At 42.0% G+C, this 72089-nt stretch overlaps 1 protein-coding gene across 1 annotated transcript; it reads right to left on the bottom strand.

Moving 5' to 3' along the window:
• Positions 1 to 21767: 21767 nt before the first annotated feature.
• On the bottom strand, positions 21768 to 61919 carry LOC134609491 (protein kinase C delta type-like). The gene is made up of 9 exons (XM_063453154.1): positions 61380 to 61919; positions 60947 to 61117; positions 59964 to 60055; positions 59784 to 59846; positions 58019 to 58157; positions 57706 to 57900; positions 55670 to 55798; positions 54812 to 54980; positions 21768 to 21874 (listed from the first exon to the last, which is right to left on the bottom strand). Exons 1-9 carry the CDS (start codon positions 61917 to 61919, stop codon positions 21768 to 21770), a joined length of 1605 nt encoding a protein of 534 aa, XP_063309224.1.
• Between the last annotated feature and the right edge of the window lie 10170 nt (positions 61920 to 72089).

The raw sequence follows: 72089 nt of genomic DNA, 5'->3' as shown, positions 1-72089 counted from the left end.
CTGTTACACATATGTATGGCGCTTTTGGAGATAGAGAATTTGGCCAGTGTGAATTTGGCCAGTGGAATATGGAGGCAGTAACAATTGGTCTCAGTTGATGCAAAAGGAGCACTCAGGAGATCTCCGTATGTACTTAGAGGAGGAGCAAAATGCATAGCGTACCTGAGATACCAGGTCCAGTTGAACTGAGGAGGCAAAGGAATACAGAGCGGGAAAGGACATTTGAGCTTTTCAGCACATCTGAACAGCTCTGGATGTGCTTGGACTTTGTTGCTTTTTTTCACACCATTTTGTTTCTGCTCCTCTTTTAGTTTTAATTATTTTTGAAATAAAGTTCAATAAGAAGTATTCTGCTGACCAGCTGTGTTCCATCTCTGATAAAGGAAGCTCTTTGGGACCCAACTTGTTTCTAGGAATTGATCCTCCCTGTGCTGATCATGTGCAGTGGCACTTATCCACACGTTTCTTGTGAGTTTTATTCATATATAAACATTTCAATTTCCACGTCGCCGTCCATACACCCACAGAGATGTCTGGAGTCCGGAGAAATCTTGGGCCCGCGATCCTACCACTGGGAATGGGAAGATCCACGGACATGAGTCAAGGGCTCCTGTCAAGGCCCGGAGCCAAAATTGCATGGAGTTAGGACATCCTCAGATGTGAGCAGAATTCCTTGCAAAACTTCCACTCTCCTGAGTCCTGTCTGTTCTGGCCAGCTCGCAGCATAGAATGACTCCTGGCTGTTGACTTATTAACATACCTTTGGAAATTGCCCATCTAGCATTGCAGGGATTTAAGCTATTCATATAGTCAACCTTCTAACATTATAAGCTTGATTAGCTGTGTTTGATAGATATCTGTTTACTATGTTTTGATTACTCTTACTTAAGACTATGCATTGCATGGCAAGGTACAGCTGCGTTATAATGACTCACAACCCATCCTTATCATCTAACAAGCTCATGTCTAGATATGTCACCAATTGTTTCCCAAGTTAATTTTATAGCTCAGACATGTTGCCATTTTGAGTATCTATATATATTTACAAAATTGTGCTAATGTCTCTTACATAATGCCTATGTTTTATATCTTTACTACAATTGTTCTTGCTAATGCTGTCGTGGCAACGCAGGTGTTTCGGAATTTTTTGCACAGCAATACAATTTAAAATAAAAACATTTCAATGTGTTTAATTTACTGATCTGCACTAAAAAAAAATGATATCTTTTGTTTTAGGCTAAAATGACTAATTTTGCTACAAACGTATTGCCAAGCATTTTTAGCACTGTCTAGTAAATAACACTTTTTCTGTATTTGCACTTTTAAGTTTACTACATGACACTTTGTTTTTGTTTTTTTACACATATTTAAATGTTGGAATGTTTACTGCTCACCCTTTTTATGTATTTTATGTTATACATTTGTTGTCACAAAGTTTTAATGGGTCGCTGCAGATTGCTAAAAGATTTCTCACAAAATATATATATCGTCCTTACCACCTTACACATATTATACACAAACAAATAACAAAAAGTATAACAAACAATAGTAAACCCAATCTTTTTCAACTTGACAGATACACCTCAAAATAATTTTAACCACAACAACAGTTCACATGTTTTTTATCACAATCAACTCTCTACGTTCTATGTTTGAGATATATCAGAAAAGATATCAGTATCCTCTGTAACTAAATTACAAGACAAATTGATCCCAGGGTCGGAAACTAGCAGCTAAGCAGATGATAATCTTGAAGACAAGATACCATGGCAAACACATCCTTATCTAGGATGTAACAGAGGCAAACTAGCAAGGCAGGACAAACGTAAAGTAGCTGGATGTAGCCGAACTTGAATGACTTTGTTAATAGGACACCCCAGGCCCCTAAAGCACTTTAGCTTGCTGAAAAGCTTTATGTCTGACGTGTGTGTCCTATTTTCTTATTTTGCAAAAAGTGCTTGTTAGGTTTAGTTACAATGAACTTAAGAGTCATCAATTGCCCAGAGCTCCTGCCTTGCAAAGACTTCTCATTGAGCTGCATTGGGAAGTCTGTGATTGGACAGCCACAGAAAGTCTGGGCGGAGTTAGAAGAGGACGGCTTGCAAAGGCAGCAGATCTGCAGTTTTTGCAAGCTAGTTTTTTTAGATACAATTTAATTGCATGTAAGGTTTCATTTGGGTTATATCTACTAAACAATGTTTTTTTATTTTTTTTTTATTTTGTATTTGGACAGTGGAGTGTCCCTTTAAACATTTTGCAAACCATTACATGCTAATTATGTTGTTTAGCTACATTTCAATGCAAACAGTATGGATGTCAACATCAACGATGACTGATCGTCCATGTTATTTTACCTTTAGCAATAATTCAGGGCAATTCGGAACATCCATTACTAGAAAGGGTTAATAAAGCAGATGGAGCAGGCATGCCAAAGCCAGAAAATCTTTTACCCTAAGGAAAAGTTATTTCTAAAGAGCAGGTTTCTTGCCAATATTTGAATAGACACTTCCCTTTAGCGAGAGCAGGATACACTGTAATTACTAGTATTTTATCAGAATTTGTTTCTCATTTTGTAAGCAGACTACTTTGACATTCGTCCAAAACACCAGACACAGAACGATTTATAAAATGATATTAAACATTATTAGGTTTTATTTTGTTCGTCCATCAAGATAACTGCTTTCTTACCAGAAAGCCAAACTCTGCGGAAGCAAGTCATGGTTGTCCTCTTCTAATCATGCCTGATTTCTCAAAGTTTCAAAGCAAAAATCCACAGAACAGGAACAGATTTTGGGAAAAACAGAACATTCTTTAAAAATTGCGTGCAGATGTAACATGCTGTTAAATGCAATTAAATAGGTGAGCTATGCAGCACAGAAGAAAAAGCAATATTATTTTCTAAATTGAGAATTCAATGTAAAATCAAAGTGAATTTCAAATTTAAAGGGACACTATAGTCACCCAGACCACTTCAGCTCAATGAAGTGTTCTGGGTGCCAGGTCCCTCAGGTTTTAACCCTTCACATGTAAACATAGCCGTTTCACAGCAGGGTTAATCCAACCTCTAGTGCCTGTCTTCCTGACAGCCGCTAGAGGCGCATCTGCGACGCTGGATGTGAAATTCACATCCAACGTGCAGAACATCCATAGGAAAGCATTGAGAAATGCTTTCCTATGGACGGTTTGAATGCGCGTGCAGCACTTGCCGCGCATGCGCATTACGCTCCACTCGGGAGCTGACGTCAGCGGGGTAGGAGAGGTCACCAGCGCAGAGGGAGCCCGGCGCTGGATTAAGGGATGTGGCTGAAGGTGTTTTAACCCCTTCAGCGCCACGGGAGAGGGACCCTGAGGGTGGGGGCACCCTTAGGGCACTATAATGTCAGGAAAACCGCTTTGTTTTCCTGACACTATAGTGTTCCTTTAAAGTCTATAGTAGCCAAACTGGAAGCATGGTTGACTTAAAGAATTATGCTGATTTGATTATTTTGGTTATATCCACTTTGCTTGCCTATTTAAGTCTAACATTTGCAATACCAGTTGATATAACTTTACCAACAGACATTTAAGAGATTACCGGCTTGTCTGTAAACAATTGCAACAAACATAGAAACGAGCCCCAAGTATTTTACTGTAAATGAGGGTCGCCATTGTATGGTCAGAGCAATTGTGAATGGTTTCATATCCATTTGAAAAATTGAATGAATCATGTTCGCCTACACAAGTGCTGTTCAATCATTTTATTCCTACGTGTGAATGTGGATGTGATGGCCCTTACAGCTGCATATATCAGAGAGATTTAAATCTGTTCTAGATGAAAAAACTAATCATGTTCACGTGTGGCATGGTATACAGGCTCAGTATATCCCCCAAGCAAAAAAAAAGGAAATCTTGAATTTACATAATTCCCAACACGGGAACGCATGTAATTGGAATGTGATGGCGACAGGGACCGGAGAGGTTGCTCTGTGATGAAATTAGCGACACTGCTGCCCAGTTATGGCAGGAAAACACATTTGTTATCCTAACACGCGTGACAAGATGCATCAAAAACTATTGCTTTTTCCTCAGTATCAGGTTCTTGTTGATATCCGCTTCACATGATCTAGAGCAGTCATAGGCAACCTACGGCACTCCCGATGTTTTGGACTACACCTCCCATGATGCTTTGCCAGCATTATGGGTGTAAGAGCATTACGGGTGTAGCGGATTGGTACCGGGCTGTCCCACGACATGTATGAGAATAAGTGTATTTGGTCATATGGCTGGTTTAATGTGTATGTACATGTATAGAAAGCATGGTATCCGGGTATAATGACAGTTAAATGTATGTAAAGAATTGTATTCCTCTAGTTGTTCGGTAGAATCATTCAAATAAAACAAGGGAATGAAACTACCGAACAACCAGACCACCCAGGAATGAGTGTGCCTCCAATTACCGTTTGCAACAATGTTGCAAACAGGTAATTGGCAATCAGTGCAGTGTGGTCTTTGTCCTCTGGGTGGCCGCCATTCGGGAAACAAACACGTGGCGGCGGCCATCTTAAACTACCGAACAGCTGTGTTTTGCCGTCGAGTGTCTGGAACTAAAATCGGACACTTGACTAGGCAAACACCGCTGAGACCTCCATACTTCCAGAAATTCGTATGGAAACTACCGAATGACCCGCCGTTCGGTAGAAAGAGCCCCATAAACAAGGGAATTCATTCAAACCCTCTCCAGGCTCTATAACACAGGCAATTCGCCTGTTTTCATTCCCTTGTTTGTGACCGACCGCAGGGCCAAAATGCATGGAACTGTTTTCGGATACTTCACCCATGCGGTCGGTCAAATCTTTGGAACCCCATATCTCACGAACCATTCATCCGAATGGGCTAATTTTTAAGTATGTTGGTCCCCCAGAATAGAGCTATCTGGGGATGTTGGATTTGTGGATGTACCCCAAGTATTTAGGGTACATCCAAAACTCGGGGAAAACTGTGTACACAATAAGGGGATTATGATGCTAGAGGAGGGGAGGAGATCTGTGGGAGGTTACTACTTAGAGATTGGATAATGTCTTAAGTGTTAGAACCTCCTCCCTTGCATGGGAGAGGGCTTTATAAGGAACTGTGGAATAAAGCTTGTCAGTCTACTCCTGAAACTGTGTGTCGTCCAGTTATTGGGATTGCGATGGGGATACTGCTGTATTACTTTACCTGCTGGAAACCTTGCCTATGGACTTAACATCACCTTGTTCCTGAGCCTCACTGGAATCTCTAGTGGAGAATAGCTGTGCAAGATCGGCTCTCCGCTACAACGGGGGATGTAGTCCACACCATCTGGAGTGGCCAAGGTTGCCTACCCTTGATCTAGAGACTCCCCATATTAAGGTCCACTCAATTCTCTGCCAATTAGAAGTTAAATCTTTATGCAATCCTAGTCACACCTGCCTTGCCCATGACCTAAACAGTCTTACTACACATTTCCTATAAATTGTACATTCTGTTTAATTTAGAATTTCTTATCTCCTGCTCTGTTAATAGCCAGCTAGAGCACTTTAGGAGCCTGCTGTGTCTGATTAAAGAGCAGGAGATAAAAACTTCTAAAGCAAGTTAACATCTGATTGAACTTGAAACCATTTTGTATTTCATGGAGCCTGTGTAAGTCACAGCCAGGGGAGGTGTGTCTGGGGCTGCATAAATGGAAAAAAAAAGTGATTTAACTTATAAATGGCAGAGAATTGAGCAGTGAGGTATGTATACACCAAAACTGCTTCATTAAGAAAGGGAGAGAAGGGAGAGGTAGAAGAGATACATATCCACTTCCTTAATAGCTAGATCAGTCCATAGGAAGCCAGAGTTTATACGTTATCTCCATGAAAATTCACCTTATGATCCCATATTCGATGGAAAATTAATCAATTGTATCTTGCAAATTCTTTCATTTTATTAATAGTGAATAAGCGCCATTTCTTAGAGCAGAGCAGGCTTAATCTAAACAAACATATAGATCACGAACTATAGATCACATTTTGCATTTAATTTATTAGTGGTAATATTCCTTTGTTGATTTCAATGCTTCAACAAAACATTTTTTTTCATGAATGTATTTTTAAGAAACGCTAAAAGTCTAACAAAAAATACCCTGGCGTTCCATAAACAGTGGAGCAAGGGGTCACAGAGAAAGAGGCCAGGGAGCCTAATTGAAGTAAAACAGAGATCAATTAGTCTGTTTGAATCTGAACAAACTGAACTGAATTAGTCCATTGCAAAGTTTTTGAACTCTGTGTATCTGACAGCCTTGAAAGTACTTTGGGGAGTATAATTATGAACAAATTGGTCCAAAGGATTAAAAGGCTGAAAATTCCAGTGAGTGTCTAAAGTGGTTTAGTAAATTAATTAATATGAAAAAAAAGAACTGCAATTTGCAAGAATAATCAGCCATTAAAATTGGAATCCAGTAAACAAGTGTAGTAAAATATGCTGGGGAAATGAGCAAGGTACAGCTTCAGCTACATACTCAAATTTTAGTCCTACCTAAATTGTTTAGAACATGCGCAGGAAAAAAATATGCCCTTGTGTTAAATGTGACATTTATAATCAGGGATGATTTACAGAAATGGCACCCTTAGACAAAATATCATGCATGCTATACCCATGACCTTGGGGGGGAAAATAACCTATAGGCTTTAATTTAAAGGTGCTAGGTCGGAGCTAGGCAGTGCATGGGCAAAGTTGTGAGCCAATGGAAATTGACCATGTCCACTTATTGGGACACTATAAGCACCAAAGTAACTTTACCTTAATAGTGTGGTGTTGGAGTATAGATTATGAGGACCATTAGAGTGACCATCTACAGAAGGTATAGTGACCATCTACATTCTACTTTATTAACTAGGTTCCATTCCTGTATCTCCCAAATATGGTAGGTAAGAATTCTATTATTAAAGGAATGCATTGGTGATGCATAGTGGCTTAGTAAATGAAGTGTGAACCTGATTATGTTCCCTCTGGATTCACAGGAAGCTGGGCAAGCTGGCCAGCCATGGATGACCATGTGCAGAGTATTTCATGGGCAAAGACGCCCAAATGAAAAAAAATGAAAATATTTTAAGCACTTTTTCCTGGAACTGTCTTGCAGGACCTGGGACATTTGCAAGATATGCAGCCAGCATGCAGACTCCGATCTGTCATCGCCATTAGCAGTTATAACTCCTGATAACACTGTCGTTATGTTGTTTATAGACGTGTATTTTTTTTCTAAATGTATCTGTGTAATGTTGCTGTTCTCCTGCACTGTTAACTTGGTGAGATCCCAGCGACATTGTGAGCTTTCTAATCTCTCTTTCCAACGGCACCAGGCAGAGCAAGGAATCCCTTCTATATATAGACCAGTAGGTCAGGGCTTTATCATTCACGGTTACATTTTTCTTCACAGTATTATATTGCTGTTGTTAAAAGATTCACTGTGATCAAATATGAAGCTTTAGCTTGCTTCGTGATCCAAGACCAAGGCTTTGCCTTGCTTTGTCATGTTGTGTCCAGCATTCGTTTCCTTTGCTATATTCCAAATCTTAAAGGTTTTTTTTTTAACTAACGCGAGAACTCAAAGTGAATTTCAAATTTAAGTTTAAAAAGGCAAAATGGAAGTCGAAGTCGGCTATGCTTTCAGCGGCTACTCTGGAACTAAATTGGTATTTCACTTTGAATTCATTTTGAATTCTCACTTTAGTAAATAACCCTTTTAGAGTGTTACACGACCTCTTTTCTAGTTCCTTCCTGTCTTTAAGTATATTGATTGACCAGTTGACCAGGTGTGTATTTTGTAGTTAATCATTTTGTCTCGTCTTTGCTTGCTTTGGATACAAAGTAGCATGGTGGACACAGAGTGTATTTTGTACCTATCCCTGCCTGATGATGGTTAGTACTGTCCATGCAAAGCTAGCCAGTAGTCTGTCCCAGTCTTGTCTCAGTATCCTGTATCCTTGCCCTGGTCTACAATCTTAGCCTGGATTTTGCCAAACTCCGTAGTCATATCGGCAAAGGTCTATCAGCTACCAAAGGACTTAACCAGTAGAAAATATTAGACATTAAGGTCCTCATACTACAAGAGCCCAGCTCAGACTGGAAAAAAAGCAGTTTGTTCGCCATTACAAGCTAATAGATAATTATACTACTGTATCATCTGTATGTATTTATTTTTTTCGTTGTTCTATAAATCCATTTATGTATTTACTTATTTAAATAAAAAGCTTTGAAGCTAAACAATAACATAACCCAATAAATATTGCATGGCCTATAAACCAATAGCTTCTATCATTAAAAAGGAACCAAAATTGTATTGTTCTATGTTTTCTTCAAAGGGCTAGATATCTTTATGTGAAATGGTAATTCTTGGACAATTGACTATAAATAGTCACATGGCTGAAAATTTATGGAGAAATGCATTGAGCTGACAACCTATTACCAAGCTATAGAATTTATCCGAGATAATTAAACACAGACAAATGGTCCTAGCTTAGCTCACATGTTTTTCTATATTTATTCTTATTGATTCTGTTGACTATACCAGCAATGAATGGCTAACCTCATAATGTCAGCCATTCCCATGATTCTCAGACAGTCATTCTTTAAACAGTACACACCACTGGACTAAGTTTTTTTTAATGTTACATTTCCTGATACCATTATACATTAGGGATCTATTTATTAAACTGCGTAATTCTAGGGCCTTGCAATTTGAATAGGAAACATTCAGGCAAAAATAGCCAATATTTCAGGAATAGAAGTGAGACACAGGCAACCCACCTAATGTTGCAGATATTGTGCAATATGATCAGATGGTAAGCATTCCTCCATTCTCGGGAGATAAAGAATATCAGGACTAAATAAATGGTCACAGTGAGTCAAGCATTTAATAATTTGTTTTTAACATTAAAATCACACCAGAAAATCAGGCTGACCAGGATAAAGATTTGTCTGGCAAGGAGGCAAACTCAAAAAGACCTCTATTCTGCCTAACAGTAAAAACCACTACTGAGTTCATTTGCTTGCTCGTTTGTAAAAAATGAACATTGCAAGTAAAGTTTTGACTTCATCCAAGATTCAGGGGCCAACCCAGCAATGACCAACGGTCCCCACAAAAAAATAATCTAAGGAAAGAAAAACACTGGAAATGAAAAATACAGGCAAAATCCAAAATGAAAAATAGAGAAAAGACAGTACCTTAAAAATTGAAAATTTGAAGTCAGATTAAGTCAGGATAACATATATATACTGATACAAAATATATCTGGTTCTGTAAGGTAGCGGCAAAGAAAGATCAGTCTATGGAATGCTAGTAGCCTGGTGTAACATGATTGGATGGGAAGTATATGATGCCAACGTAGTTCTTTTTTCTCTGAATATTTCTATTAATTTGCTGCTGAGTGAAACTTAAAAAGAGAAATAATTGACATGAGTCCTCGTGTGTTGGAATAATATTTGGAATAATATTTGGAATTTAGTAAATATATCATTGTCCCCTCCCCACACTTTATAATATCTGATCAGCAAGCACTAGGCCATGTAATTTAACCCCTTAAGGACCAAGCTTCTGGAATAAAAGGGAATCATGACGTGTCCCACACGTCATGTGTCCTTAAGGGGTTAAAGGTATATTGGATCGAGAGAGATCATATTATAATGTCTGCTGAGATGTATATTGAAATCTGTGCATGAAGAATGTTCCATCATCGAGGTGTCACCACGGAAGCATCATGGAAACATTGAAAGGGATGCCAGTTCTGTAGCCTCAAGCACTTAGATTAACCAACATCTGAAGCTGTGTAGTATTTAAAGAGCAACAGTTACACAGTAGGAGGAGGTGTAGGTTTTTATTTCAGATTAACACTGTTTACCTCCTCCTTCATCCAAGCCTTGTGCTGGGTATTGTCAGCCTCACCTCAGGCTTCACATGACAGTTGTCTAGCACTAAGTAAGCCAAGGGTTCTTATCTGAAGCCCACTTCAGAGTTCCAGCTTCTGTCCAGATCGCTGAATTCATAAGTATCTTATAAAAACAATTACTCATTGCAAAGTTATATGGAGATATCACATGAACAGCGAATCAAGAAGAGGAGGTCCGAGGCATTCTGGGAAATAGAATGCTCAAAGTCTAAAAGCAACAAACTAGAAAAGAAAGTAAAAAAAAATATTTTTTTTTTCAGAAATGCTATAAAAAAACTCTGAATGTAATAAAGAAAAATTAAATTAAACCCAGGCAGGGTTTTTTTTCTGTTCAACCCAGCAGAATCTGTTGGAGCTTTGTAAATAATAATCATAATAATGATCAGTGCACAGTTCTTTATTCAGGTGATATAGGCCCAATGCATCTTATTCATCTATTCCCCTGAAGATGGTCAGTTTTATTCCGTAGACAATGTGCATTAAGGTTAGCACTGCTGCCATTTAGGAAATGTGCTGCAAGTTTTAAATCAAAGCTGAAACCAAAATGCTGTGAAATAAACGAATACAATTTATAATTATGATTCCCAGCCACTAATGCACTTTGGCTTAGGAAACAAAGAATCAAAGAGCTATTTGCTCCTACCAGTGATTAAAGTGCCATTATGGTTTGCTAATGTACCACACATAGCAGGCACACTATAATAGAACTTGCATCTCTCATGCCCATTATTACTGCGGCTTAACGGCCATCGATATTTGGGTGCTGCAAAGAGGAGTGAAAATTTAACTACTTACTTGCCGAGGCCGTGATAAATCTCACAATGTTTTTAAAAAGAAAAAGTGGTGACGCTATCGCGTGCTGGGGTAATCATATATACATAATGTCATAATGTAGTGTTGGCTATTCACGTGGCTTCCTGCTCGTTCTAGTTCTTCAATCGGTGTGTCTTGTGACATTGGTCGCTTGTGCATTCCACGTTACTCTTATATGTTCATATAGTATGCATCATGGTTAATCAGTTAACCACTCAATGCAGATCCTAAGGTTTCCTCTTGATCAACTAAACTGATTTAATTCCTTTAGTGCACAAATTGTACATATTAGAGGGGAGCACAGTCCATGCACTGTCCATTAGCATGTAGAAGTACGATGCTTTTATGAAAACATGGTGTATCTGGAACTCTTATTTAACTTGTGCAGCAGTTATGGTTATGCCAACCTTCTGTGTTGTCCTTATTTAACAACTGTCTTGGCATGTGGCACACCACTATTAATTTCTGACTCACTGTTTCGGGAACAAAGCGCTCTGTACCTGTAAATGAACTGGTCTTCTCTGAGTGGGCCTTTGGCCTTCAGAACAAAAGTTGAGTTCCATCTGACACCACCTTAACCACCTTGACATATGACCACGAAATCATCAACAAGAAAAAAGAATCATGCTACCTGTTTTGAGAACAGTGCTATAAGACTTTACAGGAACATCTAGTGCGGGGCTAGGCAACCTTTTAGCAGTACTGTGCTAAAATAAGATCTTGAAGTCCCTTGGTGTGCCGGTCCTATTTGTCTTTTTAAATGAGGTGTGTGTGTTGCCGTATTTTACTTTTTTTATGTATGGATGCAGCGGTTGCTTTGTAGCGTTCTGTATGGGTGTATGTGGGCTGTTATATTGTATATGTTCATGAGTAGTTTGTGGTGTTGTGTATGATACCTATGAATGTGGGATGTGTGTGGGGGCTACTTGAGGAATTGTGTGTGGATGATATGTCACAGAGTGTGTGTGTATGTGTGTGTGTGTATTCTCAGTGGTGCTGTGCTTGTGGGGACTGTGTGTATTTTTGTGTGGGCTGTTTGTACTATTTGTATGATGGGATGGCTTATTCTGCGGTCCTGTGTATATCTAGCAGTGTGGGTGGCTTCCCTCAGATCCAGTGGGGACCGGCTGGCAAGCACAGAATAAGGACATGAGCTGCGATAGCTGCTGTGGCCTACTTTACTCCAGTGTGGATTCCCATTCACAAATGCTGGGAAGTAGTGATTTTAGGATCCCTTCCTCTAAGAGCTGCAATGTGTAAAATAAGGATTGTCCCTCACCACCTGTAATCACAGCACTAGCAGATATCTGAAGTCCTGATGGTACAGAACCTGTTTGTCTCTAGCAGCCGTGAATGCCGTGCAAAAGTATCCCAAGTGCCATGCATAATCTGGTGTATAGAACACACTATAATATATTGTGTTCCGTGTTTTGCAAGACTTTGTAACACTTTATATTGATGCTACTTGCGGCAGCCAAGACAGAACAGCCATTCATGGTCACTAAGTAGAGAGCTCTACAGTAAGGTGGTCTTCCTTTTAATATGGATTTCACCACCGTGACCTAAGGCACTATGTAATTGTTTCTATTTCCTTCCAGCATGTCATTCTATTTTGTGGTGTAGGTTAGAAACAGTTGATACTAAAACACCTATGTCAAGGTTTGATTTGCAGTTCAGCAAAAGCCAAAGTTGCATCTTATCTACACGTAACCGAATACCATCCTTCCTTCTGTGAGTGACAGGCAGAATTCATTCACCATCTGTTCATTACTGTTTTCCTTAAGGGGTTCATTTATAAAACAGCAAGTTGTTGTACGTTGACAACCAACTTGCGAATCTGTGGTCAAAACAATATGATAATGAAAAATGATATATAATTATGGCAGAAATTCAGGTTAAGGTTTTTTTTTGTTGTTGTTATGTTGCGGCCTAAATCTATCAACTTTGTTTTTAACTCACAACAATTCTTTCTTTAGAGAACAAACTCTCGTGTAAAATATAGAATAAAGAATTTTTTTTTTTAAATAAGAATTTGTGAGCTGTTTGCCCTTTCCTCGCTATACTGCTTTGCATTAACATGTCACCTGTGGAGTCTAGTCTTTGTTCTGCAGTCTTACCTCTGGCACTGTTATCAGGAGCCCTGCCTCTAGCCATTCAGCAAGAGACAGATGGTGAGGCTGGTCAGCCATCGACAGAACCCAGCCATGCTGCCAATGTGAGCACGTTGTGATTAACCATGAACCCTTGAGGCAACAATACTAACCAGCTAATCCAGGCATAATAAGTATCTCGGGCCAAAACGGATTCATTCAAGCATTTTGTAAGAAACGAAACAGGTGTCACCGGTGTTCCCTCTAAGGGTATATAGTAGAGCTGTGGAACCATCTTGGAAAACAATACATCCTGCAAATTGTATATGAACAATAGGTAAAAAAAAAATATATATTAAACAGTTTTATAAAAGCATTCATTGCAACTGTTTACATATTCATCTGGTCACCTTACCTTATGAGAAATTCTGCAGAATATTTTTTTGTAAGTTTCTTGAGTTTGAGTAATATTTACAGTTCTGTTAATTTTAACGGGGTACCGTCACACCCCAGAATTTTGTAATACTACATTTACTATCCATTATATTTAACAAATATGTGTTTGTAAAGTTTGAAAAAAAAATTTTTTTAGGATACAAGCGCTACTAAATCTGATGGCGCTATATAAATAATAAAATAATAATAAAATAATAATAGAAATTCCACACACTGTTCTTACCTCCAGGCTAGAATTCAGCAGTTCCATTGTGACTCGTCGTCCGTCACTGTTATGAAGTGTCACTTGGCTTGGAAAAAGCATCGAGACAGGAGAGGAAACTGAAACTTTGTTTTGTCTCGTCTCCTCAAATGAAATATGTGCCCTGACTGTGCGTGGACTGTGAACTCAGTTTCTAAATTTTTAATATACATTTCATGAAAATGTAGTTGTTCTGGTGAGTATAATCATTCCCTTCAGGCATTTTCATGCAAACACTGCCTTTTCACCCGCCTCCTTGCCTCTTTCAGCCAATCCAATGCTTTCCCTATGGGATGATGTCACCAAGGAGGTGGATCGGGGGAGGGGCCAACGACGGTGGACCCGCACAGCGCTGGAAATAAAGTGAGTTTCACGTTATGTAAGGGGGCCAAAAGGGGGAGGCCACCTAAATGGTGGGTTCAACACTATAGGGTCAGGAATACATGTTCCTTTAAACCAACATATAGTCAGTGTTATAGTTTCAAGAGAAGTCACAATTTCCCTTACATCAGGTTTATTTACTAAGGTGAGAATTGAAAGTGAATTTCAAATCTAAGGCCAAAATAGTTCAATTGGAAAAATTCTCCAAATCAGATATGATTCTAATTTGGCTATCTTGGCGAAAACTTTGAACCCCCGACAATTTACTTGGTAAATAACCCCAGGTAGGGAAGGCGGGGGTTTAGGTTTTTCAACTTGGCTAATTAATAGCAGAACCCACTTACCTGAATTTAGCCAGATTATGCAGCATCACTTTTCCCGTGCTTTCCTATCCTCATTTCCAATTATTATACACACACTCACTAGAATTCCTTGCAGGACAGTTCATCCCACAACCAATATAATATTAAATCAGGATCTCACAGATAAAATACTACTTTATATTCAAATATTAAAAGAAGGGTTTGGTTTTTGTTTAGTTTAATTTAGTTTTATGATGTTTAAAAAAAAAATGTCGTGCAAGATGTACAAGCCCCTATACGCACATGCAGTCTTGCTGGTTTGTGGTGATGTACTTGTATTTTATACACTTGTCTTGCTTTTTACCAAACCACGACAAATAAACGTGTTTAAAACTAAAAGAAGCAGCCTTTAGTTCACGCGTCAGTGCAATAAAACATACAAAGTAGAGGGCAAAACAAAGTAACTCGTAGATATACAGCACTTTGACGACAATCAGAACATACTTTGCTCTGGATTTTATTGCCCAAAGGTGTAAAATAAAGGCTTCTTCTTTTAATATATAGATATCAGGAATATTAATGTGGGTTCTCCTGATTATCTGCTAACTTGGCTACCGGTAATTCAGATTATATTTAGAAAATCATTTCTCAACGCAAAACCACTCACTGCTTAGTCAGTAGGCCCCGCATGACATTTAATTTGGATTGTGAATGTTCCTCTATTTATTTAACAGCAGTTACTGGAAAACATACAAAGTGCAAGAGAACATTACATTTTGCAATCAGTCCATGCTCGTTTGTTTTGTCTCAAGACGCCCAAGCCAATATTAATTTCAAAAATAAGCTGCTCAAATTTGGCAAAAAGTGAATAATAGTTTGGACCACATGTCCGGTCACAGGACCTTCCGTTATTTTCTTTATGGTATTGCTAAATCTGCTGTATGTAAAAATGTAAACATCACTATTCATTCCCAGAGATTCATAAAAGAAAATAGATGGTAAAAATAGAAGAAAAATTGATTAAATGCATGTGCGATATAATTTTTTAAAAAAAATGCCACTCCAGTTAAAATGAACATATGCTCTATAAACACAAAATCCAGACATATACATTTAAACTACTTACAATAAACAGATTAATAAGTACATTGTTCCAATGTTGCTTAAGTACTTTATCTAAGCTAAAAAAAACAAAAAATACATCTGCATATAAAACCAAATATAATGCACAATCATGCAGTAACGTATGCCTGATCTCCTTAAAGGTACACCGCCATCAATATTATTACTCAATTTCATTTTAAGCACAATCTAAATTAAATCTCAAACAGGCAGATTATATTGTGAATTTAATTCCTTCTTTATTACCTCCAGCAGCAAAATAGGTAACAGCAAAGTTTGGTGGAACAAAAAAGACAATCAAACTTATGCAAATGTAGAACATTCAGTAACCAATCAAAATGAAGCACTTTGTCTTTGGCAATACCTGCTAGTATATTGGACTTGGTTCCTACTAGGCAGTTCACAAATTGAACTGCTGATACATTGCCCATCTTGAGAGGTAAACTCAGGAGAAGATAGGCTTTACTAACTAGCTGAGAGCCAACTAGTGCTGACATCTAGTGCAATGTGTGATGTCACTCGGGATTTTGCTTTGTTAAGAAAAAAGAAAATGGCCATGATTGTCAAACACAAAAAGAAGTCCCCACACTGCCTCATGGAACCTTGCACACCTCAATAAAGTCAATATTTGCCCCTCCCCCCCCAAGAAATTAGTAAAGTGCAGAGGCTCTCCTTCTCCCTTGTGCCTTAACGGTCCTGAGGGGAGATCAGAGATCTCCCTCACCGGCCCGCTGGCAATGAAATGCAGCAGCCAGCAGGGGAATGAGAGAACCCGGCAGCCGGCCGTTTTTTCCTCTTGTGCAATCGGAGCTTTGCTGCGGTTGCCATGGCAATGCTCCAGATCTCACGAGAGTGAACTCTAGCCCAAGGATCTGCAGGCTAGAGTTCATTCCCCACTAGGACCTAATGGAAGTAATGGGTAAAGGTAAGATGGGGGTATATTTATTTTAATTAAAAAACATATATTTGCTTTAATCTGCCCCCCCCCCTACACCAACACACAATCGATCTACAAATTCATGCACTGTACCCCCCACAAACACACTCCCCTCCTCCCCCCACACGCACACAGTATAGAGAAGGTTTGCTCTGTTTGTGAAAGCAGGGCAATCAGTGAGGAGCTCAAGCAGAGAAATTAGGTTGCACCATGGAACACAGGTTCAGGTAAGTAGTGACAGGTTCCCTTTAAAAATAAACCTTGGGTTATCCAGCTTTAAATTTTTTTAGCAGTTTGTTTTGAATAAATGTTTAATCTAAGATTACTAGCTAAATATGATTGTATCTTTCCATGTTTGAAACACAACCATCAGGAAGTTTAAAAAAATCATTTTCACTTTTCTGTTCATTAGAATGTTGGGAGCAAATGCCATATTCTGATTGTCTACTGATATCTACAGCATTGTGTCAAACTGTGGAACAGATAACCAGATAATTACAAATGGCCTCACAATACTTTGGTTAGAAGATAATAGTAATCTATCACCATTATTTCTTTAAATTGTTTTATGATAGTAGAGTTTTAGTGACAGGATCAGTTCTCCGAGTTGTGTTTCCCAAAGTCTGTCATTTGTTAATTCTGACATAAAATCTATGATTTCATCCATCATGGACTCTGCCTGTCAGACTGTACCCCCTGAACACTTGTGCAGTTAAGATTCTAACATTTTCTCATGTAACAGCCTCTCATTGACCAGTACCATGCCATAAAGACTGATCCTGGGCTTTGCTATGACCTCCATGCCTTAACGTCTTATCTTCTCTCTGCATGAGAAAGTGACCTAGTACTGCAGGCATAGAAAGTGATAACTAAAGATTTAGCTATTCTCACTGACATATACGTGGGAACTGCTCAGTCTCTGCACTACCCTACTGTGTGAAGATACATTATTTTAATATTTGTTAATAAAAGAAAGTGTTTTTCTATGCAACACTGTGTGAAGAAGTTGAGTTATTACATCTGATTGCTAAACAGTGCTTTAAATGGAGCAAGAACACTTTTCCAAAGTACACCGCTCAGGGTTAAAGCACTCATGGTATAAAGTATACATTCTGTGATATATACAGCTGGCCTTTGGCTTGACTTTAGTTGATGCTGTACCAGATTTTTCTCACTGACATATGGGAGACAAGGGACTGGTAGAAAAAGAGACACACAAAGGGGCAGGCTGGGGGGGGAAAGTCACACAAAGGGTCTGTGGGAGAAAGAGACACTATGAGGCTGTTGGGAAGTAAGAGACACAGAGACTGGAGGGAAGTAAGAGACACACAAAGAGACACATGTAAGAGACATGTCACTGAGCTAAACAAACAATGAAGTAATATAACCTGTTGTCTGATTGATAGCAGTGGTGGGAGGGTGGTATAACAAGATTAGTTTATAAAAGTGCAAATATACAGAGGTTTGGAGATCCTGGAGTGTCCCTTTAAAGAAGAAATATTTAGAACAGAGCGAGATGGCACAATAAATCACAGAGGAAAAAAAGACTGTAAGTTATAAAAGCAAATGCAATTAGCTGACAATTTTGGTTACATTTGCAAACCATAATGGGTCCAGTGGGAGGTAAAAAAAAAACAAAAAACATACTGATATATATCGGAGGTTTTTATTTTGGCTCGTCTCATTGAAATGAGTTCCAAGCCCTGTTTTTGGTGTTAGACTCCGAGAACACTTCCCAGAGGGTGTCTCATCTGAACAGAACTGATTATGCATTTAAAGGGCAATTATAACTTTATTACAACTTGTGTAATTAAATGTGACATGTTGGATAGCTACCATGACATTTCTCTGTGACAGAAACAGGGGTTAGTTTGAATGTAGTGAATATGTATTTATTGCAAATATTTCCTCGTGAGAGAAGAATTTTGCTGTGTACGAAGAGTCTCATCTTTTTGATGAGATTACAAAAACATATTTGTGCTGTGCATCCGTCTGAAAATATATTCATTCTGCGTTTTTTTAAACTAAAGTGAGTATTGTTGCGATTTCAAAGGGAATTCAAAATTTAAGGTCAAATTAAAGAAACCTGGAATTTGGCCTTTAATTTGAAATTCACTTTAAATAACCAACAAATCTCACATTAGTGGAAAAACACCTTCCTCTAAAGGATTGTTATGACTTGACCAGTGGTGGATTAAGCACACTAATGTAACAAAGAGATTGTGGTTTGTTCACTTGATCTCCGATATCTGAGACCTCTGGGGACCCAGAGCAAAAAGCCAATGTCACCTTTTTTGACCTATTTCAAGCAACCGACCTTTCCTGCTCTTGATCCATTTTTGGTTAAAGGATGTAATTTTCCAGAGAGCCGTTCCTTTAAAAAGGGGAACTTATTGAGAAGAAGCAGAATAAGGGCCATGAAGCTCAGTGCACCATTTTCCTTCTTTCTTCCAAGATACCATGGATTGTGGCCTTCAGACCTCTTCTTTCTACCTCCAACTTTCTACCCTTCATACCCATGCAGGTGGTTAACTACAAAGGGAGGAGTGCGAACTCAGTATGCACGTGTATGACTTATTTTTTTTAAAGGGACACTATAGTCACCAAAATAACTTTACCTTAATTAAGCAGTTCTGGTATATAGATCATGCCACTGCAGTCTCACTTCTCAATTCTCTGCCATTTAGGAGTTAAATCACTTTGTTTATACAGCCCTAGTCACACCTCCCTGCATGTGACTTGCACATCCTTCTGCACACTTCCTGTAAAGAGAGATTCAATGTTTAAGCTTTTTTTATGGCAAATTCTGTTTAATTTAGAATGTCTTATCTCCTGCTCTGCTAATAGCCATTTAGACTCTGCAGGAGCCTCTTGTGTGCAATAAAAGTTCAATTTACAGATCAGGAGATAAAAACATTTAAAGTAAGTTACATTTGGTTATAAATGAAACCATATTGTTTTCATGCAGGCTGTGTCAGTCACAGCCAGGGAAGGTGTGGCTAGGTTTGCATAAACAGACGGAAAAATTATTTTAATCCTAAATGGTAGAGAATTGAGCAGTGAAATGCCAGAGGCATGGTCTATACACAAAAACTGCTTAATTAAGTTGTTTTGGTGATAATAGTGTCCCTTTAAGTCTGAATATACACCAGTGTATGAGAGAGCTGATTTAGTTTATGTTTGCTAAATGAATATTAGCAGCAATCAAATGGGTGCTGTGTGCTTAATAGTATAGCTATATATACTTATCACAGCTCCACCTACTGACCTTTCTGTGATTCTTCTTACAGACCTTTATTTTTTTTCCTGCTCACTATAGATGATGAATAATGTCATAGCTTAAACACATAATTGTATGTGTGGGTGGATGCAATATTAAAAACAGCTCATTTAGGCCTTGGTTTGATATAGTTGGATAAGCTTTCCAAATTATTTAATATTTTTGGATAAACTTTTAAAATGATTCAATACTACGAAAAATAGTAAAATAGCATAAAGTAGCATTTTTATATATTTTTTTATACTGATATATATATATTTTTAAATTCTTTATTTGTATTTAGCTTACAGATATAAAGAACGGCATGTGGGAGAGAATTCAGCAACAAAAAGAAAGTAACATTATACAGTACATACGCAGGAATAGAATACACAGTATTGACTAATACTGGTAGCCGAGGATATTGTGTTTTGTTTAGAGGCTCCGCCCAGGATAAACTCCTCGATATCAGCGGCCCGCTGACCCAGATCTTCCTTATAGCGGATGACTCCCTGCAAGGGGGAACTCCGATTGACTCTTATCTCCTCCGGGAGTGGGCCCGAAAAGCAGTCTGTCTACTGGGCGATGCCAATGTGGCCCTCAACTCGAAACGTCGCAAGGCAACACTTTACAAACTTGATGGGAAATTGGCTGATTTGGCCTCTAAAGAGCTGTATCCGAATGCCAAGGGCCTGCTATTCAGAGACGCCTTCATGAAGGAATTCAATCGGCATGTCTCCATCTACACGTCCCTTAACAAGGCACAACAATCCCTCCGAAGGGTCTTCCGGGGACCGTTTTTTCCTCCAGGGCTAATCGGCACACGGGCCGCGCCACCAGCAGAGCTGCCTTCATGGGCAACAGGCCCCACATCTCGGAGTCCTTCTCTTCCTCCTTATCCCGGTTCCAGTACCGTCCATTGTTTTCCCGAGGATCTTCCAGGTGCCAAGGTGCTTTGTCCACACGGGCAAGATACGCCTCAGGTCAGAGTCTTGCCTTATTTACCACACTTACCCATTACGGGCAGACTTTCTTACTTTTTTCCTCAGCGGGAGATCCGTGGGTTCTGCAGACCGTGTCTGGATTCCAGATCGATTTTGTGGCACCTCCAAAGCAGGACTCTGCTCCAAGACCTATTCATATGAACAAGAAGTAGTCCGACCTGGTCCATTCAGAAATACTCACCCTATTGGACAAGGGAGCGGTGGAGAGGGCGACAGGCCCCCCTCACTTTTTGAGCAATATCTTCCTGGTGAGGAAGAAGTCAGGGGATTTCTGCCCTGTAATTAATCTGCGTGCCCTCAACCCATAAGTCGTCTACCAATATTTCAAGATGGAATGCATCAACCTCCTCAGGGATCTACTCTGCGAGGACGACTGGTTCTCGCATCTAGATTTGAAGGACGCTTACCTCATGGTTCCGATCCATCAAGTGGACAAGTGTTTCCTCCCGTTCCTCTAGTGGAAATGCGTCTGGCAGTTCACATGCCTTCCGTTCGGCCTCAGCTCAGCCCCATGGTGCTTCACCAAACTGTTGATGCTGGTCATGATGACACTGAGAGCCAGGGGATCAGGTCAATCGTCTATCTGGACGATATTCTGTTGATGGTGCAAAACCCCAACGTTCTGCGCCGGCAGACGGCATTCACGATCTGTCTGCTCCAGGACCTAGGGTTCGTCATCAACGTAGAGAAGTCGGAACTGACCCCCTCTTGGTCGGTCCAGTTTCTTGGTTTTGTGGTGGATTCGGTTCAGGCGCTGCTCCTCCTTCTGGTATCCAAAGTGGCCGCCATCAGGAAGGACATCAAACGCCTAGTCAGCAATCTGAGGCCCACATTACGGGATCTGGCCTGGACGATAGGTCTGTTATCTTTCTCCATTCAAGCCATCTTACCGGGACCCCTGCGCTACCGGGCTCTCCAACGCCTGAAGGCTAGCTACCTTCGCTCGTCTGCCTCCTACTACCAAATTGTGTTGCTCTCGGACGAAGCCTGTCTGGAACTCCATTGGTGGCTTGGACACATGGAGGCCTGGAATAGCATGGAATGGAAATCTTTGGATCCAAGCCAGACTTCGTCCTGGAATCGGACGCCAGCTGCCTAGGCTGGGGTGCTACTTGCAATGGCGTGGCAACAAGAGGGCTCTGGACCCAGGAGGAGAAGACTCTTCACATCTACTGTTTGGAGCTGATTGCAGGGTCTTTTGCCACTTGCAGCTTCACCAAAGGAAAGAGTCACTGCTCATTGCTTCTTTGCATGGACAACGTCTTGGCTGTCCGTTACATAAACCGGCTGGGAGGTTCCCGTTCCAAACGTCTGTCGAATTTGACGAAGGACCTTTACCAGTACTGTCAGGACAGGAAGTTATCGATCATAGCAGAATATCTTTCGGGACAAGACAATCTTGTGGCGAACTGGTTTTCCCGACACTGGTGAGATTCCAGCAATTGGCAACTTCACCCTGCGGTGTTTTAAATGCTTGACTTCCTGCGAGGTCACTTCCATGTGGATCTATTCGTGTCCAGGGCTAATCGTCAGATGGAATTGTTCTTCAGCTGGATTCCGAAACCCCTCAGCGTGGCAGTGGACACATTCCTCCAAGTGTGGCCTCCATCGGGGGCATATGCGTCTCCCCCCTTCTCCATGATTCTTCGGACATTACACCGGATCAAGCTTCTGAGGGTGTCGATTGTCCTGATCGCACCACTTTGGAGGAGCCAAAGGAGAGTTACTCTGGGACTCTTGGAAGCTTGGCACCAGACAGGCGATCCTGGCATGTCTGGTGTCTGGAGAGACATTTGGATCCCTGTACGGCCCCTATTATGGCCGTCCTGAACTTCTTGGCTGAATTGTTTTCTCAGGGTAAGTTATATAGAACTATTAACATTTTTCGATCGGCTATCTCAGCGGCTCATGTAACTTCTCTAGGTTCTGGTGTTGGTAGGGGCGCCTCGGTCTGCAGACTGCTCCGTGGGGTGCACCTTTCGAGACCCCCCTGCTTCTCGCTAATCCTCATTTTGGGATGTCTCGCTTGTTTTGCGAGGAATGGCCTGATAACGGGGACTTGTCTCTGCGCCAGCTTTCCATTAAACTGGCTCTGCTGTTATGTCTTGTGTCCTTTCGTCACGTTTTGGATGTCCGTGCCTTTGACATAGAATATTTTTCTATTTCACCAGACTATATATTCTATCACACGCAGGATGAAATCTAGTTTGTCTTCTGTGTCGTATCCCTACTTTCCAGATAGACCACGTCTCTGTGTGGCACGTTGTCTACGGACGTATATCTCCGTGGGCAGTTAATGATCTCCTACGTTCGCAGTTTGGGGCTGTTTCTGCACCTACGATCGCTCATTAGATTCGATGGATTCTTTCATCGGCTGGCATGGCGAGTTCCTTTGGGGCGCATTCAGTTCGGGGCGCTGCAGCTTCAGCAGCTCTAGAAGTCGGTGCTGATTGATCTAGCGAATCGACTTTCCATACCTTTTATTTCCGTCCGCGATCTCATGTCTCTTCTGTCTTTATGTTTGGGCATTAAAATTGCAAATATGAAGCCTCCTTTCTTGCCATAAAATTAGGGATTATTCTAGCCTCGGTGAAGGAATAATCTAAATTTTATTAAAGACAAGAGGCGAATATTTCCCCCCCCTTACTGCTTCCCGCCCTGGAATTGTTTTTTGCTATTGTATTAACCGGGTTATTGATGTACACATTTTCGTTACTGTGGTTTTGGTTGTCCGTGTGTGTGGCGAAACCAACCTCGCCACTGGGCCCTGGAGAAGCCTGTTTGCTAGCCTCCTACCTACTGACTATGGCCCCTGGGTTATTTGGGGCATATTGTACTGTATATTGCTGCTACTGGCCCTTTTAACAGCATCTATGGACATATTGGGACTTTTGGGACTACTGTCCCTTTAAGACTGTGAAGCATATTCAAGTGTACTGCCTGTAATATTATATATGTATTTATAGATGTGTTAAGTTTATCCTGGGTGATTTGTATGCAGCATTCTGATTGTTCGGTAGAATCACTCCATTCAGTATATTGAGTGAAACTACCGAACAACCAGACCACCCAGGAATGAGTGTGCCTCCAATTACCGTTTGCAACAATGTTGCAAACAGGTAATTGGCAATCATGTAATGTGTTCTGTGTCCTCTGGGTGGCCGCCATTCAGGAAACAAACACGTGGCGGCGGCCATCTTAAACTACCGAACAGCGGTGTTTTGCCGTCGAGTGTCTGGAACTAAAATCGGACACTTGACTAGGCAAACACCGCTGAGACCTCCATACTTCCAGAAATTCGTATGGAAACTACCGAATGACCCGCCGTTCGGTAGAAAGAGCCCCATAAACAAGGGAATTCATTCAAACCCTCTCCAGGCTCTATAACACAGGCAATTCGCCTGTTTTCATTCCCTTGTTTGTGACCGACCGCAGGGCCAAAATGCATGGAACTGTTTTCGGATACTTTACCCATGCGGTCGGTCAAATCTTTGGAACCCCATAGCTCACGAACCATTCATCCTAATTACTTGAATTTTGGATATGTTGTCCCCCTGAATAAGGGCTATCCAGCGATGCTGGATTTAAAGGTGTACCCCCGGGTTTTGGGGTACATCCAGAACTTGGCTGAAAAAGTGTACCGGATAATTGAGTTTAATGTTATCTGAGGGGAGGGGATGTGTGGGCTGAACCATGTATGTGATTGGTTATTTTATGCCTCCCCCTGGGTGTGGCCTGTATGTGGATTAGTGTAATAAAAGCCAGGCTGGATGAGACAGTCCAGAGTTCCTGTTTTACCCTCAAAGTGATGTGTCGTCTCATTATTGGGGGAAGGATTTAATGTATGCTGTTCCAGTTGACTGCTAGGAGTACAAGCCTATTCGTATGGTTCCTATTCAATGGTCTACAACATTCATACGCTTGGGAGAATTTAAAGGTTTCTCGGATTCGGTGATTGTGGTGTCTGCCAGAGTGCTTGGAGTCCTCAGGAAGCGCTAGGAGCATCTTTCAACGGAGGTACCAAGTCGGGGTGCCAGGTGATCCGTTACATTGGTGGCAGCGGTGGGATGGCGTCCTAGTGCGAGGTAAAGCAGCTCGGAGACACAGTTCGTTTGGATTACAAATTGAGGGCAACGCTAGCAGTCGTGCAGCGCCCCTGGGAGCAGACAAGTATGGAAGGTTCTGGCTCTGGAGATGATTGGCTGGCCGAGGTGAGGCAGCGAGTGGCCGAGTATGGGGATGATATACCCATGGAGACACGCCGGGTGATCTGGAACCAGGTCATGGCTGAGCGAAACACAAGGCTGGACCGAGAATTCCGGTTGGCAAAAGAGAGGAAGTATGCTCAGCAGCAGGAGCGGTACAGCAGCCGAGTAGAGGCTGCATCCGAGGAGGTTAGCCGTCTTTCCCTGAGGCGGCGGGAGGAACCCGAAGTGGGGGTCCTCATAGACTGGTCCTGTGAGGAACCACAACAGGCAGGTAGAGATGGGACCAAGGTCTCTCCACCGGGCCCTTACTCACAAATGTTGCGGGGCCTCACGGATTGGTCCTGGGAAGACCCACAGATGGCAGGTGGAGATGGGACTGCGGTCTCTCTACCGGCCCTACAGGGATGCTGGGCAGTCGGCCCAGATCCCCAGCGGCAGTGTGCGTTACAGGGAGCTGAAAGTGCCGTTCTTGCTCCCCAGCGGCAGTCTACGGTGCAGGGAGAGGAGCCTGTTATCCCCTCTCCCCAGCGGTTGAAGGTGTGTAAGGGAGAGGAGTTTGTTACCCCCTCTCCCCACCGACAACCTAACCCACCAAGGGGAGACAGTAAACCCCTCACCAGCGCAGATGGGACCGTGGTCGCTGCGCCCAAGTTACAGGGAGCTGAAGGGGCCGTCCTCCCTCCCCAGCGGCAGTGTGATTTGTTGGGAATTGGGAGCCCAGTCTCCATTCCCCAGCGGCAGTGTGAATTGCAGGGAATTGGGAGCCCAGTCTCCATTCCCCAGTGGCAGGCTGAGTTACAGGGGACAGAGGTAGTTGGTCCTACCCCCCAGCAGCAGAGTGATATGCCGGGAAGGCAGTGTGAAGTGCAGGGAGAGGAGAGCAGCGTCCTCCCTCCCCAGCGGCAGGCTGAGTTGCAGGGGGCAGAGGTAGTTGGTCCTACCCCCCAGCAGCAGCGTGATTTTTTGGGAATAGAGAGCCTAGTCTCCGTTCCCCAGCAGCAGGACACTGAATTGGGAGGAGAGACAGTCGGTCTCCCTCCACAAAGACTGAAAGTAGGCATGGGAGAGGAGATTGTTACCTCCTCTCCCCAGCGGCAGATCATCAATGGGCAGAGTGTTCTAATGGGAGAGGAGATTGTTACCACCTCTCCCCAGCGGCGGATCATCAATGGGCAGAGTGTTCTAATGGGAGAGGAGCTGGTTACCACCTCTCCCCAGCGGCAGCTTAATGTACCAGGGGGAGACTGTAAGCCCCACACCTGTGCAGATGGGACCGTGGTCTCTGCACTTCCAGCACAGGGGGTAGGGACGGTCGGTCCTGCCCCCCCACAACAGGGCTGTTTAGCCAAAGGGGAGACAGTCTGTCTCCAGCAGCAGAGCTGTGTAACTAAAGGGGAGACAGTCGGTCTCCAGCAGCAGAGCTGTGTAACTCAAGGGGAGACAGTCGGTCTCCAGCAGCAGAGCGGTGTAACTCAAGGGGAGACAGTCGGTCTCCAGCAGCAGAGCTGCGCAGCTAAAGGGGAGACAGTCGGTCTCCAGCAACCAGGCTCCAACCAGACTACTCCTGTAGTAGTGCTGGCACCAGGGCAGAGTACCGCTGGTCTCTGCCCACTCAGCAACCCACCAAAACAGCCTACCAGTCCCCCACACAGCCGGGGTGAGGCACCTGGACCTGGACAAGTTTTTCCATTACTCAGGTGTAGTAACCATTCATTGTGGGTGGACTGTACTGCTGTTTCTGTTTTGTGGGTGGGCTGCTGGACTAACAAGGGCACTGACCGGCAAGAGGTCAGGTACCCTGTTAGTATGTTTGGAAAAGGGGAGAAATGTGGCGAAACCAACCTCGCCACTGGGCCCTGGAGAAGCCTGTTTGCTAGCCTCCTACCTACTGACTATGGCCCCTGGGTTATTTGGGGCATATTGTACTGTATATTGCTGCTACTGGCCCTTTTAACAGCATCTATGGACATATTGGGACTTTTGGGACTACTGTCCCTTTAAGACTGTGAAGCATATTCAAGTGTACTGCCTGTAATATTATATATGTATTTATAGATGTGTTAAGTTTATCCTGGGTGATTTGTATGCAGCATTCTGATTGTTCGGTAGAATCACTCCATTCAGTATATTGAGTGAAACTACCGAACAACCAGACCACCCAGGAATGAGTGTGCCTCCAATTACCGTTTGCAACAATGTTGCAAACGGGTAATTGGCAATCATGTAATGTGTTCTGTGTCCTCTGGGTGGCCGCCATTCAGGAAACAAACACGTGGCGGCGGCCATCTTAAACTACCGAACAGCGGTGTTTTGCCGTCGAGTGTCTGGAACTAAAATCGGACACTTGACTAGGCAAACACCGCTGAGACCTCCATACTTCCAGAAATTCGTATGGAAACTACCGAATGACCCGCCGTTCGGTAGAAAGAGCCCCATAAACAAGGGAATTCATTCAAACCCTCTCCAGGCTCTATAACACAGGCAATTCGCCTGTTTTCATTCCCTTGTTTGTGACCGACCGCAGGGCCAAAATGCATGGAACTGTTTTCGGATACTTTACCCATGCGGTCGGTCAAATCTTTGGAAGCCCATATCTCACGAACCATTCATCCTAATTACTTGAATTTTGGATATGTTGTCCCCCTGAATAAGGGCTATCCAGCGATGCTGGATTTAAAGGTGTACCCCCGGGTTTTGGGGTACATCCAGAACTTGGCTGAAAAAGTGTACCGGATAATTGAGTTTAATGTTATCTGAGGGGAGGGGATGTGTGGGCTGAACCATGTATGTGATTGGTTATTTTATGCCTCCCCCTGGGTGTGGCCTGTATGTGGATTAGTGTAATAAAAGCCAGGCTGGATGAGACAGTCCAGAGTTCCTGTTTTACCCTCAAAGTGATGTGTCGTCTCATTATTGGGGGAAGGATTTAATGTATGCTGTTCCAGTTGACTGCTAGGAGTACAAGCCTATTCGTATGGTTCCTATTCAATGGTCTACAACATTCATACGCTTGGGAGAATTTAAAGGTTTCTCGGATTCGGTGATTGTGGTGTCTGCCAGAGTGCTTGGAGTCCTCAGGAAGCGCTAGGAGCATCTTTCAACGGAGGTACCAAGTCGGGGTGCCAGGTGATCCGTTACATTGGTGGCAGCGGTGGGATGGCGTCCTAGTGCGAGGTAAAGCAGCTCGGAGACACAGTTCGTTTGGATTACAAATTGAGGGCAACGCTAGCAGTCGTGCAGCGCCCCTGGGAGCAGACAAGTATGGAAGGTTCTGGCTCTGGAGATGATTGGCTGGCCGAGGTGAGGCAGCGAGTGGCCGAGTATGGGGATGATATACCCATGGAGACACGCCGGGTGATCTGGAACCAGGTCATGGCTGAGCGAAACACAAGGCTGGACCGAGAATTCCGGTTGGCAAAAGAGAGGAAGTATGCTCAGCAGCAGGAGCGGTACAGCAGCCGAGTAGAGGCTGCATCCGAGGAGGTTAGCCGTCTTTCCCTGAGGCGGCGGGAGGAACCCGAAGTGGGGGTCCTCATAGACTGGTCCTGTGAGGAACCACAACAGGCAGGTAGAGATGGGACCAAGGTCTCTCCACCGGGCCCTTACTCACAAATGTTGCGGGGCCTCACGGATTGGTCCTGGGAAGACCCACAGATGGCAGGTGGAGATGGGACTGCGGTCTCTCTACCGGCCCTACAGGGATGCTGGGCAGTCGGCCCAGATCCCCAGCGGCAGTGTGCGTTACAGGGAGCTGAAAGTGCCGTTCTTGCTCCCCAGCGGCAGTCTACGGTGCAGGGAGAGGAGCCTGTTATCCCCTCTCCCCAGCGGTTGAAGGTGTGTAAGGGAGAGGAGTTTGTTACCCCCTCTCCCCACCGACAACCTAACCCACCAAGGGGAGACAGTAAACCCCTCACCAGCGCAGATGGGACCGTGGTCGCTGCGCCCAAGTTACAGGGAGCTGAAGGGGCCGTCCTCCCTCCCCAGCGGCAGTGTGATTTGTTGGGAATTGGGAGCCCAGTCTCCATTCCCCAGCGGCAGTGTGAATTGCAGGGAATTGGGAGCCCAGTCTCCATTCCCCAGTGGCAGGCTGAGTTACAGGGGACAGAGGTAGTTGGTCCTACCCCCCAGCAGCAGAGTGATATGCCGGGAAGGCAGTGTGAAGTGCAGGGAGAGGAGAGCAGCGTCCTCCCTCCCCAGCGGCAGGCTGAGTTGCAGGGGGCAGAGGTAGTTGGTCCTACCCCCCAGCAGCAGCGTGATTTTTTGGGAATAGAGAGCCTAGTCTCCGTTCCCCAGCAGCAGGACACTGAATTGGGAGGAGAGACAGTCGGTCTCCCTCCACAAAGACTGAAAGTAGGCATGGGAGAGGAGATTGTTACCTCCTCTCCCCAGCGGCAGATCATCAATGGGCAGAGTGTTCTAATGGGAGAGGAGATTGTTACCACCTCTCCCCAGCGGCGGATCATCAATGGGCAGAGTGTTCTAATGGGAGAGGAGCTGGTTACCACCTCTCCCCAGCGGCAGCTTAATGTACCAGGGGGAGACTGTAAGCCCCACACCTGTGCAGATGGGACCGTGGTCTCTGCACTTCCAGCACAGGGGGTAGGGACGGTCGGTCCTGCCCCCCCACAACAGGGCTGTTTAGCCAAAGGGGAGACAGTCTGTCTCCAGCAGCAGAGCTGTGTAACTAAAGGGGAGACAGTCGGTCTCCAGCAGCAGAGCTGTGTAACTCAAGGGGAGACAGTCGGTCTCCAGCAGCAGAGCGGTGTAACTCAAGGGGAGACAGTCGGTCTCCAGCAGCAGAGCTGCGCAGCTAAAGGGGAGACAGTCGGTCTCCAGCAACCAGGCTCCAACCAGACTACTCCTGTAGTAGTGCTGGCACCAGGGCAGAGTACCGCTGGTCTCTGCCCACTCAGCAACCCACCAAAACAGCCTACCAGTCCCCCACACAGCCGGGGTGAGGCACCTGGACCTGGACAAGTTTTTCCATTACTCAGGTGTAGTAACCATTCATTGTGGGTGGACTGTACTGCTGTTTCTGTTTTGTGGGTGGGCTGCTGGACTAACAAGGGCACTGACCGGCAAGAGGTCAGGTACCCTGTTAGTATGTTTGGAAAAGGGGAGAAATGTGGCGAAACCAACCTCGCCACTGGGCCCTGGAGAAGCCTGTTTGCTAGCCTCCTACCTACTGACTATGGCCCCTGGGTTATTTGGGGCATATTGTACTGTATATTGCTGCTACTGGCCCTTTTAACAGCATCTATGGACATATTGGGACTTTTGGGACTACTGTCCCTTTAAGACTGTGAAGCATATTCAAGTGTACTGCCTGTAATATTATATATGTATTTATAGATGTGTTAAGTTTATCCTGGGTGATTTGTATGCAGCATTCTGATTGTTCGGTAGAATCACTCCATTCAGTATATTGAGTGAAACTACCGAACAACCAGACCACCCAGGAATGAGTGTGCCTCCAATTACCGTTTGCAACAATGTTGCAAACGGGTAATTGGCAATCATGTAATGTGTTCTGTGTCCTCTGGGTGGCCGCCATTCAGGAAACAAACACGTGGCGGCGGCCATCTTAAACTACCGAACAGCGGTGTTTTGCCGTCGAGTGTCTGGAACTAAAATCGGACACTTGACTAGGCAAACACCGCTGAGACCTCCATACTTCCAGAAATTCGTATGGAAACTACCGAATGACCCGCCGTTCGGTAGAAAGAGCCCCATAAACAAGGGAATTCATTCAAACCCTCTCCAGGCTCTATAACACAGGCAATTCGCCTGTTTTCATTCCCTTGTTTGTGACCGACCGCAGGGCCAAAATGCATGGAACTGTTTTCGGATACTTTACCCATGCGGTCGGTCAAATCTTTGGAAGCCCATATCTCACGAACCATTCATCCTAATTACTTGAATTTTGGATATGTTGTCCCCCTGAATAAGGGCTATCCAGCGATGCTGGATTTAAAGGTGTACCCCCGGGTTTTGGGGTACATCCAGAACTTGGCTGAAAAAGTGTACCGGATAATTGAGTTTAATGTTATCTGAGGGGAGGGGATGTGTGGGCTGAACCATGTATGTGATTGGTTATTTTATGCCTCCCCCTGGGTGTGGCCTGTATGTGGATTAGTGTAATAAAAGCCAGGCTGGATGAGACAGTCCAGAGTTCCTGTTTTACCCTCAAAGTGATGTGTCGTCTCATTATTGGGGGAAGGATTTAATGTATGCTGTTCCAGTTGACTGCTAGGAGTACAAGCCTATTCGTATGGTTCCTATTCAATGGTCTACAACATTCATACGCTTGGGAGAATTTAAAGGTTTCTCGGATTCGGTGATTGTGGTGTCTGCCAGAGTGCTTGGAGTCCTCAGGAAGCGCTAGGAGCATCTTTCAACGGAGGTACCAAGTCGGGGTGCCAGGTGATCCGTTACAGTGTGCATTTATTTATCGTGTCATATTTCACTGATGTACTAATTGTGTATGGTGTGACATTCTGCTTTGGCAGTTTACTTTCACAATGTTTCTTTTTCCTTGCAGTGTAATCTGAAGTTGTTCTGGTTATGGCGGTTTCTCATCTGAGTGTGCTGGATAGAGTTGGTTTCGTTTGGTCTTCATGCTCTCCTGCTCTACCTCATCAAAGAAAGAGGAAGTGGGAGGGTCTGTTTGTTTCTGATTGGTTGTTTTGAAAAGTTATGTTTACTATTTCTTTGCTGACGGAGGTTTTCAGTAAAGAAGGTAAAGCAAATATGTGCCTCCTGTCTTTAATAAAATTTAGATTATTCCCTCACTGAGGCTATCATAATCCCTAATTAATATAATTTTGAGCTTGACGAATAACTATAACAATCTTGATTCACAATCTTTCTCTCGAGTATACAGGGAGGATTTATCAAACTGTTTTGCCGTTATTTTTGGTCTCTAACCTGTTTGCATTTAATAAATTATTCTAAAAATAGCCTAAACAGTGATGTGAAAAAAGATAAGTGAAACACACACTTTTCCGCTTAAAACAAAAAAGATGGAAAGTTCAGATAAATCTGCTGCATCATAAACAGTGATGCTTAAGGTACAGGAAAGGCAACAGATGAAAAAAAAACCTGAAAGGTTCAATACAAAAAATAAAAAGTCAACAAAAATGCCAAAATATGTCCATGCCTCTCATGATCAAACTTGGTCTGATCTATAGTGTTTGCTGTGGTTTACTTATTCTATCAATCTTTTCAGAGTATGCCTGGTGAAAAATTTGGCCATCAGAATGGGGGGGCTTAGAATGTAGTATTATTGTAGGTACTTATGCTAGTTTGTTGGGTACCTGCACGCAAGGTGCTGTGAACTATAACTCCCATTATAACAGCCATGCGTCCATAACTCATGACATTTCCCGTGTCCAGTATGGGCTAAGGGTCATTCCTGTAGGTTCCAACTCAAAAACATAGCCCGCATCCGCCCCTTTCTTACGCAAGATGCTACCAAGGAGCTTGTCCATGCTCTAGTAATTTCCCGCATGGATTACTGTAACCCTCTCCTGATTGGTCTCCCCAAAAGCCGTACTGCCCCGCTACAGTCTGTAATGAATGCTGCAGCTAGACTGATTTTCCTATCCAGTCGGTCCTCTCACACCTCGCCCCTCTGCCAGTCCTTACATTGGCTCCCTGTATCCTATAGGAGTCAATTCAAAGTGCTAACCCATACATTTAAAGCACTGAACAATTCCAGCCCCTCTTATATCTCTTCACTGATCCAGAGGTATGCCCCTCCTCGTACCCTCCGCTCTGCCCGCGACCACCTCCTGACCGCTGCTCGCACCCGTACGGCCAACTCACGCTTGCAGGACTTCTCACGGGCGGCTCCTCTCCTATGGAATAACTTGCCTACTGCCATCAGACTCTCCCCTAGTCTTCAATCATTTAAGAAGGGCCTTAAATCCCATCTCTTCAGGAAAGCGTATGGCCTCCCAGAGTAATCTCTCCCTTACATACCTGTCCCTATGGGATAGTGCTTTGCTCTCTCCTCCAGCTCTGCTTCACTCCTACTTGATATTTCCTATCCTAATGTTTCTAATACCCCACTTCCTATAGACTGTAAGCTCATTTGAGCAGGGTCCTCTTCAACCTATTATTCCTGTAAGTTTTCTTGTAATTGTCTTATTTATTGTTACATCCCCCCCCTCTCAAAATATTGTAAAGCGCTACGGAATCTGTTGGCGCTATATAAATGGCAATAATAATAATAATAATAATAATTCCATTCTTCACTGTCTTAAGAAAAACTCCCCACATTAGTGACCACAAAATTAAAGTATTGTTTAAGGAATATTATAAATGGAGAGAGATCTCTCTGGCCTATCAGTCATTATTAGTACATTCTGTTCTAGGTGCCTTCTAAAGCCATTGCTGACAAATGATGTCATCATACGTGTACGAGAAATCTGATCCAAAACTATTATTATTGCACGCGCCTTTGGGGATGATTTAATCTACACGGGTTTATTGATATATGGCTCTGTAAACGTAATATATTTCAATCCAAGCTAGAATGGAGGAAACGAAGTCTGGGGCCCTTGAACTATTCATAAAGAAAATCTTGTCACTGATATATTTTTTAGGAAGTGTTGCCTAAGGTAACAAACTATTTTGCTGGCATCAAAGAACTGTAATTCCCTCATATTTTGGCTTTTGACATTGCTGCACCCAAACGGTGTTAGTTTCTTTTTTCTCGTATAATACTTTTGCCTTCTTTTTTTCGTGATGGACCTGTTTAAATGTTGTATGAAAAATCTATATCAAAAGTATTCTTTTTTTGGATGAGGTGTGGGAGTGAGAGCTAAATCTAACTAAATTCTCCTATTTAGATATTTAACTATTGGATTACTAAAAACGTGCAATGCATTTTTAAGCTTATAATTGCCACAGCATTACGAGATCAGTAAGAATTTCCATCTCTCTCAGCTAGCAGAGAATTATGGGTGTTGTAGTTCACAACACCTAGGTGTCCACAACACTTATGCTGAAGCTTGACACCCTTAGTTACTTTAGGTGGAAATTTGGGAGATTGATAAGGATTTCACATATCAGGCCATAGTAGCTAAACCGGAAAGGTTCTCCAAATCATGTTTGCAGCTCAACTAGTTTTGCCTGAACTTTTAGATTCAAAGGAAAAGTCTTATCAGTACTCGGTTTAGCAAGTGACTTTATGTGACATGCTATGTGATAATAAAAAGCTGTGTTGCTCACTGTGGCGGACTGCCTATTACCCCACCTGGGTGCCTCCACCAAACACACTTCCTAGTTATCATCGAGCTACCATAAGCACTTCGCCGGGACACCATAAGCACTTTCAGCCCCTTAGCTGCTGCAGTTTAGCTGAGATCTCGCTGTCTCTTCCCATCCTAGATGCGAGTCCTGGATCCAGCTCCCAGTGGTCAGAACTCTCCTCCAAAGAGTATAGCAGTATATCAGTAATTATCGCCAGTATCGCTTATCCCCCCACACATGAACCGAGGCTTAATGCTGGGAAGTCATCTGTTTAATGCAGGCACAGTCACAGAATTTATACAAACAGTAAACTCCTCCCCTGTGAATGAGAGATAATTGAGTCAGGAACTGTGCAAACCTAATTATCATCAGGTACAGAGAAACATACACTTTTAAACCACCCCAAAAGTGCCCTCAAAATCCATGGAAACCGCACAAGAGTCACATCCTCGGATAGCCCCGATCTGAGTGACCAACATATCCAACAATCAGATAGCTTCTGTGGTTCGGATTTTCCATGGAAGTCAACTTTTGACTGACCGTACACATGGCTTCTGCCCAAAATATTTCCATAAGAAAAGTGGTAGCTGTTGGTCAATTTCGGGAGTGAAAAAACAAACAAACTACCGAACGTAGTCCATAGCTGTAATGTGGAGATTGTTCCCCTAAACAATTTGACCGAACAGGGCTCTTCTAAGATGTAAGGAAACTAACGCAGGTGATGATGGAAGCTTAGCAGTGTTCGCGAGTTAAAGTGTCCGATTTGAATTAAATGAACTTGACGACCAAACACAGCTGCCTGCGTTTGTGCGAACAAGATGGCGGCCACTCAGACGAACAATTAGAACACTGAGTTGTGAATCGTTATTAATGTGTCAATGGGGTTTAACAAGCATGTGGGTGGTCTGCAGTTCGTGGGTTTGTTCCCAAACAATATAGGGAAATCACATGAACAACGTTTTTTTTTAAATTCTTTATTTTATCTGTGCATTGAGAAAAAAATGTAACAATACAGCGGTTAACATGTTGGTACAGCGTTCACATTAATTCAAAGTATATGGTTGTACGGATATGAACAAAGTTTTTTAACAGTTCTTTTACATGGCCCACAGTCTTTGGGCAGGAGGCTAGCCAGCAGGCTCCTCCAGGAGCTCGTGGCAGAGGCATCTTTGCCACACTTATCATATGATAAAACGTGGGAATTTCAGACAAGTGGACAAATTTAAAGTGATACCTCCAAGATTTGTAACACTTTATTTTTAATACATATAAACACGCGTTTTATTTGTTTTCTTTCAAAAACACCGTAATAAAATGCTGTGTGTGGGGGTTGATTTTTTTTTTCCGATTAATTGACCCAGATGATTTACTTACAACGTATTTGGTGTCAGTTCATGAGACTTCATATTAATGAGCTAGATTAAACACATAAGTGGCTTTGTTCATACATTACAAGAAACCGAGCTGCGAACCCTGCTTAATTTCTTTAAAACGTATACATTCCTCGATGGATTGAGTTGCACTAGAATGGAACCAGTTATGCGGAAAAAAAAATCCTTTTATAAAACCTATGGTGGGGCCACCATTATGGATACCTAAATGATGAATATTTACTTAAAATATTTGTTAGTTGAAACGTATATTTAATTTGAGTTAACTGGCAGGGAAGTACAAGAAAATAAATTTGTTCTGGAGTCAGTGAAAAAGAAAAAAACATTATTTGGATCAATACAAAGAGATGTTAAGGTCAGAGCAGCTTTTTACACTCAAACTCTGCCAGAACAACTCTGCAAGTTGCAAGATGTTAGCAGGTTCACACATAAGTCTGTACGTGTGCAAGGGCATCGGAAAAAAGCAAGAATGTGCTCCCAATGAGCTTTAGATTGTAAGCTCCTGGGATGTCTGGCCGGTCACTTTATTTGAAAGTGTTATCACAAATATCAGATTAATTTAAATTCCTTTCCAAGCAGTATTTCTAATTCACCTTGCTGCTTTAAGCTAAATCACAAATTATATTGTAGGGCTTTCTGTTCCATCAGAGATTTTCCCGTTAGCTAAAAGCAGCGGCGGGTAAATTATGAGAAAAGGACCGGCCTAATAAGTTACCTTTGATGATGGTAGGTGAATTTATAGTTTAAAGGCTATTGCTGTGGTACTGTTTTTTAAATGGACGTAGGGTTCTGGGGTATTTGGGATACCGTGCTGGTAACTTATTTTGGTTTTGTTTATTTCAAAAATGCACTCCGGTTTAAATTGTGTTTGTGTGAGGGGCAAATAAGGCCGTAAAGGAAATAAAAAAAGGGGGAGAGTAAGTCGGTTGTGGTGTGCCGGAACCAACGTCGTGGTAGGCCTGTAATAAAAGAGGGCCCACCCATGGGTGGGGACATGTGAATCGCCAAAACGAACGGGACTGAGGAAGGTGAGGAGGGGGTTTAAGTAGGTAGCATGCCCCTCCCACAACTGCAGGCCAAGCCTTCACATTAAATCCCTTTAACCAATATCTCCCTAGTATGCTTTTTTTTAGAAGGGACAATACATATTCAGGAACCATAGCCCCTTGCCCTTTTTCCCCATCTGTTTGACCTAAAAATAGGTCATGTATATGATTACAGCAAGTCGAGCTGTCCGCGGAGGCAGCAGCGCAGCCCCCCCCCCCCCCCCCCCATCACGGCAGATGGGAGCGACGTGGAAGGCGAGACACAAGCCCCAAACACCCACACCATGCTTCCGCGACAGACCAGACCAACGAAAACGAGCAATACCTGCAAATTCATCCCCCCTGCACCACAAGACACCAGCAAGCAGGAAGAGAACGGGAAATGCCAGTGCAGAGCCCAGGAGGACTGCGGACAAAAACGAGCAGCAGGGAAACAGCAGGCCAGGCAATGGAGACACGAGGACCAGGTAAGAGGGGAGGTAATGACATGCGAATCGCTAAAACGAACGGGACTGAGGAAGGTGAGGAGGGTGTTTTAGTAGGTAACATGCCCCTCCCACAATTGCAGGCCAAGCCTTCACATTTGTTAGGATAAATGTTACTTCTGACCATAAATGACCACAAATGGCTGCTACATACTAAGGTATATATGTGCATTAAAAACATAATACTCAAAGACATTGTAATATAATCTTTTCTTTTCATTAATAAAAAATATATATATATATATAACAGTTTCCCTTTAAATCCTGAAGATCACCAAACACAAGAAATATGTCATATTATGCAACGGATAGAGCAGGTTGCCACCAGCCTTCTATAGAATGTATTCCCAAGTAAGACTCTGTCTTTAAATTCTAATTCGCCAAAACACCTTTTTTTTTTATTCTGTTTCGAATTGCAGTTTATTTTTCCAGCGTCCTCTCAGTTGTGCAACTAACAATTTGTATTTAAGCTTATTTTGCCAAAACATCATTTTGCTTTGTGTCACATAATACTTTTTAAGGGACTTTACAGCATTTCCAGTCCGGTAAACTGAAATGTTTCTATTTTTCCTGGATCCTCTCTTGATTCATCTGGATTTTTTTTTTTTTTTTCAAGTGAAACAATTTTAAGGGGCTTTTGAAAAGAAAAAGGAGAAGACGTTAATGCGTATTTTAATTTGCAGCGTATTTAAGGGGGTTTTGAAAGTAAAAACGCAACAAATGTAAGGGTTTTTTGCAAACATTGAAAAGAACAGAGTAACATTAGTGGTCTTCAATATGACTTATGTTGGACTCCTTATGACAGAAATACTAGGGGAAAATAGCGATAGGAAGCATGGACAATGACGTTCAGTTAGTGTTAGAGGGTCCTGCTCAAAACAGTCTACCTTTTCGTGTTGGCAGGCTTCATCATTTTTTTTGGCCAAAAAACAATCCCTTATTCTTAAACAGTGAAAGCACTGATGAGGAACTGACTTAGAATACATGTTTTACTTCCATATATTACGTTATGGGTCTGGTGGTGGAATGGGAGGAGGCCGTTTTCTAAAAAGGTACTTCGACCAAGATTTGTTTATTTATTTTGAACTTTTCTCATAATCAGATCAAGCTAATGAATAAATATGAGCAAACCATTTTGGTGAAAAATCATAATTTGTTCAAATGTTACTGCTTCGAGCAGTGAAATAATTTTTTTTGTTAGTTTACTCATTATAAACAACTTGAAGGAAACTACCGTAAGATCATATAACAACAAAATGAGTCCATTAAATGACAGAATTAGTGGACGGATTCACAGTTTCCATTTATACAATATATACAAATCACCTGCGTTGGCAATTTACTAACAGCAACAGAAGAGAAAAGGAATCTGGAAGTTATTGTTGTAAATTACTTAAAAGAAACAAACAATGTAGCAAAAGAGGAAGGAACTCAAACAGGATATTGAACTGCAAAGGAAGGGGTTCTAGGATCAAAAATAGAAAGGTGTTGATGTCATGATAAATATCACTAACCACACGATCGAGACGATCAACGCAGAAAGTAGCACTGATGGTAACACTGATGGTAACACTGATGGTAACACTGATTACGGCATCGTGGCAGCATTCCTGATGTCATTGAAAGGCAAAAGCGCCAATCTGTGCCCATCTCAAGAAAGTAAAAAGCACAAAATAGGGAATTCTCGGTGTGCTATATGGGAAAATAATTAGTGCAAGAATGTGAGTGGGTATCTGAGTGTGTGAAAGTGAGTGGATATCTGGGTCTGCGAATGTGAGTGAGTGTCTGGGTCTGTGAATGTGAGTGGGTATCTGGTTCTGTGAATGTGAGTGGGTATCTGAGTCTGTGAATGTGAGTGGGTATCTGAGTCTGTGAATGTGAGTGGGAATCTGGGTGTGTGAAAATGAGTGGGAATCTGGGTGTGTGAAAATGAGTGGGTATCCGGGTCTGTGAATGTGAGTGGGTATCTGGGTCTGTGAAAGTGAGTGGGTATCCGGGTCTGTGAATGTGAGTGGGTATCTGAGTCTGTGAAAGTGAGTTGGTATCAGGGTCTGTCAGTGTGAGTTGGTACCATGTGTGTGTCAGAGTATAAATGTCTGATTGTGAGTGTGCATGTCCTGCATGTATAATTGTAAGTCTGTGTGTTTGTGCGATTTTGTGTATCTATGAGTGTGTCTATAGGTGTATATCTGTGAGTGTGTAAGTGAATGTGTATGCGTATGAGAATATTTCTGATTGTGATTTTATTTGACTGTAACTGAATGTGTTTGTATGTAATTGTTATGTATATGTCTGTAAATTCATGTTCCTGTGTGTATGACGGTGTGCCCCTATCTGTGAGTGAGTGAGTGAGTGAGTGTGTTGTGACTGCTACTCTATAAGTGTGTAGGGCAGAAGTAGCTGGAAAAGCTTTTAAAAGGGTGCACACAGGGAACCTGGAATGGGTTAATTGACCTACTTGCTATGGAAAGCTATGTCATGATGTGAATTGAGGAGAAAAGGGTACATTGCAGAGAAACATGGAATTCGAGTTTGGGAGGGTATAATTGCAAAGAAATGAGGACGTCCCATTTTTGGGAGTCATGGAGTAAACTGCAGGCCTATGTGATTATTAATATTGCTTAGGGAGTGTGGTGTGGCTGGGTATAGGTCAGTGGCACTAACCAGAGCTTTCTTGTAGGAGCTTCCAGCAGCAGGGGAGGTGTGGCATGCCTATCAGTACCCAGGGAACCAGTGTGTGTAGGGAAAGGGGGCGGCAAAATCCATTTTTGCCTGTGCAGCCAAAAATCCTTGCACCGGCCCAGCACATTTTGCACTCGTTGATTTGGTCCCCGTCAGGGCGCCGTGCAGGAAAGTGGCGGCGAGGCCAGGAGGTCTTTCGGTGAGAGGGTCCTCCTTGCAGTCTCACCCTCAGTTTCCACTGTGTAGGCGGAACAATGCCACTTGTCGGAGTGGGCTTTGGATGAGGACAACTTTGTTTTCTTAGCACTATAGTTTCCCTTTAATATAATAAACTAGCCAATAAAGGCATTACACTAGCCTCTACTATCATACATATTTCATGGCTAACGTATTATTCTTTAGATTTATACAAGGCACTCTTATTAGCCCAGTGCAATTTTAATATATTTTATAAAAGTTTTATTTATATGAGATAGTAGAGGAGTTCCTATGTCTTTGTGTTTTGCTTTAATGCTTTAATTACAGGTTGATTTTAACACCTTTTCATCTTGAGAAAGCAACGTGGGATGTTCTTACATCACATTTATGGACTTTAGAGTAGAGTTTTACCTAATCTACAACGTTTACCTATTTCTTTGGCTGCATGACCTACTTAGTTTATCGTGGAATGATTTGTTTTATGCTACATACTGGTGAGGTATCAAGTTAACATGAAGTTAAGAAGTTCAGCCCAAATGCCTAAACTCCCAAAACCTTGTATGGTTTCTCTGATACATTTCTGCCAGCTCGATCCATTTTCTGCTCAGCTGATAAGAAACAAAATGTTAGTTTTCAGTTGACTCTGGGTCTGAGTAAATTATCTTCCCAGTTGCAGGTTAGAGATTGCCCAGTGCTCTCTTTTCTCCACTCATATATACACATTAGAATCTATTATAACTTGACATTCTTTTGATCAGTTCTCTGTTGCAATTGCTCCAGGTCCTGTAACTGTTACTGCGATCTTCTATTGTTGTGTGTTCAGAATTTTACAGTTACAGTTTGCATCCTGTTGGTCAAAGTGGCTACACAAAACGTACACTAAGTCATTATATTTATTAATTTTATTTATTACTGGCATTTATAAAGCGCCAACATGTTCAGCAACGCTGTACAATTAGGAAAAAGACAAACACAATAAGAACAGACCGATACATCAGGTAAAGGCCCCTGCCCGTGAGCTTACAATCTAAAGGTTAAAATGGGGAGATGAGACAAGAGGTAGCAGAGGAATTTGTATGTGATGGCAGAGATAGTTATTAGTATAACTGCAGCAGCTGATAGCATGTGAAGGGAATGAGGAGGTGATTGACTGTGGTTCCAAACAGCTGGAAGTAATGCTATGTAGTTAAAAGGAACCAGGGTGGGCAGAAGGAGGGGTATTGGTATACATCTTCCATCTTACTGTGAAGAAAAAAAAAATGCTTCCATAAAAATAGTTGTTACACTAGCCTGCAGAGCAATAACCTTCAAGGTAATTTTTTTTTTTTTAACTTTAATTGCAGTACTACACATTAGAGCAGCGAGGTTAGAGAGATTGTAAGCTCATGGGCTATCTAGCTAAGCCCTTTGTATAAAAGAGCCCCAATGGCTAGATATCAGCTTACAGGCAGGACTCTCTCTACCTCTTGTATTTGTCTGTGTATATTGTACGTTCTCCACTAATTTTACAGCGCTGCGGAATCTGTTCGTGCTTAAATACCAGTGATAAATAAATAAATAATAAATGTTTGGAGTTTTTGGACAGATGCGTTGCTTTTATAGTTTGCTGAAAAAAAGGGGAAAAAAACTGCTACAGAATGGACGGACTTGACCTTGGATTTTGGTTACGTTGTGTTACTTTAATGCAGCGTCACCTTTTTTAATTCCTGACACGGCACATTAATGGCTGATAAGGAACCGTGCATAGTTCCTCTCTCCCAACGCGATGTATATACTATAGCACAGACTTCTCTAAATTCCAGTTCTCAGTCTTTGTTACTTGGTAAATGCTTTAATAATGCCATATGTTGCATGTTCGTGCATCCGGCCTCACTCACTCCTGAGTAATTTCATACAACATACTCGGCCTACCCGTGGGAGAGACAGGCCTTACTGTTACTTCATAAAAAGCATCCAAAATACATTTTATTCCATTGGAGAATCAGTCATGAAAGGTCATGAGAAGAAGTCTGACTAAAACAATAGGTCATATGCTGAAATTATAGCATAAAACGAAAGGTCAACAACAAAAAATGCAACTTAATGTGACAGAAAACCCATGTTTTCTTATTAAATACATATTGAAAAGGAATACATTTTGGTTCAGAATTGCTTTCCAATTATTTCTGTTTTTCACAGTAACAGCTCTGTGAGAAACGTTGTAACCCCACGTCTTCATTTCACCAGCACTCAGACCTGTTATCAGCATGTAGCGTGTGTGTCTGTTGACTACACACGGTACATGCAGGGGCGTATTAGCCGCGAGGCAAACAAGGCATTCGCCTTGGGCGGCATTTTCCAGGGGGCGGCAAAAAAAGCCGCCCCCAAATGCCCAAGGCAAATGTCTTGTTAGCCTTGCGGCTAACAGACATGCCGGCGGGCTGCTGGGTGATCGGGCGGCACTGCCTGGTGGGCGGCCGGCCAGCCGGCCGGCGAGGGAGCACTTCCCCATAGCTGTCTGCTCAGCTCCCTCGCCAGCCGCAGAGTGAGGCTGGGAGGCGGAGCCGGAATATGACATCATATCCCGGCCGCCCGATCGCCCAGCAGCCACTGGACCACCAGGGAGGAAGTATTAATTAAAAAAAAAATGTGTTAAAAATAAATGTAAAAAAAATGTGTTAAAAATAAATAAAAAAAAAAGTGTTAAAAAAAATAAAAAAAGTGTTAAAAATAAATAAAAAAAAGTGTGTTAAAAAAATTGAAAAAAGTGTTAAAAATAAATTTTAAAAAAATTTGTTAATGTGGGTGGGTGAGTGTGTGTCTGTGTCTGTTAGTGTGTGTCTGTGTCTGTTAGTGTGTGTGTGTGTCAGTGTGTGTCTGTTAGTGTTTGTGTCTGTTAGTGTCTGTGTCTGTTAGTGTGTGTGTGTCTGTTAGTGTGTGTCAGTGTGTGTGTCTGTTAGTGTGTGTGTGTGTGTGTGTGTGTGTGTGTGTGTCAGTGTGTGTGTGTCTGTTAGTGTGTGTCAGTGTGTGTGTCTGTTAGTGTGTGTGTGTCTGTTAGTGTGTGTCAGTGTGTGTGTCTGTTAGTGTTTGTGTCTGTTAGTGTGTGTGTGTGTGTGTCTGTTAGTGTGTGTGTCTGTGTCTGTTAGTGTGTGTGTGTGTGTGTGTGTCTGTTAGTGTGTGTGTGTGTGTGTCTGTTAGTGTGTATGTGTGTCTGTTAGTGTGTGTGTCTGTTAGTGTGTGTGTGTCTGTTAGTGTGTGACTGTGTGTGTCTGTTAGTGTGTGTGTCTGTTAGTGTGTGTGTCTGTTAGTGTGTGTTTGCCTGTGAGTGTGTGTGTATGTTAGTGAGTGTGTGTGTCTGCTAGTTTGTGTCTGTTAGTGAGTGTGTTTGTCTGTTAGTGAGTGTGAGTGTGTCTGTTAGTGTGTGTGTGTTTCTGTTAGCGAGTGTGTGTGTGTATTTAGAATGCGGGACGGGGGAAAGGTTGGGTGGGGGTGGCGCGGGGGGAGGGGGAGCGCCTGAGTTTTGTCCTGCCTAGGGCAGCACAAAACCAGGATACACCACTGAGTACATGTATGTACATTTGTGCATTTTACTCCCTGAAATATGAGATCAGGACAGAGTAAGTAAATATCAAAGCAGTGATTCTAATGGAATAGTCATTTATATCACAATTGGAACATGAAGCTATTTGTCACTTAAAAAGAAAAGGTCTTTTAACACACAACAGCAAAACAGTAAATTAATGTGATGGTCTTCAAACAGAAACTTTAGATCATTCTAGAGTATTGAGAATTTCCACCATTTATTACAATTCAGCAGCTTATAAAATCGAGAGAGGTGGCTGACTAGTGTGACTGTTTTCAGTGGGAGCACTAAGGCATATCCCATAAGCCTTTTCGTATTAAGGTTTAAAAGCTTTATGGGATATGTAGTTCAGTGGTCCAACATACTATCATTCAGAGAAATACAAATATAGTTCTACTTGTGATTTTTCTCCAGAATAGGGCTACATGAACCCAGGCTCTGCCAAAGATTACAATTTTTTATATAGAAACATAGAAACATAGAAACATAGAATGTGACGGCAGATAAGAGCCCATCTAGTCTGCCCAATTTTCTAAATACTTTCATTAGTCTCTGGCCTTATCTTATAGTTAGGATAGCCTTATGCCTATCCCACGCATGGTTAAACTCCTTTACTTTGTTAACCTCTACCACTTCAGCTGGAAGGCTATTCCATGCATCCACTACCCTCTCAGTAAAGTAATACTTCCTGATATTATTTTTAAACCTTTGTCCCTCTAATTTAAGACTATGTCCTCTTATTGTGGTAGTTTTTCTTCTTTTAAATATAGTCTCCTCCTTTACTGTGTTGATTCCCTTTATGTATTTAAATGTTTCTATCATATCCCCCCTGTCTCGTCTTTCCTCCAAGCTATACATGTTAAGATCCTTTAACCTTTCCTGGTAAGTTTTTTATCCTGCAATCCATGAACCAGTTTAGTAGCCCTTCTCTGAACTCTCTCTAAGGTATCAATATCCTTCTGAAGATACGTTCTCCAGTACTGCGTACAATACTCCAAGTGAGGTCTCACCAGTGTTCTGTACAATGGCATGAGCACTTCCCTCTTTCTACTGCTAATACCTCTCCCTATACAGCCAAGCATTCTGCTAGCATTTCCTGCTGCTCTATTACATTGTCTGCCTACCTTTAAGTCATCAGAAATAATCACCCCTAAATCCCTTTCCTCAGATGTTGAGGTTAGGACTCTATCAAATATTCTGTACTCTGCCCTTGGGTTTTTACGTCCAAGATGCATTATCTTGCACTTATCCACATTAAATGTCAGTTGCCACAACTCTGACCATTTTTCTAGTTTACCTAAATCATTAGCCATTTGGCTTATCCCTCCTGGAACATCAACCCTGTTGCGCTTACATAGTCTGCAGCGCTGTACAATAAGTATCAAAGACGAACATTTCACTCTAACAAAACATTCAAAAGACATACAGGAACAGTGGGTGAAGAGGGCCCTGCCCAGATGACCTTACAATCTAAAGCTATCTATAATAGTGCACATGCAGCTTATTAGGGGGGGTGGGGGGCTCTGGAACGTTGGGTAATTTCAAAGTGCAAGAGGTTTTGAATTACATGCAATGTGAAGCAGACGAGAGTGCTCGTTTCACAATAATCTGTGCAAGTAATATAGGCCATTATGGTATCTGGAGTGTCCCTATAAACAGAAAATGTGCAGGCCAGATGAGGCACAATCCTTCGGAACTGCCATAACATTTGTATCTATTTATGTTTCTCTTTTTGGACATCTTCCCACAATAGTCACTTGGATCATAGTGGGGTGTCTTTCATCTGATACTTAGCTTTCTAGTTACAGACATAGAAGTAGCATCATTGAGAGCCTGCCCCTGGGCACTTGTTAATAAAATATAATTGTATGTGCACTGTGTACTGAGTTTACATCATAATTTAAGTATTTGCTATGAGACTATTCATTTATTGAATCTGCTTGAATTTGATATCTGTTCTAAAGTAAAACACTGTAAAATCAGTGCTTAAAGGGACACTGTAGGCACCCAGACCATTTAAGCTCATTGAAAGGGCCTGGTTGCAGTGCCCCAGGTCCCATAAGCCTAAAAAGGTAAGTAGGGCCGGCGTGTCCATAAGGAGGCACAGGCAGCCGCCTTAGGGTGCACCGGATCTGGGGTGCAAGATTCCAGTGACAGGCAGGAGGGAAGTGCTCCCTAATACAAGGCCACCCTCAGGACCCCCCACCGTGGTGTGCGGCTAAATTTGCATAAGAGGCGGCGAGGGAGCTTTTGATCTCCCTGCTCTGCTCCCATCTGCTGCGCCATCTGCTGATGCTGCGGGAGCCGGAATATGATGTAATTCCTGCACCTGGCATCAGTAGAAGGCCAGCAAGGGAGAAGAGCAGAGAGATCAGAGCTCCCTCACCACCTCGTATGCCAACATATCCGCAAATCCACACAGAAGCCCCACTGGACCTCCAACGAGAGACCCACGCCAGCTCTCCAGGTAGGGAGGCTGGGTGGAAATTTTTTAATTATAATAATATTAATAATTAGTGAGTGTATGTGTGTGTGTGTGTATGTTTGTGTCTGTGAGTGTCTGTGTGTGTGTGTGTGTGTGTCTGTGAGTGTGTGTATGAGTGTTTGTGTGTTGGTGAGTCTATGTGTATGCATGTGAGTGTATGAGTGTGTCTGTCAGTGTGTGTTTGTGAGTGTCTGTTTGTCAGTGAGAGTCTGTTTGTCATTGAGTTTGTGTGTGACTATCAGTGTGTGTCTGTCAATTAATCTGTCAGTGTTTGTGTGTCTGTCAGTGTGTATGTCTGTCAATGAATTAGTGTGTGTCAGATAAGTGAGTCTGTGTCTGTCAGTGACGTCTGTGTTTGTCATTAAGTGTGTGTGACTATCACTGCGTATCTGTCAGTGTGTGTCTGTTGGGGAATGTATGTGTGTCAAATCAGTGAGTCTGTGTCTGTCAGTGATGTCTGTGTGTTTGTCATTGAGTGTGTGTGACTGTCAGTGTGTATACACCACTGAGTGTAGCGTGACCGAGCGGAGCGGACTGCGGTACAGGAGCTTCTGTTTCCTGTACCCGGTTGGACTGACAGGAAGTTCTCACTGAGAGAGCACTTCCTGTCAGTCCGGCCATGTACAGGAAATTGAAGCTCCTGTACCGGGATCTGCTCCTCTCGGCCACGCTACAAGAGAGGTAGGAGGCACACCAGGAAGGGTTTAGGACCACTAAAGGGGTGGGGGGTATTCCAAGGGACAGGGAGGGGAGAGAAACACTAAGGGACATGGGGGGAGGGGAGAGGAACACTAAGGGACAGGGAAGGGAGGGGACGACTAAGGGATGGGGAGGGGAGAGGGGCTGGATGTGAAAGAAACACACAGCGGGACTTGAAAAGGGGAAAAAGAGACACACAGAGGGGCTGGGGGTGAGACAGATGGGCTGAAGGGGAAAAGAAACACACACAAAGGAGCTGGGAAGAGTAAAGGACACAAAGGTTCTGGTAAGAAGGAGTCACACAAAGGGGCTGGGAGGAGTAAGACACACAAAATGTGGGAGGATGTAAGAGTCATACAAAGAGGGAAGATAAGAGACACACAAGGGGGGTTGTAAGAGACACACAAGGGAGGTGTGAGGCACACAATAGGGAAGAAATAGGAGATAAGATACACTTATGGGAGTAACACATTTAAAAGAGGGTATAAGAAACACAAAAAGGAGTTTAAGAGGCATATAGGTGAAGATGTTATTTTTATTGGGGGGGCGAAAATGCATCTTTACCTATATACTTAAAAAAATTAGCAACGGCCAAGTATTGCAAATATTTATAAACTGCAATAATAACCTTTGAGGGTTAACGCCACCTCTCGTGGCTACCAGACAGTCACTAGAGAAACTTCTGGTTCGTTAGGCAACATTTGGTCGCCTGATGGTGGATGTCCTCACGCTATGCATCAGGACATCAAGCGTAACTATAAACCCCATAGGAAAGCATTTACAAATATACAATGCTTTCCAGGTGTAAGACCTAATGTGGCGCATTAGCAGTAGGTCTCCACCGAGAGCTGAAGGCACATGCATATTAGGTCTCCCCCACCGGCTGAGTAGCGGAGGCGGAGCTAGCGCTGAGGAACATCAGTCCTGGACTCAGGTAAGTGACAGAAGGGGGTGGGGGCCTTGATGGAGAGGGGCACTATAGCTTCCTTTTAAGGTCAGTCTCATATTCCACAATCACAAAAACAACACTAGATCTCTGTACTCTAGAGCGCTACGCTGTAGAGAATTGATATCTCTGGGGCCATTAGTAATTTTTGTAATGATTTGTCCTCCATCATTTATCATCTTGTGTACGCAGAGAGCGTAGCTGGAATATACAGATTATTCAAGAAACAGTCGGTTTTTAAAGGATATGAGTCAGGAAACCAAACCAAACCAAAGGAAACCAAAGCTTAATATAACAATGTCACCAGTGGCGGATCCAGAGCCTGATCTCGGGAGGGGCACTTGTAGATTATTTAAATAAATAATCCAGACACAATAACCACTACAGCTCAGTGTAGTGGTTATAGTGCCAATAATGCCAAGACCCCCTCCCAGAGTAAGTAGTCAAACTGTTTAAGAACTGTTTGACAACTTACCTGAGGTCCTCTGGGGAATGGGGCTGTAGTAGGGCAGAGGAGCAGTGGTATGTGTGAGTGGTGCAATGTGTGAGGGGTGCAGTGTGTGTGTGTGTGTGAGGGGGACAGTGTATTAGCAGTGTGTGTGTGTGTGAAGGTTGCAGTGTGTACGTGAGGGCGGCAGTATATGTCAGGGGTGCAGTGTGTGTGTGGGTCAGTATGTGTGTGTGACAGTTACAGTGTGTGTGTGGGGCAATGTATGTGTGTGGGGGCAGTGTGTTTATGGGGGGCAGTGTGTGTATGTGGGGCAGTGTGTGTATGTGGGGGCAATGTGTTTATGGGGGGCAGGGGCAATGTGTGTGTATGGGGGGCAGGGGCAATGTGTGTGTATGGGGGGCAGGGGCAATGTGTGTATATGGGGGGCAGGGGCAATGTGTGTGTATATGGGGGGCGGGGCAATGTGTGTGTGTGTATGGGGGGCAGGGGCAATGTGTGTGTGTGTATGGGGGCAGGGGCAATGTGTGTGTGTGTGTGTGTGTGTGTATGGGGCAGGGGCAATGTGTGTGTGTGTATGGGGGCAGGGGCAATGTGTGTGTGTGTGTGTATGGGGCAGGGGCAATGTGTGTGTGTGTATGGGGCAGGGGCAATCTGTGTGTGTATGGGGGGCAGGGGCAATGTGTGTGTACATGGGGGGCAGGGGCAATGTGTGTGTGTGTATGGGGGGCAGGGGCAATGTGTGTATATGGGGGGCAGGGGCAATGTGTGTGTGTATGGGGGGCAGGGGCAATGTGTGTGTGTATGGGGGGCAGGGGCAATGTGTGTGTGTGTATGGGGGCAGGGGCTATGTGTGTGTGTGTATGGGGGGCAGGGGTAATGTGTGTGTGTATGGGGGGCAGGGGCAATGTGTGTGTGTGTATGGGGGCAGGGGCAATGTGTGTGTATGGGGGCTGGGGCAATGTGTGTGTGTATGGGGGCAGGGGCAATGTGTGTGTGTGTATGGGGGCAGGGGCAATGTGTGTGTGTGTGTATATGGGGGCAGAGGCAATGTGTGTGTGTGTGTATGGGGGGCAGGGGCAATGTGTGTGTGTGTGTGTGTGTGTATGGGGGGCAGGGGTAATGTGTGTGTGGGGGGCAGGGGCAATGTGTGTGTGTATGGGGGTAGGGGCAATGTGTGTGTGTGTATGGGGGACAGGGGCAATGTGTGTGTGTGTGTGTATGGGGGGCAGGGGCAATGTGTGTGTGTGTGTATGGGGGCAGGGGCAATGTGTGTGTGTGTGTATGGGGGGCAGGGGCAATGTGTGTGTGTGTGTGTGTGTGTGGGGGGCAGGGGCAATGTGTGTGTGTGTGTGTGTGTGTGTGTGTGTGTGTGTGTGTGTGTGTGTGGGGGGGGCAGGGGCAATGTGTGTGTAGAAGAAGGATAGGGGGGGGGGCTTTTTTTTTTATGTGTGTGTGGGTTTTTTTTTAAACATTTAATTAAAATTAATATATAATTTATGTCCCCCCTCCCTTCTTACCTTTACTGGGAGGAGGGGGGGACATCTTTCTTTCCTTGGTGGTCCCAGTGGGGATTCCCTGGTGGTCCCAGTGGTAGGAGTGAACTCTAGCCCGCGCTCCAGGGCTAGAGTTCACTCTCGCGAGATTTGGAGCGTTGCCGTGGTAACCGCGGCAACGCTCCAAATCTCGCGAGAGGAGGACCCGGAGGAGCTGCTGGTAACAGCTCCCGGGTCCTCTCTCCCTCCCCTGCCGGTCGGCTGTCAGTAATGTGCCTGCAGACCGGGGAAGGAGATCACTGATCTCACTCCCCGGTCTGCAGGCACAATGCAGGGCTGGCACTTGGGCAATGTCAGCCCTGCATTAGCCGGCAGGGGAGAATCTCGGGGGGGGCAATTGCCCCGTTGCCCCCCCCCCCTGGATCCGCCACTGCCTTTGTGGGGTTTTTATGAACAGTCAAACTTCTATAATACCCCAAATTGAAGCATGGGCCCATTAAATCCGCCTCTCAAAATTCTACTGTAAATGTTGAAACGGACAGGTCTCCTATATGGCACTGTAGCTTCACGAAATAGTGCCAAAGACATACATTGGGGGTATCGTTGTACTCAGCAGAAGTAACTGAACACAAAATAAAACTTTGTACAGGAATAACACACACCAACTTTACAAAATACACATGAGAAGTTCTTTGTTATAAGTTTGTGTGCCAAAAACCCCCAAAAACAAAATTTTACTCCAATATTTAGCACAGATTGGCGGTGAAATGGCTACTTAGAAAGTGTCAAGACAACCTTAGGACAATAGCCTGTGATGTCTACTTTATATAAATATATACTTTTGTGTGCCAATTTTCTTTTCTTTTATGGCTATTAATCTTACAAGACAAACATACCATATTCTAAAATCGCTCCACATTAAAAGTTTATTTTAATCGGGGGCCAAGCCAGCTAGCTGAGAAGTCGCATGTAAGCTGGGCTCCCGCTATACTTAATGATTTTCGATTGATACTCGCTAAAATAGAGTCAACAAACATACCGGGTACGCCACCCAAATCAGGGGCGCCCTGGTGACAAGCCTGAAACCCACAGCGAGACCCTGAAAGATCGGAAGCCAATGACAGAAAGCCGCGGCCTGCAGATGATGGAAGCGGGGAGAGGCGGCCGCTCTCCTCGCCCATGCACTGGAGACACGGCCCATCCGATGCCCTGCTCCCCCCCCAGGACCGGCGGGGGTAATCCCGGTCCAATCTGGAGAGGCGACCTTACCGCAGGTGCCCCGGAGATGGAACCTGGTGAGCAGCGAACAAACACGAGGCCCGACAATATGGCCGACGCCACGTGGGCCCGGAACGCATAGAAGCCTGACCTAGAGGCCAAGCTGGACAAAATCATTGCCAAGTTCTGGAAAACAATTACAGCCAGGGAGCAACAAGCTCGGGCACGCAACGCTGTCACAGAACTGCCGGCAATCCCCCGACAAGAGAGTGCATCCACGAAAGCCGCCAAAACTCACAAACCGAGTCGTGGACTGCAACAAAGACAAGCATGCAGGCCCAGACGAAAGAAGAGGCCGGCAGCGGCAAGGAACCTCGGTACCCATCGGGAAAGTTACGAACAACTCACCCGGCACGGCAAAACGATCCTGAGGCGTCTACATGCCGCTACAAGAGGGTGCTGGATACAGCCGAGAGGGCCTGGACAGACCGCACTTGATCTTCCACGCAGGTGTAGCAGGGAGGCAGACCCCTGCTCGGGTGTTCCCTTGGAGGCACCCCAGACACAACCACGGGACCCTGGGGTTCCCCCACGAGGAATCGGCTGAAGTCGACACAAAGCCGAGATGCTCCCCACTCCCGGCTGGGGCAGACCCAATGGAAAAACAGGGACGCTGCAAGTTAAGGGGGCAGAAATGTCTGGGCCTGCAAAGGAGGGAAGATTTCCACCTAACAGCAGAGGGTAGCATCTAGAGGTGGTTAATGAGACTGTTTAGAAATATACATATGTCTTGCTGCATCACCATTTAGCAATGTTTTAACCTAATCCTCTTAAACTAATTCCTCCTAAAATGGCCTACCAATCTAACTGTCCTAAATGTTCACTAAATTGCTCTATTAAACCGCACTTGGCCGACATGCACCAGAAACGGCTGCCTCGTCTCAGGGGTACAGCACAGGTATATGTTTTTCATCTATAAGACATAAGCACCTCTCCATCATATTATAGCATGCTAGATCCAAACCTGATATTATATCAGAAACTTAGACCACACATGTCGCTAAAAACATATATTAGCCAGTACCGAATCAGACTCAATACACCACAAGCATGTTCTACAAGCGTTTTAACTTTTACTGTTTAACTTGTATTGTAAATGGCGGTTACACGGGCTAGCAGATTAACGCTGGACCTTAACTCTATAAGCTCTACTACTTGGCAATATTTTAATTCAGTTAAGTGACCGTCACCTGTTCACTCTAAGGCAAGCGTGCCCGTACTGAACCTAAACTCACTCAGTGATTAAACGAGGTTTATTTCTTGCCGATATATATAACCCTTGCTATTGGCATCTATCTTCAGGCACATAAGCATGTTATCACAAAAGCAAATTAGTGCAGTACATTCCGAATTTACCCGTCTATATACTGTTTGAGCGCATCTTGCCAACTACTCTACTGCCACCGCCTAACATGTATTGGTTTTGAGGTTATGCCCGTTAAGACGTAATCGCCATAATATACCTTGTTTTATTATTATTATCATTCATAGGCAATGTACTGCTTTCTCGCTAAAAATGTCACGGAGACTTGCCAATCGTTTCATAATTACTTAATACTTACTTAAATCTAATGTAATCGCATGAGACCTAGCCTGAATGTCATTTTTTACTTCGAAATGTTTAGCGTTGAATCTTATGTTGTTTCTTTTAACTAAAAATGTGCCAGACTATTGATGACCACAAATATATACAAACAAAATATGTGAACACAACCCCAGTGAAAAATAGTGATAATATACAAAAAATGGAGCTTCCCTGTATAAGGTGAAGTTTCCTGGAAAAGATCCCCAAAGACTTCCTCTTGTCTTCACCATACATACAAAATAAAGTAGGGGATTATCTGCTAAACACAGATAAAATGGAAAAACATAGCGTTTAACTGTGTGGGAGTAAATAAGGATGTATAATAAGCAATTGGCCACTCACTCAATCTGGAGGAAAAAGATTACACTCAAGGCTTTTTTACATCTGAAAATTTGTGAGTGGCCAATTGCTTATTATACATCCTTATTTACTCCCACACAGTTAAACGCTATGTTTTTCCATTTTATCTGTGTTTAGCAGATAATCCCCTACTTTATTTTGTATTGATGACCACAACCTGTAAAGCAAATGTTTATACCTACACTCTGATGTCGCTATTGTGGCGCACCAGTGCCTACTGTTTTCCTTATGCACAACCAAAATAAAGAATGAAAAAAAAAAAACAGTTTATTTTACTCCTTGTGCTTTGTGACCTGTAACTACCAAAATAAACTTAAGATCCCAGACACATTATATATTCTGTAAATCAGAACAACTAAATACATTTATTTTTAATTACTGCACTAACTAGGCACACATTATTATTGCAAAAACTGTACAAAAAACACATTTCTCTTTTTTTTGCATTGTTCTGTATTTCTTTTAATAATAAATAAGCATATATATATATATATATATATATATATATATGTTACATCAAATTAAAGCCCTTTATGTCCTTTAAAAAACAGTATATAATATGTGTCGGTGCAATAAACGAGAGAGATGCAAATTGCAGTTGAACGCATACAGCAAGAAAATGCAAAAATTGCTTGTGTCATTAAGCGTAAGACAAGCTTCTGAATCTGTGTCCTTAAGGGGTTAACAGAGTGCATGGGCGTCCGCAGGAGGGGGAGGGGGGGCAAGAGGGGGCATTTGCTACAGCTTATCCCTGCCTCTCCCTCACAGAGGCAACCTACAGAGCAGGTTCCCTCAGCATTACCCCCTCACTATTACCCCCCTTCACTATTACCCCCTCACACCCTCAGCATTACCCCCTCACTATCACCCGCCCTCACACCCTCAGAATTACCCCCTCACTATTACCCCCCTCACCATCATCCCCCTCACCATCATCCCCCTCACCACCCTCAGCATTACCCCCTCACTATTACCCCCTTCACTATCACCCCCCTCACACCCTCAGCATTACCCCCTAAATATTACCCCCTTCACTATTACCCCCTCACACCCTCAGTATTACCCCCTCACTATTACCCCCCGCACACCCTCAGCATTACCCCCTCACTATTACCCCCCTCACACCCTCAGCATTACCCCCTCACTATTACCCCCTCACACCCTCAGCATTACCCCTCACTATTACCCCCATCACACCCTCAGCATTACCCCCTCACTATTACCCCCTCACACCCTCAGCATTACCCCCTCACTATTACCCCCCCTCACACCCTCAGCATTACCCCCTCACTGTTGTTCAGTTTCCTTTACCCGGCCAGACTTAGGGAGCACTTTCTGTGAAACTAAAGCAACTGTATCGCGGTCCGCTCCGCCATGCTACAAGAGAGGTAATGAGGCACAGAGAGGGGAGAGGACCACTAAGGGGGGACACTAAAGAACATGGAGGGGACAGAAACACTAACGAGGGGTGGAGAGAGGGGAGAGGAACACTAAGGGACAGGGAGGGGAGAGATACACTAAGGGACAAGGAGGGGAGGGGAACACTAAGGGACAGGGATGGGAGGGGAGAGGTACACTAAATATGCTTAAAAACATAAAAAACATCTGACTGGCATGTATATTTTGTGCATTTACCACTTAATAAAAAAAGAATTGCAAAAATAAATAAATAATAAACATGTTCAGTTAACAGTAGATTTGTGTAGAATTATTTTCAGGAACGATTCACTCTCTCTTTCTTTTACAGGGAGGCTTAGCACAGTTATCAGGAACGATGCACTCTCTCTTTCTTTTACAGGGAGGCTTAGCACAGCTATCAGGAACGATGCACTCTCTCTTTCTTTTGCAGGGAGGCTTAGCACAGTTATCAGGAACGATGCACTCTCTCTTTCTTTTACAGGGAGGCTTAGCACAGTTATCAGGAACGATGCACTCTCTCTTTCTTTTACAGGGAGGCTTAGCACAGTTATCAGGAACGATGCACTCTCTCTTTCTTTTGCAGGGAGGCTTAGCACAGTTATCAGGAACGATGCACTCTCTCTTTCTTTTGCAGGGAGGCTTAGCACAGCTATCAGGAACGATGCACTCTCTCTTTCTTTTACAGGGAGGCTTAGCACAGCTATTAGGAACGATGCACTCTCTCTTTCTTTTACATGGAGATTTACTAGGGGTAGGAGTGGTGAGTGGCAAAGACGTCTGAAAAGAAAAGTCACTGAGAAGCCACTGGTCTCCAGAAAGCATGGGTTGTGATGCAGAGTCTCCCGGTGATTTTATATGTTCACTGAATTTCTTTGCGCCGTTCGTCTGAAGATCCAAGCAAAACTGAAAACCAATAAATGTAAAAAACAAGTTTAGAAGGTACTGTACAAAACAATAAGCACATAGACAAGGGTGAATTCTATAGGTGAAGCTCTGTTTCACTATGTGAATACCTGATTTTATGCAATTAGACACATGGGAGCGATCGAATGCTGATCATTCCTGCTCTTACTTCACCAACGTATGTCTGTGTTTCTTGGAACGTGTGCCTGTATGGGATGTGTGTGTTTATGTGTGAGGTCGTATATATGTCAACTTGCATGGTTATTCAATACAGCTAGAATTCAAAGTACATTTCACATTTAAGGACAAAGTAGCTGAATTGGAATCACAGCTGACTTTTGACCTGAAATTTGAACTTCACTATGAATTCACTTTAAATTCTCTCTTTAGTGACCTGTAAGACTTACGGGGTTATTCTCTGATGTGAGAATTTAAGGTGGATTGAACTACAAAGTTAAAGTCAAAGTAGCCGGAATGGAAATAATTCTCTAAATCAGCTATGGGTTCCATTCAGCTACTCTGGCCTAAATGTTATACTCACTTTAAATTCACCTTACGTTCTCACTTTAGTAAATATCCCTGATAGTCTATTAAACGATCCTGTCCCGCGTTATGCTGTTTAGGAAGGTATCCTGAATTTGTTGGCCCTTTCTACCATTCTGATATATCGTAGCTATGTATATACTCACGTCTTGTAGTTCAGGTGGGGGGGTGGCTCTTCGGGCCTGAACTTCATTCCAGTCAATTGAGCTGAAGAAAGGATGTGACTCAATTTTAGAGGCCACTCCAAGTCTGAAATACGGATCTTTACACAAGAGCTAAAAAAAGAAATAATAGCAAGTGTTTAGTAAATATAAGATTTATATTTTTTGGGGAAATAAACTGAAAAATATAATTTGCTAAAAATACAGTTGAAAACAGAAGGCAGCAAGGTGCGATATTCATCACTGAAATAATTCATAATCATTCCACGTTTCTGTGGATTAGCTATAATGTATTTTACTCCACTGTGTTTGTGTGTCCCTGCAGAGCCTAGGGTTACTTGGAGTTCTAAAATGAGCTCCACACTTTTTACTCTATATACCCTCCAACAGATATATAAATTGCTTATTTTTATCATTTTATAGTCCATATGACATTAATATAGATACAAATTATAAATATATATAAATTGTAAAGAATAAAGCCTATTAATTCGTACCAGATATATTTTTTAATACTTTGTACATGGATTCCTTGGAGTATGTGTCTGCTGTATACAACAGCTTCGAAACACAACTCAGGAAGAGGAGCAAAGCCAGTGAACCACTCATGGACAGCTGTTTCATTATTAATGCAACTCATCAGCACGAGGTTGGTTACTGGCTTGCTATGGAGGCTTGGCATTACTAGTGAAGTACATCCACACTTTGTTCCCCACCACAACTCTTTTGGTATGTACATATACATACAAACAAAGTTATATATTGAACAACTAAAAAGTAACGGTTAAGAAAGCTTTACATTTTTAAAAAAATTATAAAACATTTTTAAACAAGTTCAATGCTCATATATATGAATCCGGTTATAATTGGTATATAGTGATGTTTGGTTGGATGTGGTGTAGATGATACTTATAAGCCAAAACAGCCTTAGCCTATGGGTATTTGGTGTTCTAAAATGAGCTCCACACAATTTACTCTATACCCTCCAACAGATATATAAAGTACTGGTCTGTTTATTTATCAGGCTGCATACTATCATGCTAAACCACAGTTGAGCGTATGGTATCAGACACCGGGCTGCAGTAGTGTCTTGTTGTGCAACACTGACATTAATAAAACAAAATTAAAATGTTGTTCTAATAGAGTAATAAGAGAACATGTACTAACAGCATGACTGATGTACATAACAAGAGTTGGGTCATAGTATTCTAGATTGTAAGTGCATTTGAGTAGGGCACTCTTCAGTTTTTGTTTCAGATGACATTATGGTTTTTATTATTTACTTGCTGCCCCTGTCCTGGGACATTCTACGGTGGTGCCCAATATGGTGTTAGTTTGCCAACAACCTCTGTACTTCCAGAAATTGCATATTTTTATCATATTTTTATATAGTACATATGCCCTTGATATAGATACAAATAATTTCTGACATGGAATTTGTAAAGAATAAATCCTGTTTATTTACCACTTCTGTACCAGATATATTTTCTAATATATCTTCATGTACAAAGGGCAAAGGCTCTAGTAATCTTACCTGGAAAGGCCCTCAGATAACATCAACTCCTATACCTTCTATTGTTTCTTTCTCTTTGTTACTATATTTTGTTCATCTTATGATATCACCTTGAAGCCTGTATGTGCAGTGTTTCAGTTTGAAATGCTGCACATACAGAGTTAAAGTCCTTTGCTAATAGTCAATCAATAAAGCATGACCCCCGCTCCAGACCACCCATGTTCTCCCCTCCCCAAGTTCTCCCTTTGCCTGTCCTCATGGATATCCATCCCCATGCAGGTAGTAGGATTGGGCTGCAGGTAGAAATCGAACTCAGTGCCGGATCACAGGTAAGTTTATTTTGCTTCCCTTTTTCTTTTCCTTTTCTTATCGTTTTATTTTATTATTTTTTTTGAGGGGGGGAACATGCCACAAAAAAGTTACTTTTTCATTAAATAAACAACTTTTATGAAAACACTGTTAATTGGATGAATAAACATTTAACTGTATAATGCCCGCTCATACCCACCTTTTGTAAGATATCCTTTTCCTCTGCAGTCAGCCATTCTGGATATTTTGGCGTGCCATATACCACTGATCTTACAATTTTACGTTCATCTGTGACTCCATCATCAAATGGTGAATTGCCTGTTAACATTTCATACAGAACCACACCAAAAGCAAACCAGTCAACAGAGGCGCTAAGATTCATGCCTAAGAATGCCTGCCAAGAAAGCAGTAGGAGAAATTAAAGTGTCATACTGTCCATAAAGAAACATGATAGTATCAGAGACTATGAGAGTAATGACACATAGACATTAGCTCTACTGTTTGTATCTCACCTCTGGTGCAACATATCCCATGGTTCCACCTACGCTACTCTTTGTGCTCTCACCAAACACATTTGTCCACGCTAACCCAAAGTCAGCAATTTTTACATGGCCCTCTCCGTCTAACATAATGTTTTCCGGCTTGATATCCCTGCAAAGAGAATCATATGATGTTCATTATAGTTTGATTTTAATACAGAAGACTTAACATCAGTGTAGACAGTTTTTAATAATATTAATAATAGAAATTAAAAATAGAAAAATTAAATGAAAGCTATGTCTTTCCCCATTCTACCCAACATGTCCCGTAGATGTACCACAGCAAGATGTTAAAAACGAGGACTGAAAATGCTCATTCAAACGGAAACCATAAGCATGCAGGGCTTTGTCTGACGGAGGAGCAGGGATATGTGGTGAAAATTGTGACAAACCACCCATAGTCCAACCGAGTGCCTCAGCCAAGTCCACTTCCTCACTGCCATAGGGGACTCTGGAACACTTCAGACCCAGTCGCCAAAGCTTGACTGGGCTCTCTCAGGAACTCTTTCACCGACCAGGCTGCAGCTTTTTCCTTCCAGGCAGATATCATCGTCTCTGCCTTTGCCATTCGTCTCTTTTCCTCGGCAGGTATCTACAACTCTGCTTGTACTATGACCAGCTACTGCCATTGCAAAGGCACTTGTGGCTCTTTGGCCTAGTTCTTTTTAACTTGTCCAGGAATTCAGGGACCAAGCACCCAGCCAACAGGTCCGAAAACTCTGTTACTGAGATCCCTGAGTAAACCAACCAGGTCACACAGTTCTAAAAGGAACTAACTCACAGCTTAATTTTTACTCTGGGCTAGCCCATATGTGCATAACATTATATTTGCTGTGACAAACTCAATGTAATACAAATAACAAATCACATGGAAAAAACATACAGGAACTCACAACACATAAACATATTTTTAAGAGGCTATGGAAGGCAATAACTAACAATAAATATCTCCTCTGCCTACAGAATTCATAATATACAAATCTACCAGAATATGCAAATGAACAAGCCTTGCTATTCAGCATATCGCAGTTTCAGGATACTTACAACCAACAGATGGCCATGTACAGGCTTCCCAGCCAAATCCACCTAACTGGTTGAGAGAATCAGCAGAACAGGAGAGCGCTCAAAAAATTAAATAATTAACAATTTACATCATGCACACCCTGCACCTATAATGGCTACATGATAAACATAAGAGTAATCTGGGGATCTACATAAAGTGTCCATCTTCGTCCACTAGTGATGGTGACTACTGTCACAGTGATATTCCTATTTCTCTAATTCACGGTAATGCATTCTGAAACAGTAATGATGAGGCCCCTGCCAATAGGTACCTATCCTGGCATCTGTTGTAGTGTTCCCCAAATGCTGTTCTACAACAGAGTGAATAGAGAGATACAATGCATATTGCTTATATTCATCTCCTGAGGGCCTCTGGACATACCAGCGGTGCAGGCCATGCAGACAAGCTCTATATATGGGGTTCCAGCTATACCACTCTAATGGCGCAATGATTACTAATATAGATATGCTAAAAATGGAGACAGATTGTGAGAAACTGAGTGCTGGACATCTACGTTGTATGAGAACTCCACTTTTAATAAGAGGTCCATCTTTGTCCATGGAGAGGATAAAGTTGGATTTATAGGTCATAAATAAACAATAGGGACAGAAAACAAGCAGCAGCAATAAGAGTGTTCAGAAAACGTGAATTAAGGAAAGGAATTTAAGTGTTTACCGGTGGAGGATGCCTTTGCTGTGGAGAAACTTCAACCCACAAACTATTTCTGCAGCTATGAACCTAAAGAATGAGAAATTGGGAGAAAATGGTGACAAATAAATATATTTTTAAACATGAGGTCTTGATCTCTCATTCTACCTCTCATACCGATTATATATTCCAGTTTTAACATCTTACCTTGTGGCGCTCCTTATAAGTGGACTATATTCAGATATTAAATTCCATAGATTTCCTCCACTTAAATACTCCAAGACGTATATAAGATAGTCCTGTTTGAGGAAAAAAGGTACAGTTTACAATATGGGCACAGTTGATTTTTACTGTCATGTTATTTTCTTAGGTGATTGGATTAGAAATGTGATTAGGAATACTTAGTAAAAAGCTGTGATCAATGGGGCAGTATCGAAGCCCTTGAATGCACATATTCCTTGTGTCAATTAATGCAGCCCTTTCAGGTAGCAAGGAGAGCTAATTGTGAAATGATAAAGGCAGGGGTTGGTAAGGATTAGATTAGACAGTTTAGCACACTGATGGAGATAGGATATTCTTCTAGCTATGGGTGGAGATTGAAAGAGTGATTATTTACTTTCAATGTAAAATGTATTTAATGCAGAATGATATGTTAAACTTAATAAAGCCTCAGTCGGTTACAAAATAATAATCGGCAATGCTGCTTAGCTATTGTATTAAAGAATACACGTATGTGATAGAGTTATAATCCAAATATGAATAGACTCATCAATATATATTTTTTTATTTTTTTTTTGTATCATTAAGTAATCATATTTAAATGTGCTGGGAAGTTTGATTTTAATAGTCTTCATTGATATCATTAAGATAGGGACTTCTCTCTAAGGATGTGCAAGTCTAATCTGGTCAGGTTAGTACTTTATATGTCATGTAAAATAAAGTCAGGTTGGGCCAAGTGTCATTTTTGCACTATTGTGCTATTGTGTGCAGATGCTGTTCTGTTTGTACAAAACACATATAAAAATATATAAAATATTAAAAAAGGAAAAAAGAAATAGTTGATTGCACATATGGTTAGTTCTACATTCAAATTATGTAATGTTTACAGATTGACTAGTAATATTGTAGCATGCCTAGCTTTATTAACTAGCAACAAAGAGGTTAATTTGGATGATAAGTCACTCTAGTACCTTGGTTTGGAATGTGGAAAACGCATGGGTAAGGAATGGGCTCCCACTAGCGACCTCCAGCACCCGACGCTCAACATGAATGGCCTCCTTATCTTGTTTTAAGAGGCATCTCTTTTTTACCATTTTTACAGCCATCTTTTGTTTGCTGATGACATCTGTGGCCAGTAGGACCTGGAAAAGACATAAATAAGAGGTGGGTCATGGCAAGCAGAGTGTTAGCAGTATACTAGATTAACCCTGCTTTATAAGGGTGTTTTTATAAAATAAACATGTTTGAATGAGCTACATAGAATAGTAAATCCAAATACATATCTGGAAACCCCTATAAATCTTACATACATAACTATCCATGAAACCCCTATTTGAATTTCCCATTTCTATAATAAATAACTATGCTTGATAATAGAACCTAATTCAGAAATGCCATATATACCTGTCCAAAGCTTCCTCTTCCAAGTTCACAATGAAAGGAAAACCTGTCCAGAGATGTCGGGGCTGTCACCCTCGAGTGTTTGGAGCAGTTAACTTTGGTCATTTTTCTCTTTGAACATGGATGAGCGTTCTTGGTGCTGTCGACCTCATCGAAAGATCTCTTCGCTTTTTTGGGGAGCATTCCCCTTTGTTGCTCTTTAGATGGAGAGCTCATTTTTATTCTTTTTTTAGGGCATTCATAACGTTCAGAGATAGGTCTCTTCTTGCCCTTTCTTCCTATTTCACCAATATAGTTAAATCCTGTTTTTATTGTTCCAACAACAGTTTGACAGAACAATTGCAGTCTGCATAGGAGGTCAATGGGTGGCATCAGTGGACTTTTTTTGTCTACTACCTGATGTTGTCTTGATGTCTCCATTGGCTTCTCCCGCGAAGTAGCTGAACTGCTAATTATTTGTCTTTTCCTTAAACATTCATTATTTTCAGGCATAGATCTCTTTTTGCCTTTTCCTCCATTCTTTTTGTAGACTTTACGTCCCATTTTAGATGCTATATGACAAAGCAATGTATCTCAAACTACTCAAAGCTTTCTCCTTGCTTGGCAGCTGAGAAGAAATGAGCCCAGGTGTCTCTAACATTCATTAATGCATCATTAACCCTGCTGTGATGTCATTGACCCCTCTGTGATGTCATTAACTCTGCTATGTATGCCACATTCATCATGGCATCATTAACCCTGCTATGTATGCCACATTTATCATGACATCATTGACGCTTCTATGTATGTCATAGTCAGCTACTTAGGGCCTTATATATAGGCTACTTATACATAGGCTACATATTTAACACTGTTGATTTAGTTTAATGCTTTACTAACTAGCAGTATTTTGTAATTAATCTGATATCTATGTTACTTTATGTTAGATTTGGTGTTACTCCCTCAATTAAACATTGTCTGCACAATACAAGCACACGAGACAACAGCATCTGAGAAACCAGTCAATGGTGTCTCCATGTCTTTATTTTGCAATAAACCAATTTTATTTTTATTAATTGTTCAACTTTTACTCTTAATCATCAAATGTATTGAATTCTTTTGGAATCTGTGAATAAGTGGTCTGAGTAGATGTGAGCTGGGGACTCGGATTCACATTTTTATTCAAAATATTTTTCTATATTTAACAACAAATTCAATCACTATAGCAAAAGGTGATGTGAAAAGAAAGGGAAGGGGAGCTAGTGTAAGAAATGAGGATGAGGTTGTGTAGTGTTGAAAAGGAGAGATGGTAATATTTATTATTTCTCTTCTCTCCCCGTCTTTCTCAGTTGTTTGTTTTTCTATATATAGGCCAATAGTATATTTATGGAAAGAAACGCAACTTATCATCATATCTGAATTTTTTATAGTAATGTATATTTCCTTTGCCCTTTATTCATTTTCTGTGGGGGCTAAAACTAACCAAATTAAAATTGGGTAATTTAAAGCATAGTTTAAGGCGTGTGAAATATAAGATTTAGCCAAATCCATCATTATTATTGTTATTGGTATTTATATAGCACCAACTAATTCTGCAGCTCTATATAATATTATGAAAGGCAGGAAATGTAACAATAAATGTGACATAGTTACATAATTACATAGATGAAAAGAGACTTGTGCCTATCAAGTTCGGCCTTCCTCGCATTTTTTTTGTTTTTGATTCAAAAGAAGGCAAAAAACCCAGTCTGAAGTGCTTTCAATTTTGCAACAAAGAAGAAAAACTTCCTTCTTGACCACAAAAATGGCAGTCAGATATCTCCTTGGGTCAAGCAGCTACGACCCCACTAATTAGAAATGATATCCCTGTATGTTTTGTTTTTGGACGTATTTATCCAATTGCTGTTTAAACATCTGTATGCACTCTACTAAAACCACTTCTTCATGCAGAGAATTCCATATCCTTATAGTTGTTACTGTAAAAAAAAACACTTTTCTTTGCCTTAGATGAAATCTCCTTTCTTCCAGCCTTAATGCGTGACCTTGTGTCCTATGTATAGTCCTGTTTATGAAGAGATTTTCAGATAATGGTTTGTACTGGCCCCGAATATATTTGTATAATGCTACAAACAAGGTTGGAGACGCATCTTCCTTGAGGTGCATCTTTGGAGCAGGGCTGCAGCATCCAGGGCGGAGGTGAGGGTAGCATTATATGAGGAGATAGCCAAACAGGGACAGGATGAAAGTGGGGATAAAGGAGAGTTTGGAATGGAGATCAGTTGAGAGTTGCTGGAGGTCAAGATAATTCAGGTCCCTTTTTTCAGGCCAAGGGAGGAGGTAATAAAAAGGAGTTTGGAAGCTAGGTTGATGGTAATGTTGAAACCCCCAAGACTTAGGGAGGGATATTACTTGAGAGAAAGTAGGGAAGCCAAACAGAGAAATGGTCAAGGCACAGACTAGGGGAACCAGGGGGGCAATAGGTAACAGCTATGTTAGCAGAGATGGGTTTGAACAGACAAATTGAGTGAATTTCAAAGCTGGTGAAAGAAAGGGAAGGGGGGGGGGCAGGGTTTTAAAGGCGCAGTGGGGTGAAAGCAGAAATCCTACACCACCACCTTTACTCTCAGCTTCTCTTGGGTTGTAGGTAAAGTGAAGCCATACCATACCATATATTATTCTTTTTGTGATTTGCACTGTTATTTATCTGATTTGTGTGGGTTTTGATCATACATTTGTTTTATATCCACTTATAAAAGTTCTGTTATTCACACTTCTACCAGCAAGATGCAACCTGTTTTCTTTGTCTATACCAGCACAAACACCTCATACCAACTGTCAAGTTTTGATGGTTTGGGTTTGTTTTGCAGCCACAGGACTTGGGAAAATTTCAATAACTGAGTAGACCATGAACTCCTTTGCATACCAAAGTATTCTAGAGTCAAATGTAAGGCCATCTCTTGCGCAACAAAAAGAAAGATGTTATCTTTTTTCCTGCACAATTTTTGTAAAGGCAGTTTAGATCATTTATCCAATGTTGGTGGGTTTTATTACTTTATTTCATTATACTCATTAACATGGTGACATGGTTAAAGCCTCAATGGATGCGCGAACAGAGTGCAACGAACCCTGCCTATCGAGCCATACCATATTCGGGTTTGTCCTGCCTGACCCCTCAAGCTCCATCACCGACCGTATCCTCGAGGATGCATGCCATTTAATTATTCTTGTCAAGTGAGCAGCTTGGTAGTAACTAAGTAGGCTAGGTAATCCTATGTCTCCACACACTTTAGGAAAAAACAGCTAAGAAATTTTAACCCAAGGTTTCTAGGCTTTCCAGATAAATGCAATTATAGCAGGTGCCAGTGCAGCAAAGCAGGCCCTCAGAATCTTTATAGGTATTGTTTGAAACAAGTATAATGCACGTGGTAGAGTCATCTAAACTGCACTGCACCTCCCAAAGACAATATATGTAGTATAGACCGTGCATTAAGATCCACCTGCAGCCGATTCAATAAGGGGGCAAAGTTCAATTGGTACAACAAAGTAAGGTCAGCAGGTACCTGAATGCCTAAGTATTTAATCTGTTTAGAATACCAATGAAACAAATAATTCCCTCGCAACTGGGAAGCTATAGTTTCTTCCTCTAAGCTTTTGTCCATTCTCATAGTTCTCATATTCTTTGTTTTTGTTGCACGAACTTGGATCTCACATAGTTAAAAGGGTAATCCAGACATGGTTCCCGTGCTCACTTCCTACAGGCTATACATGGCTGACGAGGCCCAAAGAATGCAGAATCTATTGTCCAGGGTTTCTGTATCTCTCACGCAGAGAGATTTTGCTGGCATTTTCATTCTGGACTGCCCTATGGGTCGGTTCAGTCTAATATGCTGTGGAACTGGTTAATAACAATAATAACAATTGCCTTACAAAAATATCTAAATCTCAAGAATCTGAATACATGTGGCCAAAGCAATGGGTTAAAAGCCTTGTGTGCTTCAAGGCTTACCAGCAACGATGGCCTCTGCTTGGATGAGTCCTGAGAAGATACAAATGTCCATATGCCATTCTGATCCCACGAGTTGAGTATATAATGAATGATGTTAGAGTTTGCAATCTGTTTGCTATGATATTTGTTGGTATTTTAATATCTAGATTCATTAGAGTTATTGTCCTCTACGATTCTATTAGGTCGGTATAATTGCCAGGTTAGGGATCAGAATGGTTCTAGACTCCCCGATCTCTTTTAATGGGTGAATGTTAAGATACATTTCATTTAACAGGGAGGTTAATTTGAAAATGATTAGGTGGGAAAAGTAAACTCTATTTTTTTTGTCTTATAGTACATTAATTAAACATGTTAAGCCTACTCTTTTTAGAAGGTCAGTTTTCAGTATATCTTCATCTGGGATGGCAGAGTACAATGATAATGCATTGTGGATGAAATTTTAAAGATTATTTTATGTGAGATATCCTATATTTCTTATTGGACATTTTGGCTATTATTGCAAGTACTCGGTCTGAATCTAAAGGGAGATTTAGCCTTTCTGCTAAAACAGAGTCTAAAAGGCTTTTTGTTTCCACATAAGTTTGTTATAATGTCTCTGGTGGAAACGACATAGCCCTGATAAGCTAAGGTCAAGGGAAGGTTCTGGAAAACAAATTCTGGATTTCCAGTCTTTAGCAACAAAAGATATGTTTGGAGTGTCACATGGAAAGGATGGTTTGTATAATTTCATAGGGCCCTAGGTTTTTGTAAATGTCTGCAAATGCCGTGTAGCCCGGATTGAGTTACCTGTTTGCTGAAGACATTTTCAACGGGCTGTGCTGATCACACTTTATTTTTTTACATCCATTCCTGTTATTTTAACTGGTGAAAACATCACTATAGAAGAAAAATATTTGACATTATTTTGAAACTACACAGAAAAAAAAATGAACGTCACCTCTGAATTTCTAAAAAATTTAACCCCTTCCCTTCTAACAATACGTCTACAAGTGCCACATTTCATTTTATAATGCAGAATAAAGTTGGAACCATAAAGTTTTTTTATTTTATCCATTCCATTTTATATAGGTTTAGGTTAATTTAATATCACTCTGATAGTACAGTTATTTTCTAAAAAGTCACACCGATGGCATTTTATGCAAATCGTTCCTATGCTCACTATATTATCTCAGATAAGCTCCCCAAGTAACCCTCCCTAAAAAATATTAATGTCCAGATGAACTCAAAAAAGTAAAAAAAAAAAAAATTCTTCATTAGATTGGAGAAATCAGAAAGGATAGCTATATTAGGAAAAAAGATATAAGAAGAAGAAGAGAGAGAGGATTTAAAAAAAAAATAATATATTCTGGCACCCCTGAGCCAGCTCCCTTCATATATTTTCTTAGCCTTGATTCTCTTCATAGTCCTCCCACCAAGTTGCGCACTTTGCTGTTAACTTGTCCATTAGATAATTGTCTTTGAGTTTTCATACGATGTGCTCCTTATTGGGAATTCCGGAACCCAGCCACCTCGGTGACAGGGTCCTGCGTGCAGCGTGCTACTTACATCTTGTTCAATAATCTTTGGACATCGCTGGGGATACCCTCCAAAGGTTTGGCCAAGAGAAAGGGCCATGGTTCAACATCCACAGGACAGCAGAGAATGTCTACCAAGAGGTTTTCCACCATCTCCCAATAATGTTGTGCCTTAGGACATGTCCACCACATGTGGACGTATGCAGCCTTTTAAAAGTTGGCAATTTTGTCCTAATTTTTACAGTTACATTTTCAATTCTTCCTGGTTCTCAGTCTAAGGAAAAATATCCAGCATAAAACGTGATAGTTTGTTTTTAACTGTAACATTGTTTAGTTAAGAATATTTTATTTTTTTCAAATGTGGAGGAATGTTCGTTTTTTTCAGGCATTAACCCTAGCAGTAGCAAAGGTGCCTGTCTGTCAGCAAAATGGCTTATTCTGACATAAAACAATGCATATTACAGGATGTGCAATGCTGATTACAAGTGAGACTCGTTAGGATCTCAGGATGGACTGACAGAAGGAATCCTGGCTTCATTCCAGAGCTGAAGTGATTACAGCAAAGTTTAACATGGATCTTTAAAAAAAACAAAAACATAATAATGTCACTTCCTTAAAATAGTATGCTTCTGGAAAATATCATGAGAAGGCATGTGACAGTGACACAAGATTACAACGTAGGATATAGAATCTGTACATGCAATCACACATAACACGATACAATAGCTTTGTAGTTGTGTTTTGTGATAATGGGGTAAACTGAAGCATGTATGCATTTGCTGAAATGCTTTGTAGGTAAGTATACAGTGCGTGTCCAGTGGAAATAAACCATCCCAGACTAATGGCAGGATTTTATTGTTCTGCGACTGAAAGCCCATGCTTCCAGTATTCCTCCAAGGGATTTATTCGAGAAGTGTAAAAGGCCGCACACGCAGAAAATCTGTGTGCTCCAGACCCTTTTAGCACAGTGAAATTCTAGGTGTCGAGAGGTAAATCTGAGTTATTAAATGCAATTTCAGAAGATGAGAGTTAGAGCGGTCAAGGCACCCGTTTAAACATTTCTAGAAAATAGCTTGATCAGTATTATTTTATACTTGTTATGTGAAATTATTACTGTAAATAGATGATGTCTACGTTTTTCTTGCGATAATTCTTAAAAGATATTCAAGATTAAATAAAACAAGTACCGTATGTAATTATATGTTAACATGTAACTGCTAAAACAGTATATTCAAAATAAATCAACTGTCCATGATTTTAGCATTTTTAATTTGTATGAAATGAAGATATACTGACAAAGCTTGGACTGTTGGTGAGCTTTGACACCTGGGTTGGAATCCTCTGTACTAGATTGTAAGCTCTGGAGAGAAGAGACCCAGCTTGCTCTGTGTCATTTGAGCTGTTTTCATTATGCCCTGTAGAGCAGGGGTGTAAACGTCTGCCCCAATCCAGATCCCGTTGGATTGCAACTCCCATTGGGGGCTTAACACAATATGGGCATATGGTGTAACTGAAACCACATAATTGTTTGCTAAGATATGTGATTTTAAGTAACATTTTTAAATTTAAAACTGTATTATTTTTATTTTATTTTTTTGTGCTCTATTCCTTATCCTGTATTTTGTATACATTATGGTCTTTATGGCAGCACCACCCAGAAAGGTATGTTCTGGGTATGCCCCAATTCACGTTTTCTGTGTAGATTTAGAATCCCCGCCACCCATCCACTATAGGTGCTCTTTGGGAGGTGACCACAGAAAAGCTTTGATTGAGGATTCTCTAGAAGCAGTTTAATCTGTAAGTATTGCAGCTAGTATGTTAATCTCTCATGTTAAAGTTAGTGTAGGACCCTCTGATATTGGGGTACCGTGACCTAGTGGTGGGCTAAACACAATATAACTCAACCCCCATATTTAATTGCTAGGATAGCTGATTTTTTTGTAGCCTTGTAAAATTAAAAATTATATTATTTGTTTTGTGTGTGTGTGCTGTTCCTTTAACTGTATTATGTATATATTTTGGTCTTTACAGCAACATAAATGCTTAGAAATGCAAGTGCCGGGTGTTCCCCCAATTCCCCTTTTTTCTCTGCAATTCCCATAAGTCATTGCTAGCCAAGGCTGCCAGAGATTCCTTAGAGTTGTAGTCCACCAACAGCTACACTAACCTAGTTTGACACGTCAGCTGTAGTCTCTTGCAATAACAGTGCAGTATACGGTGGCCTAATTGTAAAAAGAAAGATAATTTAAATAACTATAACAAAAGTAGAGAAGATTTTTGGAGTTCTCTGGAATACGATGGGATTGCTAGCACTTTAAGTATTTAAGAAGTGAGTAACGATAGATACATATTCAGTTTTAATAGGTCTCCTACATAGGGTACCCCAGAACTTCCATAGCTTTATAATTACACTCAGCTCTCATTAGCAGACAGGCTGCAGGAAGTACGCATCACACCGCCCGACATTACAATCGGCCCCAGGCTTTTCTTTTTTAGCTTTTTGTTTAAGTACTTGGGAGGGACCTTATAAACCATTTCTTGGGAATTTTACAGGCAGTGTTTAGCTATTGAGAAAGAAAGTCAAGGCGATTTACGTACACAGACATCCAGGCAAAGAATGCCCAAAAAGAGACTGTCTGAATCACAAGCTGCTTAGTGCATACCGTTCGTGGCTGACTTCCCATACCTTCATGACTCATAGGCAGCTATTTTATTGTGCCCTGCGCAATGGGTTAAAAGTCTTATTGGGTCACATCCAATAAAAAAAATGTGTAAAATTGGAAAACCTTTCTGAACTTTATGTTGACTTGGATTACATCACCCCAAAATAATGGCGGTTTACCATGCTATGTTAATTTGTTGGTGACTTCACTACCTTAAAGGAAAACTAAGGTATGCATTCCTTTAACTTCGTCTATTTTCCGTGTTGCTCATCGCTTTGTATCCAAGCATTAAAATGGTCTTTTTGTCAGCCAACTCAGGCCCACGGCCTTCCCATTGGACAGATCTAGAAGGCTAAATCGAGGCTGATTCCGTTCCATTAGAACACGACAGTACTCAGAATGTAACACTGCTATTAACCATTTGTATTGTTCAACTTTCTGGCGCCGAATGTGTTAACCCTTGCTCGCTGAAGAAGACACAACAATAAGCTGCACAATATTAGCAGCGAATAAACAAGCAATTATCACCAGATGTTGCAGCTATTCGTTTTGTCATATTTTACAGCTATTTACTTTCAGGATTTGTCATAAAGGGGCCGTTGCAAACATTTCTTTTGTGATGGTAAAAAGAGTCGAGTAATCGCATTCTGCCCTTTACAAGCCACTGAACCGTAATTAAATACTCCAGTTCCCGAAAGCAAGCGCGTTCGTAAGAGGATCTGCTAAGATGGGTTGTTTTTTTTTTTTCTTTGCCGAAGGAGTATTTAAATATCTGATTATCGAGTGTTTTAATGGCACCTATTTTTTGGATGAACGTCGCTTTACTTGATATTATCCATCCAATTTACATTCTTCATTCAACAGATCTTCCCCGAACTTTTGTAATAATAGCCTTAATCACTTTGGCTTTGGAATTAAGCCAAGCATCTCCCTACAGCTCAGCGTGCAGCCCCATCATGTCTCCCAGACGAAAGCAGAGTAGATTTTACTTTGTGCTATGCCTTATTGCACTTTACGAATCCAATATCTGTAGCTGGGTCAGGCCTGGGATCGCCATCAATATTTCAATTACAATAACACTGTCAAAGATAACAGAGAATATTCTATTGTAATGGAGACTATATGTTTTATAGCAGTTACAATGCAAATACCTGAGAACTTAGTGTAAATGGCAACGTCTGGCTCCAGGATTACTCGGTCCATTTCCTCTGTCCATTACAAGCCCATTTCGGCTTCAGACGATTAATATGCGTACACATTTCTCTTACTCCCATTATAGATGTTAGGACAGTGATTCTGGTTAATGGATTAAAGTGGTAGGGAATTTATCATCGAGTGAACTAATGTAATCTTATCAAATGGTGGGTGACCACAAGACTCACTTGTGTTCTATTGATCTCATTATTTTTATTTATATATATATATAGCTAATCACACTGCACCTGCATAAAGATCACCCCCTGGTGTTTAAAGATTATGTACAATATTCAAAAAGAACTGCTAAAAGTTAGTTTTCAAACAGAGGCCAGGACTCCAGCAAAAGTTCTCGTTGTCGCGATCTAGGCCACTGCTGGCAATGCATATGACTTGGTTCCGTGAGTGCAAGGGTTAAAAAAACAAAGACACTATGTGTGTTCTAGTCTAATAGAATTACTCTGTCCCCCTGTTAATACCACCCACACCTATTATCATATAAAAGCAATGCCACTGCCCCAAGGCATCTCAACAACGCTACGGACTGCCGTGTGTATGGTCGGATGTCCCAACATGCAGCTTTGGCAGGGTCACGTCCCCTTGGCACCTCACTGGCTTATGATGTTCTGTGCCAGGCTCCTGTGCCAAACCTGGAGGCGATGAACTGCAGAGAATGGCTGAGAGTTCAGGGAGACTGGGCACATGCTGGGGGGGTGTGACAAAAGCTGCCCCGCAATTGGCTGCTCGGCAGTAGGACAGTCGGACCTTGCCTCCTGGATCAGCCTTATCTGGTTTCTATGCTTTGCTCTGCACATATTTTCCTATTTCCCTCTTAGGCAAAACACGTACTTTGGTCTTCAGCTACTGCAAACCTAAAAAGAAGGACAATTTAAAAAGCGAACATCCTCCCCTTGTTTTGATGACTCAAATTGAAAAAACAATAAAAAAACGAAATTAAACAAAAAAATAAATAAAAAGAGAACATCCTGAGTTCTCCCAGCCAAACTACATTAAAAAAACCTAAAACATAATTTGGCAATAATTTATGTAAAAGCATTATATGATTACATGTGCATGGGGAAAATTTTCGGTTCGGTTCGGCATTCCGAAATTCAAGATTTTCGCAATTCGGGACTTCGGCAATTCGGCACTTCAAGACCGGAACTTCAGAACTTCGGCACTTCGGAACTTCGGCACTTCGACACTTCGGAAATTCGGCAACTTTGGCACTTCAGAACTTCGGCACTTCGAAACTTCGGAAATTCGGCAACTTCGGCACTTCGACACTTCGGAATTTAGGAATTTCGGGACTTCGGCACCTCGGGACTTCTCTTGCAGCCGCTTGGTAGATAACTCC

Source organism: Pelobates fuscus, chromosome 4 (genome assembly GCF_036172605.1).
Source record: "Pelobates fuscus isolate aPelFus1 chromosome 4, aPelFus1.pri, whole genome shotgun sequence".
Taxonomy (NCBI): domain Eukaryota; kingdom Metazoa; phylum Chordata; class Amphibia; order Anura; family Pelobatidae; genus Pelobates; species Pelobates fuscus.
The sequence above is the reverse complement of the archived record's forward strand: the minus strand, read 5'-3'. Positions and strand labels throughout refer to the sequence as shown.

Bases quoted from the DNA above. Each gene is read 5' to 3' on its own strand.
- LOC134609491 (XM_063453154.1), bottom strand. From the start codon at position 61,919: ATGGGACGTAAAGTCTACAAAAAGAATGGAGGAAAAGGCAAAAAGAGA. The intron at 58,158-59,783 runs GTAAACACTTAA...TTCTCTTTGCAG, and splicing joins AGCAAAGGCATCCTCCACCG to GGATATCAAGCCGGAAAACA. The intron at 55,799-57,705 runs GTGGGTATGAGC...TTCTTTTTTTAG, and splicing joins AAAAGGATATCTTACAAAAG to CTCTTGTGTAAAGATCCGTA.